Raw genomic sequence first — 72,089 nt, 5'->3', positions numbered from 1 at the left:
TTTTCTTCATTCTTCATGAACATGTTTTGTATTATATCCACCAACTAGGTAGGTATTGTTTTTTATTTTAATAATTTGTATTTTTATTAAATATTTTGTATTTTACAAAATTGCAACATTGATAATAATCGGAGAATATATCACCTAAAATATCATAAGTAGTTATCATGGTGTTAGTGTTCTTTTTCTTCCTAATGCTAGAAACCACAGTGGTTAATTTAAGCAATGGATAATTTCATCATTTGTGAAAATAACTTATGACAAAGGTTAAAAGGCTAAAAGTGCTTAGAGGGACGACAATGGTGAAATAAAAGCTGGAATGTCTCTTTAAACTTTTAATTTATTTTATTTTAACTCTTTCCATCTAATTCATCTATTTTAAGTCTTCCTCCTCCTCTGTTTAAAGTTGTAGTGAGAAAACTTAGGTAACAGTACAAAAAATGAACTGAGAAAAATTAAAAAACATATAATAACCAACAGGACAGTGGAAGTGAAGTGATGGTTTTGGAGTTTGATGCACATTTTGTGGATCTATGATTAATGATGTTTGTCACACTCAGGAGCTATGTTACCAATGAAACTGTTTCTTCCACAAAACTTAGGCTAGCTAGTAAAGTAAAGAAGAAAATACAAGAAATAGTGAAAGTTAACAAGAGTCTGAAATTATTTGTTATTATTAGTAGGACCATCCGGCAAAGTATAATTTTTATGGCGGTTTTCTTCCTGCACCCCAATATTTTTTCTACACCTCCAAATTTTTCTTAAAATCAAAAATTGCTCTTTTAACTATTTTAAAGTTTTAAATCAATCATTTCTCTCTTTTATTTAATTAAAATTACTCCTCACTCTTTTAACATAAACCTAGTCTCGTCTTCACCTCACCCCTCAAATCCACTGCCTCAATCTCCTCACTTGTTCCTTAAGCCACAATCCTCCTCTCTATTTTTTGCTCTGGTTCCCCTCTTTCTCTTTTCTTCGTCATTCCTCTACATTAACATGTAATCATATCCTTTTCTAGTTTTTCATTTTTAGTGTTGTTGCTACCATGTTTGCCATGCTCTAAACATTGTTTGTGTTGATTGGAGCATAGATTTGTGAGTGAAACGTAAACCACAAACTGGAAGTCGACTTTCGCAAGTGATTTAATTCCGAAAGTCGACTTCCGTAAGCCATAAAATGATGGAAGTGGACTTTCGTAGACAAAAATAAGTTTCAGAAGTGGACATTCGTAGATCACCATGAATAGCATGAAAATGCACTTACGGAAGTTGACTTCCGTAAGCCATCAATACCGAAAGTTGACTTTCGTAGTTAAAATTGACTTTAGTAGTTGTGGTGACTTCCGTAGGTATGACTTCCGTGATTGACACTTACGAAAGTCAACTTCTGTAATCCATAAATACCGGAAGTCGACTTCCGTAATTAAAACTGACTTCCGTAGGTGTGACTTTAGTTGTTGACTTCCATAGTTGAAAATGACTTCCGTAAGTGGAAGTAACTTCCGTAAGGAGAGATGAGTGATTTAGTGACTTCCGTAGGAGGCGTGACTTCCGTAGGAGACGTGACTTCCATGTTGTGCCAAGTAGACTTTCGTAGGTGTGCAAAAATTATCACCGCAAGTCGACTTCCATAAGCACGTGGCGACCGTAAACACGTTGTAATATTTTTTGTAATTTTAATGTAAATAAGTTTTGATATTAATTAATTATAATTTATAATAATTTTAATTTTAATTATTTACTATTTGAATAATTTTAATTTTAATTAACTCTATTGTTGAGTAAATATAATTTTAATTAATTATAAGTTTTAATAATTATAATTTTGAATAATAATAATTGTAATTAATTATAATTTTGAAAATTATAATTATAATTAATTATAATTTTGAAAAATTATAATTATAACTATTTATAATTTTAGATAATTTTAATTAATTATATTGTTTGAATAATTTTAATTTTAATTAATTATAATTTTAATATGTTTTTAAATTTGTTAATACCACTTTTTTCAATACCACTTTTATCAAATTAAAAATATAAAAAAATTAAAATATTCCTATAACAATAAAGAAATATAAAACAAAAATAATTTGGTGAATAGGGCATTTACAGAAATGGAGCAATTTCCAGAACTAGACACAAGTGAAATTGGTGAGTTTCGGAACCGGTTAAGTGAATGTTCGGAAATTGACTTTCGGTTTTGTTCTTTTAATACTTTTTTAAGTAAATTTTTTATATATTTTTTGGTTTTTATGTTAATTTTTTTTAGTATTTTTATGTTTTTATTTCAAATTGTAATTAATTTTAATTTGTAATTATTTTACTTTGTAATTATTTTAACTTTTAAAAATTTTATTTGAAATTTTTTTAATTTTTAATTATTTTAATTTATAATAATCTTAATTTGTAATAATTTTAATTTGTAATTAATTTAATTTACAATAATTTTAATTCGTAATTAGGGGCATTTTTTTAGTTTTTATGTTATTTTTTATTTTACTTTTATGTTTGTTATTTTGGAAAATGGGGACAATATTTGAAAGTGGGGACTTGTGAAATCGGTGAGTTTCGGAAGTCGACTTCCGGTTAATTTAATGTTCGAAAGTAACTTTCAATTTTGTTTTTTTTATACTTTTTAAAGTAATTTTTTTATATGTATTTTTTAGTTTTTATGTTAATTTTGTTTTGTGTTTTTATGTTTTAATTTAAAATTATAATTAATTTTAATTTTTAATAGTTGTAATTTGTAATAATTTTAATTTTTAATTATTTTAATTTGTAATTATTTTAATTTGTATTTATTTTAATTTGTACTTATTTTGATATTTAATTAAAAAATTATGAATTTTGGAAGTCAACTTCCGGTTATCTCTTTTCGGAAGTCGACTTCCGTAAGTGGGAACAATTTTTTTTTACTATTAATTTTTTTTAGTTTTTATGTTGTTTGTTTTATGTTTTATGTTTGACTTTTCAAAAGTGGGAGTAATTTTGCAAAAGTTGGACAATTTTCAAAAGTTGACTTTCGATAAAAGGGTGAGAGATTTGGGGATGCAGGATCATAATATAATATTTACTATCATTTAATTTGTTTGTTGAGCCAACTATCAACCTCCTCTGAAACTTCATCATTGCTTAATTATTACTCTTACCTTATTTATTTTTTAATTTTAATTTAATTTTTCAAATGGCACAAATGGAATGCCAAAAATCTTTAGAGGTGCTGAAGAAATATTGGGGGTCCAGGAAGAAAATCTCATTTTTTTTGTTGTTATTTCACCACTTATTTCTTGGCAACTTGATCATAAAAGTCAGAGAAAAAAAAAATCCATCTTTTTTTTTTCTTTCAATTAAACAATGACAATTGAGTTATTTTTACCTTCTCTTGTAAAAATGTATAATTTTACCTTGATTGATTCTAACTTGTCCAACAACCACATCCTTTTCTAGTAATTTATTTAATAGTTTTAATACAATAACATTAATCTTTTGCTTTATATCTTCTTTTCAACGAAAATATAAAATTGGTTTAGTAGTAAAATCGAAAAGAATGGTAGAGAGATTATCGTTTTAACTTTGAAAAGAAATATCTTCTTTTCAATTCCTTTATTCCATATAAACAAATATCTTGTATGATTTTATTTTCTTTTTTTTTTTTAAGTTCGTGATTGTATTGGAAATATTATTTACTTTAGAATTTGATAGTTTTACTATAATTTTTTTTTATTTTAAAAATGTGTTTGTAGATGGAATAAAATGGAAAATTTTAGGGTGGATACTTTTATTTCTTAATCTTATTTTTTAACATTTAATTGATAATTTGTTTTGGTATTGTATCAACCTAGAAAATGGTTAAGAATAGTAATGGTCTTAAAAATGATCTCAATTATTTTATTACTAAAAGTCATATTATAAATAAAATCTTTTATTATTTGAGTTTCATTTTATTATAAGAATCATCATCTCTTTAACACTTTTTCTCAAACCTTTTCTTTGTCATCTTTCTAGATCTTGGACTTCATACTTCATCTATTTGAATGGAGTACGCCATGTTAGAAATATTTAATAAAATTTAAAAATTAAATGATGAAAATAAGAGTTTATTATTACTCATGTTTTTATGGACGGTTGATTTTACAGATAAATGTTATTTATGGATAAACATTTTTAACTTTATTACATTTATTTTGTTTAAATCGGATTTATTACCATTAACTTCTAAGTCTCTCTTCTACCTATAAATACTACCTATTTGCATGGGGAAAAACAACAACAAACAATACAGCTCATACAAAAGTGTTTTGTATACTTCTTTATAATATCTTTTAAAATAGTGGTGTTTATAAAGTTCGAATATCCTTCACTACACTCGATCGTTTTGATGAGCTATGGTATCTTGAGAGAGAATCGTATATAAATATGTTTTGTCCTGTGTAGTGGGGGTGTTGTTTGACTTTATGAATCTTTTGTTAACCATATTATCTATTTTGATTAATATTTGTTAGTACAATCAACCTTGGTGCAAGGATTTGATAAAGCAAAGTGCATGAGTTCACATGAGGTTGATGAAGAATTGATGAAGATGCTTTGATGATCAAGTTCATCGTTTGCTAAATCTAGAAATGAAGTGAAGATTATGAAGATTATATGTTGTATTACATTTGTAGGCTATATGACATAAGTTAGATGTTTTTTTAGTCTTGGTGTGCCCTTTTCAACATATTAAAATGGTTTTTAATAGGTTAAAAGACTTTTTGCATATAGTTTTTGTATGAATATATTCAATCAGTTGATTTGTTTTTTAATCGACTAATTTCAATTAAGTCAAGTGAAACTAACAAATTGTACGGACAAATCAACATATTAAATTCACTTACAACCAAGCTATATAAGTTGGTTTTCATACAGATGAGGCATGATTTTGAGTTTTTGAGCACGAAAAATAGTCATTCATATATGGAAAACTCTCTCTCTCTCTCTCTCTGAATCACACAATGGTTTATGATCGAATGAGTATTGTTGTTGTATAGGTCTATAGTTTTGTATTGTATAAAAGTTAAATCATAATAAACAAAATTAAAAAATGATTTATAATGAAGAAGTTATTAAATCAAAAAACAAGAACACGCCTGGTAGGACTCGAACCCACAATCGTTTGATTAGAAGTCAAACGCCTTATCCATTAGGCCACAAGCGCTTGTTTATTAATGATTTTATGTTGTACAATTATGATATAAATGCTCCATTTGTTATATATATATATATATATATATATATATATATATATATATATATATATATATATATATATATATATATATATATATATATATATATATATATATATATATATATATATATATATATATATACTTTTGAAAAATGTGTAATTGAGTTTTAGAGAATGACTGTAAATACATATTATATGTTTATGTGATGGATCGTAACCACAAGATATGATTTCTCACGTAATGCTGACTAAAGCTCATTTTCAACTTTTCTTCACACATGCTAATCATTAATATTAATATTTCTTATCACTAACATAAAAAAGACTTTTAATGTCTGGTATTTTATGCTTTTGACGTCTTTTGAAGCTCCAATGTCATAGCTGGTGTTGTTAAATTGACTCTGTTATTTTTATACAGACATAAATTAACGTATGTTCAATTTATAATAGACGTGGATTGACGTCTATTGCAGTGATAACAAACGTCAATTTGTGGATTTGTTTTTTAAAGTTTTCCGCCAATATTTTCTTCCACTGAACCCATGGAAAATAAATCTACAATACAAGATACATCCACCAAAATTTTTCAAAATTTTCTAAGTACTCTGGATATCTCAAATAAAGTTGTAAAGTATAAAATAATTAGAGAAAAATACTACGAAAATAAAAAAATACCTTAAACAATGAATTTTTAAAAACTTTTGAACCCTAATTGTCACCTCACTTCCAACAACTTTCCATTTTAGAGCTTCTCCCTCTGAGGTTTGAGCAAAAATTATGACCTATTGGAGTTTTTCAACACCACAACTCTAAATCTGAGACTAATATATAATCTATGAACACTTTAGCTATTTTACAAAACCCTAAAAGTGGGAAAGAAGATGAGAAAACACCAATATTTGTGAAATATAATTAGAGAGAATGAAAGCTTGAGCCTAAACAAAACCACAACGTTACCATGGAGTGAAATGGGTTGAAGATGAAGCTTCATGGGTTGAAGATGAAGCACCATCGCTGGGAGAGCTTTCCCGTAAATGGGAAAGAGAAAGAACAATGAAGAGATTTCTCTCAAATGGTCTCGCATTGTTTCTTTTATGTTTTTAAAACGATTTTGACGTTAGACGGGGTTGTGGCCGATGTCATACAACCTTTTGGCATCAGTTACAGAGGGGATTGACGTCAATTAACGTTTGTTATAGAGGGGGCCGACGTCAATTGACGTCTATTACACAGGGGCCGAAGTCAAATTTGATTTAGATATCTGTTGCAACAGGAGTCAGCATCATTTTTTAGATTTTAATTACAAAAATGTCACCAGTCATATTTTACGTTGGTTTTTCAGATTCTAACTTTGAATGAGGGACGTTAAAAGTGTTTTTTGTGTTAATGAATACCTCTACAACCAACAACTTCTCGTTACCATACACAACTATTAAATTATGCAATTAAATATATTTGTTTTAGGACTCCTAAATTCCAAATTCCTAGGTGAGGACATTAAAGGATATATACCCATATTGCATAATATTACTACCATATTCATTTTCTTTACGCATAACTCTTCTGGTATTTATTTTTTTGGTGCATGAGAGAATGACCATCCTCATTGAGCAATATGATATACTTGGTATGATTGCTTTTCCTTTTCTTTTTGTTTTAGTTCCTAAGGTTACATAACTAAGCTCACATTGTAAAGTCACAAGTTGAAGGAAAAAAAATGTCCAGGTTGTAGAAACCAATGAGCTTGTTTTGGATGTTGGATTTTAAGTGCCAAAAAATGAGTAAAAGGATGGATTTGATGCCCCAGAAATCAATTCATTTGGTCAATCTTTCAGGTTTTAATTTCATTCCATTCCATATTTTCTAATATTGGTTATTCTTAGTTTGAATTTGTTTTTGAATGAAACTAACTCGGGGCCTTTTGAATATTTGGCAAAGATTATGAGGCTGAAAGTGAGAGCCAAAAGGGTATGGAGGAATTTTATTGGTCTGAGTGAATGAATGTAATAAAATTTTTGGTATAATTACTAATTTAGTCTCCTAATTTGTTGGTTTGATTCAATTTTATTCCTTATTGTTGGTTGGTTCAATTTAGTCCCCCAATTATTTAAAAAGATTCAATTTGGTTCTCTTTGTTAAGTTGGGGTTAGCGTGTCCATATAGGACATGGTCAAGCCGTGAAATTTTTAATATTGTTTTCTAAAAATCTATAAATTGCCACGTGTCAGGTTACCGTCGTGCCACATGTCAGTTTACAATCTTGACATGTGGTAGTTGTAGTAGTTGTTTTCAATTTAGTCCTCTATTTAAATTTTTTGTTCAATTTAGTACCCCTATCTTTTAAAACGATCCAATTTTGTTCTCTCCAATTTTAGACCAAATTATTAAATAAGCTTAATTACAACTTGTATTTACATGTTACAATAATTTTTTTGAATATATACATCAAATCACTCTACCTAAATACATTTTTACCTTTGTAATTTTTTACACTTGAAATTTTTTACACTTGTAAATGTTCTTATAGGACCAAGTTGTACTCTATAAGTCTGCTTAATTGCTCTAGTGTTCAGTTGCTGGCTTAATGTCTTTCTACTCCGATGAAGCTTTGATGACGGCGCATGGGTGCCTGCAAAAGACACTTCCATGCTTAAGTTAGCACTGATGATGTCAGGGATTCAAAGTACATTTTAATGCGTGATCAATGCATAGAACAATATGTTATTTATACCTTTTTTTACATGTGGGTCCAAAATACCTCTTTTAACTATTTCTGGGTCTAGTGGCAATGGGTGAAATTACAAGAAGAACCCTTAATAGTTGCCGGTAGATAGCTTATGAGTCAATATGACTGGATACCACATATTTCATGGAGGATTCTAAATATACAGTATCTAGTAAGCGAACATGTGGGATATGAGGGTTGGATACTTTGGGCCGCGTAGTTAGCTGAGTGGATAGGGATGATTACCTCTTACTCGTACAACGTAATAGTGTATTATTTATGGAGGTTTCCTTATTGCATGTCAGTTGGACACTTAGGGCCGCCTACTGCGTACTGGTGTATTCCTCAACGTAGGGTGAACAACATAAGTGTTAATGGCTACTTATTGTGTACTAAGGGGTTCCTTAGTACAAAGTAAGTGGCCTTGAAGGTTTTCGGTAGTTGTTTATTGTGTACTACAAAGTAAGCAGCCTTGAAGGCTGTTGATGGCTACTTATTGTGTTTTAAGGAGTTCCTTAGTACATAGTAAGCAGCTTGAATGTTGTTGGTGGCTGTTTATTGTGTACTACAGAGTAAGCAGCCTTGAAGGCTGTTGATGGCTGCTTATTGTGTACTGAGGGGTTCCTTAGTACAGAGTAAGTGACCTTGAAAGTTGTTGGTGGCTGTTTACTGTGTACTACAAAGTAAGCAGCAGCCTTGAAGGTTGTTGATGGTTGCTTACTGTGTACTAAAGGGTTCCTTAGTATACTTGTACCTGATTCAAGGTATAGTTAGGACAGTAAAAAATTAAATAATTTGAATATTTAGGTATAGTGATTTAATGTATAAATTAAAAAAAATATTTTAACATGTATATCTAAGTTATAATTAAGTTTATTTACTAATTTGGTCTCAAATTGGAAATGAAAAAAATTGGATGGTTTTGAAAAAATAGGAGTACTAATTTGAACCAAAGATTTAAATAGAGGACTAAATAGAAAACAATTATTATCACTGTCACGTGTAATGATTGTAAACTATCACATGACAATGGTAACTTGACACGTGACAGTTTATTAATTTTTAGAATAAAATTAAAAATAAAAAAAAAATTAAAATTTCACAGCTTGACATTGTCCTGTACAGATATAGTGTTAACTCCAACTTAACGGAGATGACCAAATTGAACCCTTAAATAATTAGAGGACTAAATTGAACCAACCAATAATAAGGGGAACAAATTGAACCAACCCAAAATATTAGGGAACTAAATAGTAATTATACCTAAAATTTTTGTTATTTTTTTGTTTACTTCCATACATTTTTTAGTTTTATAATTTTTATATAATTTAAAGTGTCATTATTAAATTTTTTTATTGAATTATGAAAAAAATATATATTGAATTATGAGATTATAAATATTGTGATACCCCTCTCTCTTTTTCTTCTCTTTTCTAAAAATAGAAACACACTCTCTTCCTTCTCATTCTCTCAATTTTCTCTGCAACCCAACCTTCTTCCAATCTCTCATCTCTGTGCTGCCATCTCACTATTTCAACCTTTCCATACTCAGACTCTGGAAGGACCAGCCAACAGGACCCTCAACAGTTCCTCCCTCAGCTTCCATTCTCCTAGGTAGGTTTTATCTCTAAATTGAGTTCAATCCCAGTTAGAATTCACTAGTTACTCTCTGAATTATGGACCTGATCATGTTATTCTTCATCCTCCCTGTCTTGATGATGGATCCTCTTAGGTTAAATTGAAGAATTTTGCTCTCTTGCTATTCATTGACTCCACCAATCTAATTCTTGGCAAAAAGGTAAGGGAAGCTAACTTTTAGCTCAATTTTCGTAGGAGATGTGTTCTTGGGTGGTAGAATTGTCTGATTTTGCGTTTAATTGGTGTTTGAAATTGCCTATGAGTGATTTTGAGTGCGCGGTGGTTCTGGGCGAGAATGCATGCGTAGAACAGATGAGTAATCCTGGTATTTTCGCCTAGGTGAGCAGCTCTCGCCTGAGCAAAAATACCAAAAGATCACCTCTGTCATTGTGTAAAATCTCGCCTAGGCGAGCTGGACTCGCCTGAGCGAGATGACTTCTCGTCTAGGCGAGCCAGTTTAGCTTGAGCGAGAGTTCGCCCAGGATTTTTAGTTTGCCACTGTATGAGGTCTCGCCCAGGCGAGAGCAACTCGCCTAAGCGAGATAAACTCTCTAGCTTAGGCGAGACCCTCTAGCCTAAGCGAGATTCCCTGCAGAAGTTAGTTTTCTCACTGTTTTGATTACATGATGCTATATTGATTGTCTTAAGATGATAATGATTGATATTGCATGTGATCTTTATGCATGTTAGACAATGTGATGGAATTGAGTTTGAATTTGATATGAATGAGAATATGTTGGAGTTAGGATTTCAAGGGAAATTCTAAGGAAATGGTTTTAGTAAATGTAAGGGCATGAGGACTCATATTAGTGGCATCCTGACGCTCCTAGTAACCATTAAGACTCAAGTAGAGTATGATGGATTACGTCGGGGGGAGTAGCAGGAGGTTTTGGTCTATGAATCTGATCTGTCATAGAGGTGATGGGATTTACCTTGAAAGTAGTTGGGTGAATACCCCTTGTGCCTAAAATTCTGCAGAGTTTGGGAACCATCTCAAGTGCAAGTCACCGAGAGCTCCAATGCCACTTACATAATCTGAATATCGAGTCTAGAATGGTGTGTTGTGTTATGGTTGGGATTAATTGGATGATTCTGATTCTTTGTGTGATAAATTTTGTTTTCTGCATAAGTGTAACAATTGCATGATTTGCTCTTGATTCAAGTTAGCTTACCCTTCTTGTATGTTGTGTGTTCCTTGTGTCTTCTGTTTATGCTATGATCGTCCTTATTGAATGGCGTGAGCAGATATAGGTGCAGGTGAGGATACACCTCTCCGGGACAGGTGATGAGTACATTAGACGTTCCAGTAGTAGTTGTGGCCCTTTTGTTTTGCTTAGCTTACCTGGTGTTTTGTAACCCTTTAGTAATGTTTGAGCTGTATGTAATGGGGCAGAGTATGTATGGTTATTTTGAGGATGACTGTATTATACATTATGCTGGCCTACGTCATCATCTACTTCTGAATTAGAAATTTAAATATTTTGTTTAATAGTATAAAAACTATGAAAACGAGATGTTACAAATATAGTAGATAAATAATAAATAATAAAATATTTTATTTAATAATAATTATTATTATAGTGTCATTTATAAATATTGTAATAAATGTGAATAATGATATTTTTAAGTATTGTTGTTTTCATTGCATTTGTTTTTCAGTAAGTCAATAACGTCATTTTTAAAATGTCATTATTTACCTATTTAAAGCACCACTTTATATAATATATAAAATGGTGATTGTTGCAATATTTCATTTTAAAACGTCGAATTATACTTTATGGTGATAAAATTTATAGTATTTTCAATGAATATTGCGCACGTAAATAGTGACGCTTAAAAACTTCGTAATATAAAAAAAAACAATACAACTTACATGATTTTTGCAGTGTTAATACCTAATTTATAATTATTCAGTGTAAATCTAATCAATTTAAATAATTATTAAGTAATATCCGTTACGAATTTATGTAGTTGCATTTTTATTTGTCATGTTAATTTAATAGATATATAAATAAACCAAAAGAATACAAGTAAAATTCCTCTGTATACATGACTACAGATGAAGTTTTTGTTTTAGTTAAGTCATGAAAAAGAAATCAATAAATTGATTAATTAAGTTTATTTATTTCATAATTCTATTAAAACAAACAGGTGGTCCCCTTTAGCTATAAACAAAAGGAGCTCCCTAATAATTTGAGTTAAATTAAATAATGTTACCTCATAAACTTAACAATTATTTGTTGGATAATAGTGTTTTATTTGCTATGATAAGAATATTGGAAGCAAACTCATCATTCATTCTTAAATCAATGATGAAATGGTACACATGCATTTTCTCTAAACCGACCATGCTTTTCTTCACTTTAAATATTATCATTTCTCAATCTCCAACTCATTTTTTATTATAAACTATGTATTCTAATAAGATAAATATTTTTTTAATAAAATTTTCTATTTTCGGTAAAAAGAAAAAGTTTGCTTAGTCGGCACTCCTAAAAATGCCAATCATTTTCACCTTTTCTCTTTCCACAATCATTAACGTAAAAAAAAAAAACTTTGAAGAGGAGATTCGCGAACGAGAGAATTTCTTCTTTGTCAGTACTCTCTCATAGACCAAATATATATTTTATACAATAATAAATATTCTACAAAATTTTATAATTATAAAACCCCATACGTGAAAAACATCAAATAAAACAATACAATATAATATTGTAAAACACATTATATAAGTTTCTCACAAGAAAAAGAAAAACATTATATAGACACAATAAAATCAGTTTAGTGGTGAAGAAAAATAATTACTCACTCCATGTAAGGAAATGGAATCGCCATGATGTTTGGGCCATAACTTTTCCGTTGTCTATGTTGGAAGTGTTCTTAGCAACGTTCATATTCATCTACTTTCAAACAAAATACTTTATAAATCCACACTTTATTTTCATTTCAATTTAAAATATTAACTATAGATAATCTAAAGCTATACACCGTACGTTAACATCCAAACCACATATGTGTATTATTAATTAAACATACTGAGTTAATAATGAATCATATGAAGAGTCCTACTTACGAATATTAAGATCCACTTCAATGAAAATTTTGCTTATACCTTCAAAAAAAGTGATTAAATGTTCAATCTTGAAACTTATCAAATGGTTGTGTAGAAGCACAATCCATCACTCTGCTTTTTGGACACATCTTACTTTATATTGACTCATAGGAACTTCAATTCTCAAAAGCACCTTACTTTAAATACTTAGATAAGTTTCACTTTTGTGAGTATAGGATTTCAACTTTGTGAGTATAGGGCTGAATAGGCCCCTATAACTTGTAAGTATAGGGTCGAATAAATCCCTACAACCTAATGAAAGAGGACGTCTCGACTTAGAAGGAAGGACGGACACGTATGTCATTGTTGAAGTATGGAGACAATTAGGTCAAAGAACATGATCACATAACGATTCAAGGAATAAGTGTAATTAACAAACCCTAAAATGACCTAAACTTGCATAATTCAGCCCAATGGTCTGAGCCCATCCAGGTAGTATAAGTAGCATTGTAATGAGGTAAGAGACTGATCTCATTTATTACAATCACTTATATTTGCTACAATAACTAACTTGAGCATCTGAATGTCTTTGCAAGCACACCCGCCATTGTGGACTCTACACCCTCACCAGAAGAAAACACCTCAACACGAAGAAGTAGAACTGGCCAACAACCAACAAACTCGAAGACAAGAGAGAAGGGTGTAACCTAGTGTGAACCTTAGATATCTCGGCTTCGGTAAAACTTTTGTCCCCCAAAATTAAGTAGTTAATAAATTAAATAATTAAGCTGAAATTTTGAATAAAATATTTATGTATATTTATTTTTTTTAATCATAATGAACATGTGTTATGCCTTAAATGTTTGTAATGTGAGATAATTTAAGCCTTAAATGTTTATGTAAATAAATAATAAAAGATCACAATTAAGAGGTAAAATATTCACAAAAATCACTTTTTCAATAATATGTGACATATTTCTACTTTATATGTTTCACGATTTTACTTAAACTTTTCCCAACATGGAAATAAATAGTTAGAATCAGTATAAAATATAATAGTTAATCATAATAATTTTTAACTTAGATATTTATAAATATAAATAGCACAAAACATTATATTGAGGAATAGTTCATAAATAGCTTAAAGATTAAATTATACTTTTAGTCCCTATTTTCGTAACAAAATTTGAATTTGGTCCCTCCATTAATTTTTATCTCAATCTGGTCTCTATTTTGGGAAATTTGACCCAATCAAGTCCTTTCCGTTAGTGGTGGAGTAATGGTGTTAAATGGGGTGCAACGTGTCAGCTTCTGGATTTTTTGAATTTTTATTTTTATTTTTTTTTTATTTTTTATTAATTTTTTTAAAATTTTTAAAAAAATTAAAATTTTGCCATGTGTCAAGTTGACATCGTGCCACATGGCAGTGACAGTGCCACGTGTCACTATTTGGGAGGTGTCATTTTCTCATTCTCAATTTGGTCCCTATATTTTATCTTTTGTCTCAATTTAGTCCCAATTTTTGTAAAAATTATGCAATTTCGTCCTCCTCAAAATTGAAACAAAAATTATAAAATGTTATACAAATATTTTTATTAAATTTGATTTTTTTATTCAAATTGATATTTTTATTATATATTTTCAATAAAACCAAGTTTCTTTAAATTTGCTTCATATTAAATTTTACTTAAAATTGTTTTCAAATTTTAAATTTTTTGTTTTTTATTGTTACATAAACTAGTTAATTTTTCTTAAATTATATAATTGTTATTTTTATACTAACTAAAATATTTGTATAGAAATTATTGAATTTTACACATTTTAAAAATATGCAATTATTTAAAATATAAATTCAAATAAAAAACAATATTAAAGTATAATGTAATAAAAATATCAATATAATTTATGAATTTTTTTATTAACATTATTTTCTATTAACAACTTTAAAACAATTTTAAATAAAGTTTAACGTAAAATATAAATTAAAATAAACTTAATCTTGTTAAAAATATTTACTTGAAATATCAATTTTGATAGAAATATTTGTGCATATTTATATAGAAATTAAATTTGGTTTCAATTTGGAGAGGGACAAAATTGCACAATTTTTACAAAAATTGGGACTAAATTGAGACAAAAAATAAAATACAGGGACCAAATTGAGGATGAGAAAATGACAACTCCCAAATAGTGACACGTGGCACTGTCACTGCCACGTGGCATGATGTTCGCTTAACATGTGGCAAAATTTTAATTTTTTAAAAAAATTCAAAAAAAATTCAAAAAAAAATTCAAAAAATAAAAAATAAAAAATTCAAAAAATCTAGAAGCTGACACGTGGCACCTTATTTAACACCGTTACTCCACCACTAACAGAAAGGACTTGATTTGGTCAAATTTTCCAAAATAGGGACCAGATTTAGATAAAAAATAATTGAGGGACCAAATTCAAATTTTGCTACGAAAATGGGAACTAAAAGTATAATTTAACCTAGCTTAAATTAATTGACATAAATTAGAAAAATAAGTGAACACATCAATGTGATTTGACTGAAGTATTAACCAATTACAACTTCAAAGATAATCCTTTATAAAGTCTTACAATGTCCTATTTACACTACATTCTATTATAATTAACAAAGCAAGAGACAACATATACTCAATAGAAATATACAATGTTTTGAATAAAACACGCAAATATATAGACATATGTTTGAAGTTTTTCCTTTTATATAGTTCATATTATTAAAAATTTTGTGAAAATAATTTTATTTGAACTTTATTTTAATTTTTTAGCAATAGATATATGTGTCAATTTGATCCATAGTTCATTACTCAATCCTAACTCACTTCTGAATAAACTCCATTCTATATGACTACTTAATAGGTAGTAAAAAAAACTACAACCAACAAAGCCCTCTCTTAAAGTAGGTAAGGATCATGACAAAAAAACAAAATACCCCAACTCCCAAAATCTCTTAGTCTCACTACAATACTTTAATTACCTCCTTAAATACAATACCTTCAACCGTGATCGAAGATCAAGCCAAGTTATCCTAGCTTGAAGGTCGACCCAAGTTCGGAAAGATCAAAGTTCTAGTTGAGTCGGCTAGGTTGATGGTCGAGACAAGACCACCATATCGAAGGTTGATGCAAGTTATCTCAGACCAAAGGTCATGACGGTCCATCTCAAACTAACATGCGAGATAGGCTGGTACTGGAAAAGGTAGAGATGGATTGACCACGGTTAAAGGTTGAGACAGGCCAAAGGTCAAGACAGGTCTGCTCATGCTAAAGGATGAGATGGACTGACATGGGCTGAATGTTGAAACAAGTAGACTCGGGTCAAAGGTCGAGATCAATTATTTCTTATGTCTAAAAATAAACAACATTAAATTATATAAAGTTTAAGTTGCTAAACTTGGAAAATGAAGAAAAATACCGACAAGAAGGGGTACAAAACTAGTGAAGTGTGTCATATTCATTACAAAGGGAACAAAATGACAAAACAAACAGAGAAACACAAAGATACAAATTTGAATGTTAGGGAGGTGGTGGTGGTGCAGTGAAAGTGGGGACAAGGTCGGTGAAAGCCAAACCGAAACCAAAAAGTTTATTGCGTTTATTATTTGTCTTTGTTTTGCGGTGAAAATGGCACTAATCAAATGCTCCAACGTCACTCTATCACCTCAATATATACCCCTTCGCATCTCACACTAATCAAATCAAACACAAGCTTGCTTCTTTTTCTGTGAGCTTCTCTTTCAGGTTCTTGATCAGAGTGAAAAGGGTGGTTGCAGATTGCAATGGCGAAGCATGATGTTGAGGGTGGTTCCTTCTCTGCAAAGGACTACCATGACCCTCCTCCAGCACCCTTGATCGATGGTGAAGAACTCACACAGTGGTCCTTCTACAGGGCCTTGATTGCTGAGTTCATTGCCACACTCCTCTTCCTTTACATCACAGTCCTCACTGTCATTGGTTACAAGAGCCAGAGTGATGTCAAGGCTGGTGGTGATCTCTGTGGTGGGGTTGGCATTCTTGGCATTGCTTGGGCCTTCGGTGGCATGATCTTCATCCTTGTTTACTGCACTGCTGGAATCTCAGGTTTGCTTTCCTTCTCATCTTCTGCTTTCTCAGCACCCAAAGAGGAAAAGTTGCTATCTTTGAGCTCTAATTCTAGGTCTAAAACGGTGGTTTTTCTTGTTTAGTAATTCCCCTTCTAAAGCCTTCAAATTGGGATGCTGATGTTTTGTGGGGTGAAAGTAAATGACTAAGCATGATTTGGTAGCAAGGTTTTGTGACTTAACTGAATTTTGTATTGAGTGTAGGGGGTCACATAAACCCAGCAGTGACATTTGGACTGTTCTTGGCTCGGAAGGTGTCTCTGATAAGGGCTATAATGTACATGGTGGCTCAGTGTTTGGGGGCCATATGTGGAGTTGGGTTGGTGAAGGCCTTCCAAAAGGGTTACTACAACAGGTATGGTGGTGGGGCCAATGAGCTCAGTGAAGGCTACAGCACAGGTGTTGGATTGGGTGCTGAGATCATTGGAACCTTCGTTTTGGTCTACACTGTCTTCTCTGCTACAGATCCCAAGAGGAACGCTAGAGATTCTCATGTCCCGGTATGTGCTCAATTTTTTTATTGCTTTGAAGTTTTGTTTATGCTTCTATGCCCCCTTTTGAACAATACATTTTTTGTTACGTTAAACAATAGATAGAGAAAATTGCTTCTTGCATGAGTTGTGCTGAAAGCAATGATTAAATGGTACAGTGCATACTAATTCCATAGCATATAGTCATAGTCATATACCCTGCTTTTGAGCAAGCACGGATTCACTCTTAGTTCTTTCTGGTTTTAAATAGAAGCTTGAAGTTCCTTGAAATTACTTTAGACTGGTTATTGGTAACAAAAAAGTGGAGGGGAAGTGGTTTAGTTATTATTAGATATCTGAACTTCAAGCATCTAGTTATCCTTTCTAAGTGAAACTAGGTAGAGTGCCATTTAAGTAATTAGGAATATTAGTTGTAGTTCTTGAAATGGTTACCAAGATTCACACCAACTGGGTATTCCTGATTCAGTGAACTTCACAATTAATACAAAATATTCCACTCCATTTTTAAGCAGTTGTACCTGCTGCCACTCAACAATTTCCCATTTGAAATGATGCAGTTTACAGTCTATGCTATCCATTTGCATAAAAAGTTTTGGCACAGTCTACATTTATGTTTACTATTACTTTTACTATCATTAATAGTTATAGAATCTTTATTTTCAATATTTGAAACAGTTAAAGATGTTAGCCTTTTGGATTTCCTTTTCAATTTGTAATCTAAATATCCTTATTCTGGCTACTTTTTCTAGAGTCTTCTTCCGTAATAAATATTGCACTGGCAGCATTCAATGTAGATGAAAATTCCACTTTTCTTGCTTGGCTTGGCTTTCCTTTATTACTAGTTCTTGTCCTCAAAACAAGAAAGTCGGCAGATTTCTTGACTTAAAGGTTACATTTTTTATTCATCTAAGCATCCTAGAGTGGTGAACCTATCCCTTTCTTTCTCTAAAATTTCCAAATGCATGATGTTTTTCTGTTGAAGAGAAATGTCACCATTTCTTTACAAATATGGACCCATTAGGCCATTACCATATATGATTCTGTGGAGGTATTTGATTTTCACAGCCTTGTCCCACGAATCTTGTCTGTTATCTTTCTTCTTTTGAGAAAAGTGGATTCTTTGAGGACTTTCCTTCTGCAAATTTTTTGCCTCGGAAGCAAATGTGTCTTTGTTGATGTGGAAATTTAAGGCCTAAAATTAAAGTGTTCAGAACAGTGTCATTCATGCAAAATGCCATTTTCCCAAGCTGGCAAATCTCGTGAGAGTTTCCAGCATCATCCTCATTTGTCATTATCAGCTTTAGGTTCCTCCATACACTTTCTCAGATTCTCCAAATCAATAAACAAAGAAAACCATGTTCCTCACATGGGGCATGTGCTATCTGTCCCAAATGCTTATCGGTTTCCATTTCCATTTTTTTCCTATTTTATTCGCAAGTTTTAGAGAAGGGTCTGCTACCACAATTTATGTGCAACATTAATTAGAATTTTTGAGTCTCTCAGACCATAGTTGCAGTTGCGTCAGCCACATTTATCCATAATTTCCTATAACACCAAAGATTGCAATAATCTTTATAATCAATTTGGATTCATATGTTTGGCACAACTTTTTGTCTACATTTTTTGCTTTGACTGAACAACATAATAAGTTTGTTATTGTTCTTGTGTTCTGTTTTTGAAGGTTTTGGCTCCACTTCCAATTGGTTTTGCTGTGTTCATGGTTCACTTGGCAACCATCCCAGTAACTGGAACTGGTATTAACCCTGCTAGAAGTTTTGGAGCTGCTGTCATATACAACAAAGAGAAGGCCTGGGATGACCATGTAAGTAACTCTTTTCTTACATATTCAACATTGTTTTGTACTATGATCAAATATTAAAATTTGTAACTTGTCATGTGAAATAACAAAGGATGAAATATTGTCTGATATGTTGTTGTTGATGTTTGTTCAGTGGATCTTTTGGGTTGGACCATTCATTGGAGCAGCCATTGCAGCCTTCTACCACCAATTCATCTTGAGAGCAGGTGCTGCTAAGGCTCTTGGATCATTCAGGAGCAACCCCACCATATGAGTTATTACTCAATATCCTCTCATGGGTTCAAAAGGAACATAATTGGAAGCAAAATGAGTTAATATTGCAACAACGACATAGTAATAGGAAATGTTTGTCCTTTGACCCTATGTAGATCGAAGGTTCTTTCAAGACAAGGGATCCTTTGGTAAATAGTAAGCACCCTTAGTATTTCTAGAACTTTCACTAGTTGTCATGAATAAGTCAAGTCAGAATGGAGTTGGTGAAATTGCAGGATAACCCATGTTTTAAGGGAGAGGTTATGCTAATTCAATGTCACCTGCAATCTTTTGCTTGTAACTATGTATTTTTGCAAAAGCAAATGTCACTACATGTGTGTTGGAAAATTCTGAATCATGAAACACTTTCTGATGCACTGTAGAAAAATTATTAATGAGACAAATGTCATCAAATCTTTTTTCTTGTTCATGCACATGTTTTGTATTATATCCACCAACTAGTTAGGTATTGTTTTTTGTTTTAGTAATTTGCATTTTTATTAAATATTTTGTATTTTACAAACATATGAAACTTTCAAAATGATTGGAGAATATCACCTAAAATATCATAAGTAGTTATTGTAGTGCAAGTGTTCTTTTCCTTCTTCCTAATGCTAGAAACCACAGTAACTTATTTAAGTAATGGATAATTACATCATTTGTGGAAATAACTTATGACAAAGGTTAAAAGGCTAAAATTTCTTAGGAAGAAGATAATGGTAAAAGAAAAGCTGGAATGTCTCTTTAAATTTTTAATTTATTTTATTTTAACTCCTTTGCTATGTTCGTTTGGTGTAATTGTACCGTTGAAAGGAGTTAAGGACAACGGATTATGAAAATGAAGCGTGTTCTTTTAGGGTGATTTGTGAAGAAATGCGAGAGCAAAAATATGGGATTGATAAATTCTTCCATCATGCAAAGGTTGAGAAGATTTGTGGAGATGGTGTGCCATTTTACAATTATAACTCTCTTATATATTGTTTTGCTTTTGCTTTGTTGGTAAAGATTCCTTAAAAAGCATGCTGAACACAGTCATGATTCCTAACAAAGGCTATATACGGTAAAAGTTTTTGAATGAAACAGTTGTGATTTTGAATTTTCATTGAACAAATCTTTGAATTGCCATTAAATATCACCTTTTGCGGGTCTGTGCATGTTGGTGGAATGGTTGTGAATTTTGGAGGTGAGGGAGTACATGTATTGAAGTGTTGTGTTTTATGGTTCAAGCTTTTCGAAAGCTTTGTAGGTGATTTTTCTTCTAAATGGGATGGTGGTAAACGAAAATCCTTTCGTGGTCCATGTAATTTGAGGTGCGAGCTCTATGTGTGTGTGAGTGCTCAAGCTTATGTGTGTGTGCATGTTGCTGGGTTGAGTCTGTGTTGCATGTGTAGTGTATCGATTATGTAATTTATGTCGTGTTTTGTCTACAATAGCATAACCTGTTAGGTAATCGATGGTGTGTGTGTGTGTGTGTAACGGATAGTGTTTGGGCGTGGTTGGGTCTGAGCTTCATTTTCCTGTTACAAGAGCTGATTCATGGACTTCTAGGTTCCTACATGTGGTGGAGTGGATTTGCAATGTTTGAAGTCGTGGTGTGTTGTTGGTAGTGGAGTTGAAGTTCTTCCTCTTTGTTTTTGTAAGGTGTGTCTTCATGATTCATATGTGGTGGTTGATTTGGTGAAGTTATTTGCATGCATAGGTAAGAAGTATTACTGTTGTTTGCCACTGTGAAAGGGTACTTAGAATTTGTGTGTGAAGGGGTACTTGGAGCTTTAGTGTAGGGCTTTTGCATTGTACAGAAGTATCGTTAGGGGCTTTTGGTGGACTTGGTTTGAGGTGTTGGTGCTTGGCATGTTTTGTTGTGTTTTTATGATTTACATATCTATGATCTACTTTTAATTATTGTGTGATGTAGGTGGTAGATCTATGGAAGCTGTGTTGGTTTCATTGTTTTGGTGCTTCTTCCTACTATCTTTGGTGCTTCTTCCTACTATCTTTGGTGCTTTTTCTTGTTGCTGGTTGGTAAGTCTAAACTCGTTTTCTATAAACAACTTCTACAAGGTAAGTCTTTTATGTTTCTCTAATTGGTTGTATATGTGTAAACGAATTTTGAATAGGTTGTAAATGCTTGTAATAAATAATGGGTGTTATTTAATTTGTTGTTTATTTTTTTTCTTTAATTTATTATTGATAGAAAAGAATATTGAATGAAATATATTTTCTTAAGTTGTTGTTTTGCCATTTTGTTAATCCCTATTGATAAGAATTTTAAGTAATGTTTTAAAGTGAAATATAATAATTCAATGTGTTGATTATTATGTTCTTATTTTGTAGAAATTGTTGATGAATTTACATTGTGGCCTTATTTAAGTATATGTAATAGTTATTTTGATTATTTATGGTATTTTAGATAGAAGAATTAGATATGACATATTTGGATGGTAAAGATGTAGTCAATGACGTTATGGGTGTGAACTTTAATATAGTTATACACTCACATCGACAATTACAATTGTGCATCGTATTAGCTGCACTAACAATGTTATATATCATTGTGCATGCGTTGAATATCTTGAATATGCACTCAAGCACAACAAATAGTCTTAATGAGTATTTGCCAAACAAAGACCGTCGTAGAGACAATTATTAACTTATGTCACTGACTTATGTCGTGACATAATATGCATGAGACCAAAGACATTTATTAACTTATGTCACCAACTAAGGGCAATGAGGTTTGTGAACGATGTAATAAGGTCAACGGTTGAGGAACAAGTTGCCAAATTTCTACACGTTATTGGGCATAATGTGAAGAATTGAAGTGTGTCATTTTTTTTCCACCATTCTAGGTCGACAGTTAGTAGGCATTTTCACTATGTGTTGGATGCATTTTTAACTTTTGAGTTTAAATTTTTAATTCAATAATCATACACAAAGGTTTATCCCCATGTCCAAAATAATAGTTGATTTTACCATATTTTAACTAACAATGTCATCAACCACATTGATATTTTATACAGTGACATGAATGATAAAATGTTCATATTTAATTTTTAAAAAAATATAATTAGGGGCTATTGACAAAACTCATGTTTGAGTAAAGGTCCCAAGAGTAGATGCTCCCAGGTTTTGAGGGAGAAAGGACTGATCAACTCAAAACATATTTGTTGTTTGCGATTTTGATATGAAATTTACATATGTGTTGGCCGGATGCGAGGGAATATTGAAACATCCCTACTGGATTTTACTTAATTAAATAAATAATTAAAATATAGAAAATCAATCGACATAAATTTTATTATTCCCAAACGCGGGAAATATTCAAATTATTTTTCAAAGCGCCATAATTTAAACATAACTAAATAATAATTTTTTTTACAAGTTCTTAAAATCCAACATAAGGAAATAACATCATCAAATCCCTATATCAAGAGCCCCCAAGCTAGCCCTCTCTTCGTCTCTATGCATTACCGACATCACCTGTAGCATCATCTGCTCCTGTGTAACGAATTACATGATCATCGCCAAGCACAAACAGAAAGGGTGAACTTATAAATAATTAATTAACATATAATATGACAGAATAAAAGCAATACACCATCTGATTCATTCTAGTTAGTTCTTGGCCAAGACCTTAATCCCCAAGGCTTTTCAACCTTCACAACACATAACATAATTAGCCATGGACTCATGATTTATGATGCTCACACGAACCTGCCTGCTCGTAGTCTTACCTCTACGAACCTCCCTACTCGTAGTCCTACTCTACGAACCTACCAACCCGTAGTCCAACCCACGTGATTCACCAGCTACGTACCTCCCCGCACGCAACATCTCTCAAGTGTGAGCACGGAACATACTAACCTACCTCGCTCGTATCCTCACACTAGAGTAACTGGATATGAACCTCGCTGCTCATATCATCACGTGTTCACCACCATCCATGAACCTACCCGCTCATGGCACAACATCTCCTAATCCAAGTCTGCATCACTGCATACAAACAACACACGCCAAACTACACTAATCTCGCTTAAGCTAGAAGTCTTAGCTCAAGCGACCAGGCCTGTCTCGCTTAAGATAAGCTCTCTCTCTTGAGCGAGCGCATTATAGTGGCTTAATGCAAAGTCTCGCTTAGGCGAGACCTTCTCGCTTGGGCGAGATTGCCCATCGCCTCGATACGAAGTCCCTCGCTTAGGCGGTGAGTCAAGTAGAAACACAAGACCTTCCATGATTTCTTGCTTAGGCGAAGACCTCTCGCCTGAGCGAGATGCTTAGTCGCCCAAAACAGGGCTCTCCGTCTGAGCGAGATACTCGAGCAAAACTCCAAAACCCTCACGATTTCTCGCTTAGGCAAGGCATGCTCGCCTGAGCGAGATGACATGTTGCCCAAAACAATGGCTCTTCGCTTGAGCGAGATGCTCAAGCAGAACCAGGTTCGAGGCTCCGCTATTTTTGCCTTGACGAGCCTTGCTCGCTTAAGCGAGAATAACAGATGTCCTCCCTGTTCACGCACGCAAACACCAGAAAACCATGTCCAAAACACAATTTAAACATTACCAATCAATCCGTGACAGTGATCACGATTCATGAGCATGATTTAAACCCAGTTGTACCCTTAAAACAAGAGATGGAATCATGAATCACATTACCACACAAAACTCCCCATCATATACATACAAACACATAAGGGATTGCTCAAACAACATCAAAACAATCAACCCTCAGAATCACACGAAAAGTCATGGCCAAAACACATTCATGCACATGCAATTCATAATACACGAAAAGCTCCCTTTACCTGGTTTAATTTGCTTAAAAAAAATGAAGGGTGATAGTTCTTCTTGACCCAAATTGGCTTCCCTCAATGCTCTCACAATTTCGATCACACTCTCAAAGCATCTATCTATAATCTATATCTATTCTATAATAATAAAGGGGATTCCTCTTTTTGTGTCCACATTTCATAATACCCATTTTACCCTTAGTTATTTTAAAAATTAATTATTTTATAAATAATTTACTGTTAATCATTTTTTTACAATTCTCTTTTGTTTTAAATTATTATTTAATTTTTCTTTTTACATATCTTATTTTTGTTAAAATTATTTTTATTATTGATCTTAAATTTTTTTTAAATTATATATTTATTATTGATCTTAAATTTTATTCATTGTCACTAGGGTTTCCCTACCCTTTCACATTCAGGCCACAATTATATTAGCAAAAATAAAGAAGTTAATTTTATCCATACCAAGGTTTGAACTTACACCCTCTAATTCACAAAGCAAGTGCACAACCAATTCAACCAAACATGTTTCATGATAATTCCTATAATTTTAGGATTACATTATCACTACTCACATTCAATGGTAACCTTAAAACAATGCACAAAACAAAATATCATACAATTGACACACATAGGACTTAAACCCAAGTCCTTTCAAGGCAACCAAGTACTCTCAACCATTTGAGCTAGTAATTTACCACAATTAACATTAAATGCTATAAAGGCTTCTACTAACCGCATTTATTAAATAATTATTTATTTAATTATTTAAATTTCTCGGGTCTTACAAATATCATCTGATTCAAGAATTTTAAAATATGCTCTTGTTAGAGATGATTCACTAGTCATATCGGAAGGTTAGCTTTTTCTCTATTTCATTTTATTTGATGGTTATAAGTCACTGATAAGCGATGTTTGGATAATATTGTAGGAAAATAATATCTTTGGAAAGTTGGATTTATTCTAAAAAGATCAATTAAACTCCATACCGTCACGATTTTGTTAGTTGACTCTGTTTTCACTTTTTTTAATTTCTTTATATTTATTTTTTTAAAAAGGAATAAGACAAAATAAAATAAAAAAATACACAAAATAAGATTAAAATTAAAGTTAAAATAAATAAAATAAAATAATCAAGATAAAAAATAAAAATAAAAATAGTTAAAATAAGATGGATGTAAAAAAAGGAATATATCCATACTCAAATCAATGTTTATCTTTTTTTATTGTTCCCTCCTTTTCCTAATTATTTTCTATATCAAAATTCTTTTATTTCTTATCTAGACGAAATTGGGTGTTGATACATACAGAGGTGTGTGATATCACCTTAAAGAATATGCTTGTAAAAGACCACAAAATTTGCGTGAATTGTTTAATCATCATCATTTGTCACTGAGAAATGTCATTGAAAGAACATTTGTTATGATTAAAAAATGATTTCCTATTATAGCAAGTGGAACTGAACCTCATTACTTCTTGGAAACGATGACAAATATAGTTTTAACATGTTATATCCTACAAAAATTCCTTCACGTTGTGGATAATGACGAATCATTACTTGATAAGATGGATAGAGAGTTGACCGAACAACATGACAATACGAGGAATACACAACAAAATAAGTATGCCAATAGGCTTGATTGTAATATTAGGGATCAAATAGTAAATCATATGTCGGCAGATTATGAAAATAAATAAGTCCATGTATTGAATTAGTGGTTTATTGAAATGTCATAATAAGTTTTCTTTGCCATGGGTACTAAATGAATAGGGGAAAGGGACTAGCAGCCTTTGAAGTTTGACGTGAATTCACGAAATGGACAAACGAGATGGATGAACGAATTTTGAATTCAATGATAGATGAAGCTCTAGTGGGAGACAAAGTTGATAGCAGTTGGATAACACAGGCATACAATAATATAGTGAATAATCTTCATCAATATGGGTTTATCGGTCTTAGCTAAAATAATGTTAGGAATAGGCAAAAAGTCTAGAAAGAGAAGTGGCGTGAAGTGCACAACTTATTTTGTTCCATTAGTGGATTTGCATGGAACAACATTTCAAAGGTTTTTGAAGCAGAGGATGAAGTTTGAGATGAGCTCATCAAGGTAATTTAAAAACATAAGGGAAACCATGTTATAGTACATTTTCATATCGGTCTCACCATTATTCATGATTACCTTTGTTCAAATTCGATCAACACAAAGCGATTTATGTGAATGTCATCACATCTTTGCCTTAATAAATTATATAGTATGATGGTTGGTTGCGTTGATTAGGTTGTTTGTGTTAAACAATTTTGTTGTATATTTGTATGGAACAATATTTGGAACTTAATTATCTTACGAAAAACATTTGCATTGTATGTTTAAGCTTATTGTTTTGTTTGGCTTTATCTTTATAGTTTGTGACTAATTATTTTGTTAATGAATTTGAAGTTTCATCCTAATGGCATCTTCATCATGAAAGTATAGAGATAAAGTTCGCAAGGGAAAACAGGTCGCAGTAGATGAAGATCCTCTCCAACCAAAGAAACCTTTAGTGGAAGACGTCCTAAATCAAACACAATTCTTTAGCAGTATTCATCAAATGGAACAATATGGAGCACACTATTATCATAGAAGAATTATAGAGCCTAAAATAATGAACTTTGAATCATTTATCGATTTCGGTCTTTATTTCCATCAACACATTCTCTTTCAAGGACTATCAAACTATGTCGCCTTATCCTATCTATACTTTCTGGATCTAATTAATGTCTTCTACTCAAACCTACAAATCTCGATCAATGGTTATCTAATAAATGAAGTGGATAAAAAAAAATTAGGCTCAAACCTATTGATTTGTTTAAATATGTCATCTGAAATATCAAGGTCGAAAGTTATCATTGTTAGAGGTACCAGAAGACCTTCACTATGACCATGACATGGCATTGGCTTCCATGCTCAAACAGGGCAGTCTTTTTAAACTTGTTAAAACCTTCGGTGCTTTAAACATAAATGATAGACTACTATAATATGTGTTAATGATTTTTTGACACCATAACTTACTAATTCAACAGACGTTTTACAAGATGACATATTCATGATATGGACTCTACAAGATGACATCTTAGTTAATTGGCCACATGTCATCATGCAAAACATGTTTAAGTGCAGGGCTACTGAATTGGGTCTTCCATACCAAATTTTGATCACTACAATCATGCAATGTGTTGTAGTAGACCTTTCTGTGGATGTAGCACGAGTATATCATTAAGACATCATTTTTATGTAAATTATTTGAAGAAGTTGAATATAGTTCATGTGAATGGTGTATGGCAATACCATCGTCTCCCAAATGATGATGACCCACAACCAATAGCTGAAAGTCCCATTGATGAAGACACTGATGAAGGAGACCACTATTATAATGACATTTTGCAACAATCTCCCCAATCAACAAAGCATGAACTTTTAACTAAAATAGGGGCGGAGTCCAACAATTACAAGTTAATTTACAAGTTCATTTTCAGTATATTTTATAGTATAGTTTTTTCATCAAGGTAACTGAAAACTTTTCATGTCTATGTGTTCAATTTAGATGAACTCAACAATAAGGGATTTACTAAAGGAAGCAAATAATTTGAATAGAATATTAGTTGCCATTCTTTACCACTAACAGGTAGCTCTTCAAATGAGAAATGATCTCATTACTTAGTCAAATAACATGATTCATCAAAACCCTTCATTTTAATACACGAAAGAGCATATTTTTGAGAAGTTATCAAGTATGAACATTCAAGATGACAACTTATTTAGACAATGTTACGACTTTCTTTGTTCACACCCATTACATACTAGACATACTAGACATATTATGAAGATACCGATACAATATCATATGAATAGGTTACTTTCTTATATCAATAAAAGAGGTTAACTTTCATATATGTTTTATGATGTCCTCTCTTTTCATGTACCGACATGATATGTGTTTCACTATTTCGAGTTTACTTTATTCATTATATACCAGAAACAAAATTCTCTTTCTTCTTCAATTTACCAATTTTTTTCACACTTTTATACATTTTACGTTGTCTTTACCGCTGAGCAAACTTTTAAAATTAATCACGTATAACTTAATTAATTATATTCTAATTTGAATCTTTAATAAAAATTTCAATTTTTATTACAATAAATCAATAACTTTTTAATTAATTTGGAAAAGAAAAATAAATAGTGCATGTTAACATATTTTCCACATGAAAACCAAAAAATAATTAAAATTTTAATTCCACTCATAAAAAAACTTTCATTATAACTGTTAATTTTCTAATTTTATTAATTTCTTTTACAATTTATTAAATAATAATTATTAAATTTTAATATTTTTAATTCATCCAATAATCATTTAAATTTCTTTTATCATTAAATATGTTTTAGTAATCTTTAAGTTCTATTTATTCAAATTTCTTTTTTTAATTTATAATATCACTCAAATCACTACTAACTTCCATAAAATTTATTTTTAATTTTATCTTCTAAATATATCTAAAAGATGACACATATTCATGAACTCAAATTTAAATTTAATTCGATCCATGCTCGGACCTTTTCCAAATACATCTTATCCATGCTCGGACCTTTTCCAAATACATCTTTTCATAAGAAAACATCCTTTCTAATTCATTTATCTTTTTTAACTCTTCCTTCTGTTTAAAGTTATAGGGTATCAGTAAAAAAGAAATGAACTGAGAAGAGTTCCAAAAGTTATGGAAGTGAGTGAATAAATAGGCACCGACAAGAATTGGGGGGACAAAAAAACATATAATAACCAACAGTGACAGTGGAAGTGAAGTGATGGTTTTGGAGTTTGATGCACATTTTGTGGATCTATGATCGATGATGTTTGTCACATTCAGGAGCTATGTACCAATGAAACTGTTTTTTCCCACAAAACTTAGCCTAGCTAGTAAAGTAGAAAATAGAAGAAATAATGAGAGTTAACAGTCTGAAATTATTTGTCATTATTTCAATAATAGTACTAAAACGATTTCAACGTAAATTTTGTTTGTGGTTATTCCAACAGCTATTTCTCGGCAACTTGATTATAAAAGCCACAAAAAAAATCCTTCTTTCTTATTTCTTCTTTCAATTAAACAATGAAAACTGGGTTGCTTTCACCTTCTCTTGTAACAAAGTATAATTTTATGGCATCATGCTATTTGTCGTTAATAATTTTATTAATCGAGTTTCATGTTATAAGAATCATATTTTTTTAACACTTTTTCTCAAACATTTCTCTATGTCTTATCTCTAGATCTTGAACTCCATACTTCATCTATTTAAACGGAGTATGTCATGTTGAAAATATTTACCATAGTTTTAAAAAATAAATAAATAAAATGAAATTAAACTATTACTCATGTTTTAATAGACTATTAATTTTACGGACAAATGCTATTTATGGGTAAACAATTTTTAACTTTATTATATTTATTTTGTTTAAATCAGATTTATTATCATTGACTCTTTAGTCTCTCTTTTCTACCTATAAATACCACTTATATGCATGGTAAAAAAACAACAAAAAAACACTACCCCTCGTACAAAAGTGTTTTGTGTTTCTCTATATTTTCTTTTAAAATAGTAGTGTTCATAAGGTTCAGAGATCTTCGCTGCACTCAATCGATCTGACGGGTTTGACTTTATGAATCTTTTGTTAACCATATCTATGCCTTATTTTATTGTTATATAATTGTTATTATTTATTTTGATTAATATTTTTCTAACATACGCCATAGAGATGGTTGACATTTAAGTATATCATATTAACAAATTGGTATTATAGGTTAGCAACTGACAATATGTGTTTGAAATGGTTCTTTACGATGTTTTAGCTGTTGACAAGGGATTTCTCTATGTGAGACAATTAATGGTTCAAACTAGTGCCTCTTGAGCTAAGATAGAGTTATGTTATGATATTATAAAGTATATTAAGTGATGAATAGCTAAGGAAGAGTAAAATTGAACACTTAACACGCATAGAAAAATTTTAAATATCTATTATTGCGTCGGGTGCCCATGTTGTATCATTGGGCGCCAATCAAACAATTCTTCATCGACTTAATTGCGTTAGGCACAATGGCAGATTTTTATCAATAATTTTGGAGAAACAAAAATAATATACTCAATATATATATATATATATATATATATATATATATATATATATATATATATATATATTCAATCAATCATTAATAAAGCAAAAATAAATAATTGAATCATTCACATCATGCTAAGTAAAGAAGTTGAATTTGTGTTGTATTAATCTTCACATGTAACTTCCTTTTTATCACTTTTAAAAAATGAATCTATTTTTTTTCATAAGTATACGTATTTTTAAAAAAAATTTCAAGATAAAACATAAACTATTGCAGTCTAATTAAATATTTATAGACGTAATTATTAAAATAAAAATTTACGATAATCAACTCACAATTAAAATCAGATTATGAAAAGACGCATAATATTAAGTTTTTATTTTAAGTCGAATAGAACATGTAAGAAATGAGAGAAAAAATAATAAATTTGTGTTTAACTTCCTTTTTTTTTCATAAACAAAAATGAACATGGACAAGAGGGTACCCAACGTCGGGAGCCATTATGTTTTTCTATGTTGAGTCATATTGGGAAAGTTGAGATACCCATTTTGTTAACCGATGGATCAAACTAATATTTTGACAACTCGTCCTAGACACATCATTCTTCACTTTTCGCCATTTAGGTGTACTTAATGTAAATGTTGTATTTGAATATTATGCAAACTTAAAAAATGAGGTCTTTTATTTAAAATTTATTTTTCAAACTTTTTTCTATGCAAAAAATGAGGCCTTTGAACATAATTTGATGAAGGAAAGTTCCTAGAATATATATCGTTAGGAAAATCTATATCATTGATATTAATAGAACCCTTTTCTACCAATCTCCCAAACATATATCAATATTCTTCCATTTGTTTGGATCTTATATATATATATATATATATATATATATATATATATATATATATATATATATATATATATATATATATATATATATATATATATATATATATATATATATATATATATATATAAAGAGTATAATCAATCTCCTCCTCGTGATCATGGATTTAAGAATCAAAATTATCCTCATCACTAACTGCTTTTTTGTCTATTGTTGCTTTCACATATACCTATATTGTTATCATCTTTTTCATTCAAAGAGCACTCACCTGTATTATCTAATTCATTTTTTTATCTATTTTTGTAAATTTATTCATAGATCCTTTCATGATGTAATTAAAGTCTCAATTCTTCTCTTCTTCTCAATTTTTGAATAGTCTGATTCAAATTTTCTAATTGACATATGTTTATATTTTTATATAAAATAAAAAATTATAATATATAAAACATTACTAAAGACAACTATATAAAACGAATGAGTTAATACAATAAAACATGGTTATGGTTGTCAGGAAATTAAACTTGATAGATAGTCGAATTGTAGTGTCTTAAAGTCTCAAGTCTCTTTCTCCTTCTTAAGTCTCAACTTTTTCACAAACCTGAAAAAAAATTAGGGAAAAATATGTTTTTGGTCCCTGAAGTTTGACCAAAAATTGCAAATGGTCCCTCACCGAAACTTTCTCACCGTATGGTCCTCATAGTTTTAAAATGAGTGTTATTGGTCCTTCTGTTAGGACGGCGTTACAAAAAATGGTGAGTGGCAAACGGCGTTCCACCTCAGCATGTCAGATGTTGACACGTCTTCACGTAGATCGTTGACACGTGTCATTTAAATTTTTTTTTTTTAAATCACTGATATATCAAAACGCACGTTTAACTTGAATTTTTAACCTATATTTCTTTCCCCTTGTTTTACCTCCCTGCTTGAATTGGAAGACCAGCACCAGAAGAGAGAATCACGATGACCAGCGTGCGACAGGATCCAAATCGTAATTGATTAACCGTGAAGTGGAATAGAGATTCGAAGTTGCAGTGGAAGTGAAAGGTGGGATTAGGGTTTGTATATTTTTTGTTTAAGCTTTCCCAATATGAAGAGGAGTTATGGATCCAAGTGTTCGACAACTTCATCTTCATCTTCTCAAATTCGAAGTTCTGAATCTGTGCCAAGAATTTGCGGATGTGGGGAAACTTTGTTGCTTTTGAAAGCAACTACCCAGAAAAACAATGGGAGATTTTTTTGGAGATGTAAAAACTGGGCTGTAAGTAAGAAAGTCATTTTGAGTGTTCAGGGTTTTGATTTGGGATAAATATTTTTGTTGAATTGATTTTTTTTTTCACTGCAGAATGACAGAAATTGTAGGTTCTTCCAATGGGCTGATGAAGTTGAACCTGAAAAGGAAGTAACAATAGAGAAAAACGAGGAGGACAGTGTTTGTGTTAATGAAAGAATGCTTGTAGATGTGTTACAGAAGAATGCTAAGTTGAAGAAGAAGTTGATCGAAGAGAGAAAAATGGGTCAATTGAAGATGTGTGCATTCCTTGTATCATGGGCATTCACTGTTATGTTTTGTGTTTTTTTTGTGATGAAGATCAACTGTAACGGGTACGGGTAGTGTGTAGGAAGATGTTATGAAGTATTGGTCATTTGCTGTTAAATTAAGATGTCTGCAGGCATTGTGATATAACTTAAAATTGTTACTAGACCGTTATTAGTAGTTCTTTTTAGAGATTATTAGTAGTTAATTGTTATGAACCTGTGTGTTATTTGAACCTGTGGTATAAATCTCATGTATAGAGATTAATACATGAAAACGCTTACAGAATGAACTAACTATATTTTTTTGCAATTCGAAACAACATCAGTAGTCATAAAGATAAAGATATTACAAAACAAGTAATTTAGTCATAAAGGTAACAAGTGGTCCAAACAACTTGACCATATTTGTCTGATAAAGTGCACACAAAAGCTGATTCATAGCTGGCTATAACATAATAATACTTGCCCCAAAACACAGCTTCCAAAAATACAATTAAAATTAACCAGCACTGTCATTGAAACAACAAAAGCACACACTTCTGAATGTTTGTCACATGCGCTGTCAACTTGGGTTGCTAGAACTTGCTTGGGAACCTAAAACCACAGTGGCTGCCACTCCTTTATTAGGCCTTCGCCCTCCCCTTGTAGTTGGTGGTTGTGATGTGCTCCCTGTGGTAGATCTGAACTTGTTGCTTCGTCTCGCTGCAGATGCACTGGGGGTACTTTCACTTCCAGCATTGCTCTTCTTTTGATGTCCTTTCCCCTGTAAGTAAGATGCAAGAATGAAGTTAAATGGTTGTAATTTAACTCTAAATTTTTGTAAATTATGGTGCAGAGATTACCTTCTGTTTTTTTGTAGTTCTACAACCTCTGATATTGTGGCCGTATTGGTTACACTTACTGCACTTCATCTTCACTGGTTTTTTCCCTGCTTTAGAGTGACTAACATTTTCATCAGCCTCTCTTCTTCTTAGTTTCTTGGGCCTTCCTGGAGGAGCCTTGTATGTAGGAGGAAGTAGTGGAGTTGCATTTGTCTTTGGCCATAATTGTTGTCCATTAATAGGTGAAATATGAGGCCCATAACAAGCTTCATATGCCTCTCTTTTATAAAATCGATGGACATAGTCTTCAGGCTGTTCTAACTTGTAGTTAATAGCAGCAATGGCATGTCTACATGGAATGCCTACTAAGTCCCAAAAATAACAAGAACACCTATGATTTGTAAGATCAACAACAAACTTCTCCATAGTAAATCCTTGAGTAACTTCAAAAATTGCATCACCACTCCAAACAGCAATCCAATTGCCACTCTTCTCCACTTCCCTATCTAGCCTTTTACTTGGTTTAGGCATAACAGCCCCAGGATATGCAGCAAACTTTTCTCTTAAAGTAGCAAATCTAGTCATCAAGTATGATCTAATCCATTCCATCATGGTAATAATAGGTTTATCCCTAGCTAAAAGTATTGTGCTGTTAAAAGATTCTGATAAGTTGTTCATAAGCACATCACACCTAGGGTATACACTAAATGCATGCTTACACCAGGAATGTCGTGGAATAGCAACTAACCACTCATATGCAGCAAGGTTGACCTTCTTCAACTCTTCCATTAATGAAACCTTTCTGGCACCCCTCTAAACACATATAAAAAGACCCAAAACGTGGCTGCAGGGTGGGTAGGGGATGATTAATTTTTATCTTGCATGTTGTACCAGTAGACACTCTTTTCAACTCTGCAACATAGTCATACAGCAAGCTATATTGCTTCTCCCCATCCCCTTCTACAATGTCCATGGCAATTTGTTTTCCTTTCATAGCCCTCCACCTACTAATCCCAACACTGTAAGTCTTCTTTATGTCATCTACAATTTCATTTGCAGTCATCTTGCCCACATTTCTGTACTTGTCAGCAACAACTTTTGAAACCCAATCTTTGTTCGCATTCCTATTCGCAAATACCCTCCCACAACTATGTGAATCAACCAATGTTTTGACCCGAAATGTGTGGCTGCCTCCAACTTTACTACACAGGATCAAAAAACCACATTTCTTCTTACAAATAGCCCTAACTCTAACATCATCATTTTTAAGAAATATTACCTCTCTCCCATTCAATACAGAATACTCCTTTAAAGCTTGTTTAAACTCTTTAAGGGAACAAAACTCCATTCCTAGACAGAATTTGAAATCTCTTCCCACGTCATCAACTTTGAACATTGGGTACTTATGCACTTGCTCCCCTTCACAGTCCACATCGCTTTGTAATTCATCTGTGCTATATGTTGCATCCATGTCATGATTTCCACCAAATTGGGGTGTTTCAAAACCACCAGCACTTGCACTAGCTGAATGCTTCCTTTTTCTCCTACTCTTTCTCATATTAGACCACCTTTGAAGAACATATGTTATGTTCCTGCGTGGTGTATCACTGCATCCAAAACCATCATCACTGTCTCTATGAAGTTCTTCTTCACTTTCGTCCAACACTTCATATCCATTATCAACTGCACTATCATCACCACTTTGCACATCCACATCTGCAGCTACACTTGCCTCATGCTCAGCAGCAACCACATTTCCATCATCCACAGCAGCAGCAGCCACATTTCCATCATCCACAGCAGCAACATTTGACTCAGCTTGTCCGTGAGCATCAACAGCAGCTCCACCATGCCCACCATTATCATTAACAGCAGCAGCAGCTCCACCATGTCCACCATTATCATTAACAGCAGCAGTAGCAGCTCCACCATGCCCACCATTATCATTAGCAGTAGCTTCATCCTGACCACCATTATCATCAACAACAACAGCTTCATCCTGACCACCCTTATCATCAACAACAACAGCTTCAATAAACTCAATTGGCTCAGCAGTACTAACAACATGTTCTACGTAAATCTGGACCTCTTCTTTTCTGCTTTCAGCATAGCCAGACAAATCCAATGCATCTTTATCTGTTACCAGAGGCCTCAAATCTCTGTCCATCCTACCTCTTTTAAGCTTCCACCACAATTTCACCATTCCGTCATATTTAAATTCATCCTTTAAGATGGACAGTGCCTCGAAATATGACCACCTATCAGCATCCAGGCCATGGACCACATGTTCTTCCCCTCCCTTGTATCTCAGAAACCTTCCTTTAAATGCCTCGAATTTCCCCATGTGGTAAAACGCAATCGAAAAACCCATCTCTGAAAAATGAAAGAAATAAAAACCCTAAATGCACGAAAATAAACAGAAATGGCAACCAACACAAACCATAGCTAAATCAGAAAACAACAACGTTCATGAATCAAATAAAACCAAAGAAAACACATCGCTCAAATGAATAAACCCATACCTTCGACTTCGTCTTCACCACGGGATAAGGGACGAAATGCCCTTCGACAACAACCTTTCCCACTTCGACTCAAGAACCACACGAAACCCCCTTTCTCTACAACCTAGAACCAATTTCTCTCGAGCGCGTTGAAGATTCTTCTCCCTCACGGTGGTCGTCGCGACTGTGGTGCTCCAATTTTTACTTAGGTAAAGTGTTGCTCGCGTTTAACTTAGGTCGCCACTGTGCTGCTCCAGATTTTCACTTTTACTTCACTCATTCAAGTTAAACGTGCGTTTTGATATATCAGTGATTTAAAAAAAAAAATTTAAATGACACGTGTCAACGATCTACGTGAAGACGTGTCAACATCTGACATGCTGAGGTGGAACGCCGTTTGCCACTCACCATTTTTTGTAACGCCGTCCTAACAGAAGGACCAATAACACTCATTTTAAAACTATGAGGACCATACGGTGAGAAAGTTTCGGTGAGGGACCATTTGCAATTTTTGGTCAAACTTCAGGGACCAAAAACATATTTTTCCCAAAAAATTATTGTTCTTCTCATCTCATAGTAAGTCTTTTTTTCCCTAAATTTGAATAATCTTTCTACATAAAACTCAACTTTGAATTATTCTCAAACTAATAGGTTATCCACCAAAAAAAAATACTAAACCTTTATCTAATTAATAGTTTTGTAGAAAAGTTTTAGTTTCTCGTCAAGATATATGCAAAAAAAAAACTCTCGAAATCTGTAAATTTAAAAGTACGAAAAAACAAAACTATGTAAAAGAAACACATTCCTAATTCTAATACAAATCCAACAAAAGCAACACAAATAGAAAGAAAAATTATACTAACCAGAAATGAGGATGAAAAGATTGGTACATATGCGCAACATGTGATTCAAGGAATGTAATATGCCAAAACCCTATCAAAAGGACTCTAGAATAGAAGAAAGCAAGGGAGAGACAAGAGAAGGCACATAGAGATAAAAGAAGAAAATAGAATAAAGACCGATTATAAGAAAATAAAGATAACTAATTATTCTTTTTTTTTTGTAAACAAAATTAAAATTTACTAAAAAAAGGTTTTAACTTATTAAATATCATTTTCATTACCAATAAAAATTAACAGACACTAATAATAATTTAATTTATTTCTCAAACATAAACCTATAATTAATTTAATAGAGCTATATTAGTAGTAAAATATTCCTTTTTAGGCTTTTTTTCTTAGACATGATTTTATAATTAATTTAATAAAGGTATATTAATACTAAAAAACTTTTTTGAGGCCTTTTTCTTAAATATAATATTATAATTAATTCAATAGAGAGATACCACTAGCAAAAAAAATTTGAGGCCTTCTTTCTTTGGAGGCCTAAAACGAGTATTTTACTTGTTTTACCTTTGAGCCGGCTCTAATTATGCTAATGCAATAAAAAATAAATGATGAATTATTAACATTTAAATTGAAATAAATAATAGGTGATTGATGTAATGAGATGAGTTTAGATTAAGATAAATTATATGTATGATATGGTGTGATGATTTAAGATTATATGAGAATGTGATGAATGAGTTATATGTGATATGTTGTTCTGTGGCTATTTTCTTGTGAGTGTGTTTAGTATCTTGGTAATGTTTATTGTGAATTAGATGTATATATGTGAATGAATGTTTGTGATGTTTAATGTTGAATGAAATGATAAGATTGGGTTGTGATGTGATGAGTGTGGAATGTGTTTCAAGAGAGAAAGAATTTTACTCTAGTATTAGGTGTATTGAGTAGGGACTCATGGGAGATTATTCAAACTTTATTTGGTATTCTAACTCACATAGAGTAAGATATCTAATTAGTTAGAGTCAATGGAGTTTCCGTGACAGGAATTAGTTCTAAATGGGCCTTTTTTGGTTACCATAGGTGAATTGACTTATCATACAAGAAGGCTAGGTAGAGCCATGATTTTATAAGCCAAAATGCTATTGGGATCTTTATGATAGGTGTAGAATCTATGAGGTTTGATTCAATACACAAAATCTTCTAGAGGTAGTTATTGAAGTTTGTCTACATAATGGTTTATGATCGAATGAGTATAGTTGTTGTATATGTATATAGTTTTGTATTGTATAAAAGCTAAAAGTTAATAGATAAAATTACAAAAAAAAAAGTTACTAAATATAAAAAACAAAGACACACCTGGTGGGACTCGAACCCACAATCGTTTGATTAGAAGTCAAACGCCTTATCTATTAGGCCACAGGTGCTTAATCATTAATAATTTTAGAGATCCTCCATTTGTTGAAAAGATTATATATTTTTGAAAAATGTATCATTGAGTTTTTAGAGAAGAATTGTACTACATTATATATTTTAATGTGATGGTCTATTGCTTCATTAATAAAGTATTATAATAAAAAAGTTATTAAATCTAAAAATAAGAACACACCTGGTGGGACTCGAACCCACAATCGTTTGATTAGAAGTCAAACGCCTTATCCATTAGACCACAAGTGCTTAATCATTAATAATTTTATGTTTTACAAATATGATATAGATCCTCCATTTGTTGAAAAACATTATATCTTTCTGACAAAATGTAAATACATATTATATGTTCGATTTGATGGACTATAAATATAAAAAGAAGAACACGCCTGATGGGACTCGAACCCAAAATCGTTTGATTAGAAGTCAAACGCCTTATCCATTAGGCCACAAGCGCTTAATCATTAATAATTTTATGTTTTACAATTATGATATAGATCCTCCATTTGTTGAAAAGATTATATATTTTTGAAAAATGTATCATTGAGTTTTTAGAGAAGAATTGTACTACATAATATATTTTAATGTGATGGTCTATTGCTTCATTAATAAAGTATTATAATAAAAAAGTTATTAAATCTAAAAATAAGAACACACCCATAATTTTATGTTTTACAAATATGATATAGATCCTCCATTTGTTGAAAACCATTATATCTTTCTGACAAAATGTAAATACATATTATATGTTCGATTGGATGGACTATAAATACAAAAAGAAGAACACGCCTGGTGGGACTCGAACCCACAATCGTATGATTAGAAGTCAAACGCCTTATCCATTAGGCCAAAAGCGCTTAATCATTAATAATTTTATGTTTTACAAATATGATATAGATCCTCCATTTGTTGAAAAACATTATATCTTTCTGACAAAATGTAAATACATATTATATGTTCGATTGGATGGACTATAAATACAAAAAGAAGAACATGCCTGGTGGGACTCGAACCCACAATCGTATGATTAGAAGTCAAACGCCTTATCCATTAGGCCAAAAGCGCTTAATCATTAATAATTTTATGTTTTACAATTATGATATAGATCCTCCATTTGTTGAAAAACATTTTATCTTTCTGACAAAACATATCATTAAGTTTTAGAGAAGGACTGTAAATACATATTATATGTTCTATATGTGATGGACTATAACCACAAGATATGATTTCTCACATAATATGGACTAATGCTCATTTTCATCTTTTCTTCACACATGGTAATAATCAATATTAATATTTTGTAGATAATGAACATTTTTCGTAGGTAATTTGAATTTATCTACGAATTACCTACGAAGTAAATTTCGTAGGTATTAAGTTGGTAGGTAACTTTATCTACGAATATGAGTTTCGTAGATAACTTACCTACAACCATTATCTACGAAATCGGGATGTCCATAATTATCTACGAAAATATTCGTCGAAAAGTTTCTCATCCAGGAGTCGAGTTACCTACAAAATATTTCGTAGATTACCTATGAAAAATTTTATAGATAACTTATCTACGAAAATTTCGTAGATAATTTACCTACGAAAATTTTCGTAGATAACTTAAATATAAAAAAATCAAAAATAAATCTTTGAACATATAGCTTAACAACAACCAAAATAAAATAACAGGTTCAAAATCACCGTATGAAAAAATCACCAACAAAATAAGTAGACTTAGAAAAATATAAAAGGGTAAAAAAAGTATATAACTTGAAAAAGAGAGCATTTCGTTTCCCTACAAAAATCTGCCACAAACCATGATATTAATTGCTAGAACTAAACAAATTTTATCTAGTAACTAAACCACAAGTGAATCTCACAATATTCATGTCCATAATGATTTAGTAAACTAGAATACAAATAAATAAGACCATAGGGTTCATATTGATATTATAGTCCTTAAAAGCACCTAACTGTGGAGGAGACTTGTTATCTTCTGAAGCTGAAGAGAGAAACAGAGAAATCACCATTCCATAATTCAAGCATCAACAAGAGAACAATTAAATTTAATTTAATTTCAAAAAATAAAAATAAAATAAAAAACCTGATTAAGATTGAGTGTAGTGGATTCTCTTCTTTAATAATCATTTCAATCATTATCCTGAACCTGATAATTACTACTCACAAATTACTAATAATATTGCAAATTCAAAATAAAATAAAAAAATCCTACTCACTTGACATCCATAGCAAGTGAGAACGCATCAATCTCCATCATCATTTGTACAATCCTATAAAAACTTAAACTTAAAAAAATCAATTATGGCATCCTCCTTCAATCTGAATATTACACTAATTTTGGCCTGTATATATAATATAAATGCCAAGGAGCACACATTCTCACAATAAAAATACCAACCTTTTCAAAAACGCAAATGACAGTGCTCCCATCGAATGAGAAATATCCAAACTATAAGTTAAGCACACAAATGCCACTTATAAACAAAGACAACATTACAGTACTTGTTATTTACAACAATGGGATTGACCGGAAGAGTACGACACTATCAGGAAAAATAAAGTATGAATTAAAAAAAAGAGAGTATATATATGTGTGTGTATATCGAGAGAGAATTTAGTGGTTATTTATACACTTACAGTATTAAAGAAATCTATATTATCAAGTTGTCAACCCATAAAAAACCACCATCAATGTGTGTGTACAAATTGCTTAACAGTTCTTGATACTGGAAAGTGGAAACGGTGATAATCCTGTAATAAATACATATTAGAATTAAAATTTGAAATCAAATTATATAAAAATTTAAAATAACTTGGAAAGAAAGCAACAAATACCTGTGGTGCCAAACAGAAAATCACCATTGTTCCATCAACAAAAGCGCTAGAACATATATCTTTCCCAAAAGATCTTGAACTGAAAACTTTCGACCCTAAAAAGAAACAAATAGTGACAAAAACATTTCTTTTGGCAGAAATAAATAAAGTGAAAAGATTAAAGGACAAGAAAATGAAGGATATACTAACATTTTAGGGAATATAACTTTCTTTGCCTCTAGCTGGCAACAACTTCATCAATGGACTTAGCTTAATATTATATTATAACTTCTTGGAAATAAAAAGTGATGAAACGAAAAAATATCATAAAGAAAAAGCAGTGAACATAGTGATAAGTTAACTTCTAGTTACCACAAACACTACGGAAATTTCATCGTTAAAATTGTTTAAGCATCTAATGTTTTCGTATGTTACCTATCAAGCTTGATTTCATGCAAAACAGTGCATGCCAAAAACAAACCTGAGATTGTAATCTCATATTTGCAAAACCTTACTAGCCATCGATAAAAATTATAAAAGGTATATAGAAACTGGTAGTTTTAATTTTTAAAATTCCTATTATACATGTAGTTTTAATTCCAAATGAAGAATAACATAAAGGTACCAAGGGAGTGGAGTAACTAATCATTGAAATTGATTATTGCCAAATGCCCAACCATTAAAATTGGGTCCATTTGTTTGTACTTGGGAATGAAAAAAAAAAAAGAGATTGTATCCCATCAAAATGGTTGCAATATCCTTAGATTTTGATCTTATAACACAACAACATTGTACTAAATATAACCCACTTCCAATTAATTAATTAACAGTAACAAAACAAAAACACCAAAATCACTATTAGAATAAATCCAAAACCAAAATCATGCCACAAACAAAATAGCCACCTGAAATCTAATTGGGGATTAACTATGATCTTAGTTAAAGCAAGACACTGCCTTTCGGAAATTTTCCACTAGCCATATAGTGATTCAGCGATGAACTGAATTTTACGGCTTACAATGTCAGAACACACGTTGATTCCTATTCGTATCCCACTAGAATCCAAGGCAAAAATTTGGGCACCTCTTAATGTCATTTAAAAAAAAAGATAAAATAAAATGAAATGAAACAGAGTATGAATCTGACACTGTGATGGCAGAAAATTAGAACATAAAAACAATAAGTTTAGCAAAAAAACTACAAGACCCAGTTATCAAAATTGAAATTTGGAATCGAAAGAGGGAATTACAGATATCAACTTACAGTGAGAAGGTCGTTCATCGTGAATTGTCAAATAAAACTGTTAGAGAGAAGAAAGAGATGTCCAAAGCAGACAGTGAAACGACAATAATTGTTGTGTCTTTGGTCGGCAAAATGATAGCGAAGCAAGGCAGGGCAACCCACGAATTCTCTCACAATGCATTTTGTTTTGTCAAAATTTTAGGCATTTTATGGCCTATAAAGTCAATAAGATATGCCAATCCATAATTTGCATAATCCTACACCCACACAATCAATATTAAGTAACCAAACACGACAAAGAGAAGTAGCGAAAAGAAAACACACCACATAAACCGCCTCCGTGTCCAGCGATAAAAACCCTAATTTCTGGCGACCCAGCAGCGACAGCGGCTAGTGGTCGTTGAATCCGAATCACCCAAGACCTTCCTCGTCCAATGGCCGGAATCCTCCTCCCCTTCTGGGAGAGAACCGCAGAGGAGCCTGACAACCACATTCTCGAATGTGAGCTTTGAGCATCGACGTGAGCGTGAGCGTTGAGCGTTGAGCATTGGCGGGAGCGGAAGGGTCGAGACAAAAAGGGACGCGTTGCTGTTAACGAAACTTCTCATGATGGTCGGCGTTGTGCCAACGAAGCTTCTGATGAAGAACATAGTGTTTCGTCTCTACAGTAAATATCTGGAAGGGAGAGCATGTGAAAGTGGGAGTGAGAAATGAGACCTAAGGTTAACATTTTTTAAAATACCATATTATTTTTATTTAAACAAATTATATAATTTTTATATACGAAACATTTTCGTAGGTAAAGTTTTTTAAAATAATTTTTATATTTTTTTTACGATATATATTTTTTACATTTATCTTCATAGATAAATTTTCGTATAAAAATTTTTCATCAAAGTATATCATATTTATCTATGAAATCATTTTCGTAGATAATTTTTTTTCTTGTGATTTATAGAAATTGATGTTATCTACGAAATTATATGGTAGATAAAAATAAATTATCTACGAAAAAAATTTCATAGATAATTTTTCGTAGATAATAGTCATTTTTCTTGTAGTGAAGATGAAGCTCCATTATTGGGAGAGCTTTCACACAAACGAGAAAGAGAAAGAACACTGTAGAGATTTTGCTCAAATTGTCTCACTTGTTTCTTTTATGTTTTTTAAAACGAGTTTAACATCGAACGGGGTTGTGCCCGATGTCATAAAGCCTTTTGACATCAGTTACAAAGGAGACCAATATCATTTTTAGCATTGGTTTTTTCAAATTATGGTGTTATGTTATAAGGGTTTTTTATGTTAGTGTATAATCTCTCTACAACCACCAACTTCTCGTTACCATACAAAACTATTAAATTCTACAATTAAATATAATTTTTTGTTCAAGACCCCAACTTCCAAATTCCTTGGTGAGGACATTAAATAATATATACCCTATAGCTTAACATTGCTGCCATATTCATTTTCACTACACATTTTTTTTCTCTTTGCCAGCTATTCTGGTAAACAAAATTTCGTATAAGAGAGAATGACCATCTCATTGAGCAACATGATCTACTTTATATGATTGCTTTTCCTTTTCTTTTTAGTTTGGTTCCTAGTGTTAGATAACTAAGCTCACATCGTAAAGTCACAGGTGGAAGGAAAAAAATTTATTTAATAATTATTATTATTATTATAGTATCATTTATAAATGTTATAATATAATATAAATGATAATATTTTTAAGTATTGTTGTTTTTATTGGATTTGTTTTCTAACAAATAAACAACGCACTAGTGTAAAATAGGCTTTTTATACCGGTTAAAAAAGGTTTTTTATACCGGTTCTAGCATCGGTATAGATGCAGGTGGTATAGAAGATTTGACCTTTCTACATCGGTTTCATGACAGGTATAAAAAAATTATTTCTTATACCATTTCTAGAACCGGTATAGAAAGCCCTCTTGGAAATGGAAAGTTATGTAAGAAAAAATGACTTACTATACCGATTATAGTTCCAACCGGTATAAAAAATTACACATTTTACACCAAGTATGACCTCAACCGGTATAAAAAGTGATTTATTATTTTTTTATGAAAAATTCGTTTATGCTTCTTACCACATACCAAACCTGTATATAATTACCAAAAACATCTAGAAAACAAATCTCATTCAATTTAATATTTACATGAAATAGAATCTAATGTTTATATGAAATATAATACTACTCCAAAACGAATTACTATATAAATCATAAAACACCTAACATCATATACTGTATATAATTACCCAAAACATCCAAAAAACAAATCTCATTCAATCTAATATTTACATGAAATAGAATCTAATGTTTATATGAAATATAATACTACTCCAAAACGAATTACTATATAAGTCATAAAACACCTAACATCATCTTATATAAACACTTAAAAGAAACGAAACCCACTGCTCATGAACTTCCTTCAAGACTCCTTGATCCATTGGAGATGTGTCATTGAAAATCTACACAATGAATAGTTGAGTCAACAATCTTTTAGTGATAAATACTTAAGATGTGATTTATAAATTGTACATATTACGATATCCCATGAGTCAACAATGTTTGCGGATATAATTCTATGCATGTGCCTCATGGTATAATATCCACACTCATAGTTTTCCGGTTGACGTGAGCACTACAAGTTAAATTCATATAATATCATTGATGACCACCTCTATGCATATATAACATGAAATCAGTAGACATATCTCTACCCTGTCATCCTATTTCTCTCCTTTGATCATAGAAGCATCCAACCCAGAATTCCTAATATTAGACTTTAGAAGATTTTATATATATATATATATATATATATATATATATATATATATATATATATATATATATATATATATATATATATATATATATATAATTCATTTAGAAACATCTACTGTGTTCTAAAGTTCAATCATAGTTCACAAATTTGCAACAACAAAATGGACAACATTTGAATCATAGTTCACAAAACCATTTGAAGAAAACAATTCTAAGGGCTTTGTGAGGATAAACCAACACTATATCAGAAAGTGATTCTTAATAATCTCACAAAAATTCCACATATTTTGGTTCTTCCATTCAGAGCTATATAATAAATTACACTACGAAATGCAAACACGAGGATCCCCTGAAATAAATGCATTGTACCTCTTCAATGTCATCATTATTGTAAATTCCATAACGGAAGGCTTGACCTAGGTTATTTTCTAATGTCGCAACATCATAGTCTCAGTCTTGATAATCATCCTTATCACTATCCCTATTTTTGTCATGAAGCGTTGTTGACCTCCTGTAACAATCAATTAATTAAGAATCATCAAATGAGCCCAACACACAACCACAAGATGATCTATATTGAAGATACATCAAAATTCACTCAATCCCAAGAATAATAAGAAAAGTATTCAGTAACAGGAATCAAGATCGTGCTCAAGTTTGAGGTTCCAAATGCTGAAACAGAGTGATGATGTATAAAATACTATCAAATAAATATACTCACATGACACGACTATAATCAGTATAAAAATTTCTCAGAATGATAGCAAAAGTATTTAACTTCAGAGAAGTAAACTAAAGGTTAACAATAATTGTTTCTGTGAAGGATTAAATGTTTTAGCTATATGCACATGCATAAAATAACTGTTGTGAATATTAGTATGCCTACTACTCCAAACAAAGCTAGGATCACAAGAATAAAATAAACATATTGGCAAAATAGGGCCATGTAATCTTATCTGTAAATGTACTCACCTTTGTAGTCGATCTAGCAACTGCTTGAATAACAGTTTCTTTACCGAGAAAATGTACAGCATCTTCCATCATCTATACATTATATACAAAGGTTAGAACTTCAAGTCGAACAAAGTTTGGCACAGTTTCATTCTTGTGAATCCATTCATCCAATTTTAAAGTAGTTTAAAAAGTCAGTACTTATTCCAATGAGTTCACAAACCTTAAGAGTTAGGCAAGGACGAGATACAGCAAACCCAAATGAAACAACTAGAGTAATTGCTGATACAGCCGCACCAGCAAAGGACGGATAAATCTTTAAACTTGCATCAACTCCCAGCCTTCAGTTGCGAGGGCAATTCCATAAAGAATGAGAAAGGACACAATGTACATAGCAGATAAATGCTGTAAATACATTAAGTAATAAATTAGATAACATATACAATCAAAGAAAACATTAACTGCATAATTAAAAATAATTGAATCATGTTTAGAGTGTGGTGATAAACCTGACATTCTTTCCACAATCTGCGTGAGCATCATACACATGTTACCATAGTGTGGGGCCCAATAACTAATGGAACTACAAAAACAAGTAGTAATATTAAATATTCATGCATTTTGGTTTAAAGACCCCAGTTACCAAAGCGGTTGATTTTTAGCAAAAAATAATTTAAAAAATTGAACATTAAATATTAATTGTTTAATAAAGTAAAAATACATGAAAAATAAAAGTGAATTTATTTTTAAACTATGAAAAATATCATTTCTTAAATAAAAGGTTACACCTACGGTCGACACAACAAACTTCATGTTGATAAAAAGTTTCACCAAACTACTATTTAATACTATTTGGCTATCATTTTGACAATTTTTACCCTCTAAAGTGCATCCATAAAGTGCACTATGGAAGTTTTCTGCACCTCAATCAGAGGTTGCATTATACCCTATAAAGTGAACCCTCGTCTTAAAGAAGCTAAATAAGAACATGAATCCCTATACCTTGACACCCCTTCTATCCCATTAATTCAGTATACAACTGTCTTCTAATAATATTTCATTCCTAACTACGACACTTTACTAACACCATAAGGAGAATAATCAAAAGAAATGCTACCCTAATCTACGGTACAAAGAGTTTCAGCCAAAGAAGTTTGACCTTGGGAGGTGAGGAGATACAAGCCAACAAAATGGGTAGAAAGATGCATGGGAGGTGAGGTGTGAATTAAAAGCCAATAATTTCAACATGTATCTATAAATACAAGAGAATCAGAATAGCACCTGTTTTGGTGATCGAGGCTCGTGTTCAACAAGTAAGGCAGCTAACTTTCGTCTGCCGCTTTTGTCTGCATGAGCCGCAACAGCTGCATAGGATATGCCTTTGCACAGTTTTAATTGAGTAAAAAAACAGAAATTTCAAGCCTTATTGCAAAAAAATAAATAGAATGATCAGTGTTTGAAGTTGGGGGAGGATAACCTTATCCAGCAGAATCTCCAAAAGAGTTGCATCAGGAATTGCCAATGAAGCAGTTATCTTTGAACATGCCCAGTGCTTTATCACCACCTCCTAAACAAAAGCAGTGGCCAAAATATCAAACTCACGTGTATACTTAAAGGAAGATCAAAAAATACATATATGCTTAAAGAAGACTGCTAATGTGTTGATGATATTAATGGCAAGAGGGGGAGAGAAATAGAATAAAGCAATCTATTTAGTTGCTGCAGTTGTTAGATCCCATTATTATTTTCACACAAGTTCAGTTGTACTCCTATACTAAACACACGCATGTAAAGTAGAGTAGTGACTATCATACTGCTGAGAATGTTCCTCCCAGCGTCCACCCATAACATGTCGTTGAAAATGACAGCATGGTTATTTTATATGCTTTGGACAAATATAAATATGTTTAACTTTTTCTCACAAAGGTTTAGGGGAAAAAATGTGATTATATATAAGTCAATTTGTGCTTGTGGCACTAACAGTTAAATATGTCTCATAAGAGGTTAATTGCATCATGAGGTTATTGAAGAAATGTAGTAGTTAATTTTGTGACAAGTGGTTAAGAGTAAATGAATGTGATTGAATACAATTATCAATAGTAGTGGCAGTAATGGTTAAAAATATGCCTCAAGAGTGATTAATAGTGTCATGGAGTTATTGAAATGTCTAATGGTAATTAATTTAGGTCAGTTCAGTGTTCAGGTTCATTAGTTAGGTCCAGGTTCAGTTATAGGGAAATCGGGGCCTGTGTCTTCAGATGCATCCCTCCACCCAAGGTAATGGACCTCATCCTCCATCCAATTGCATATAATGTAGAAAGGACGATCCACATCGATAGAATAGAGAACAATTTGGAAAGTGTAGTAGAGGAGGTTGTTATGAAAGAGAAAGGTGGCACTGACAGACTGGACACTTGGCAGCACAGAAGGGAATGTGAATATGAAGGGAATGGAGGGATGTAAGGAGCTATTGGATGGATCAAAAGGAAAATCAATGGCTGCACAGCCAACAAACAAAATGCCAAACTATACAGTAATTCGTACAATACACACAAACTTACTTGATTCATTCCAAGATATTCTGATATTTTCAGTGCAAGCAGATGTTGGTGAGCAGTAATTAAGCGACCGATCAGAACAGATGGTGTAAGCAACTGATGGCAATAAGCTAATTCAGTACAGTGTCACTACAGACAATTTCAGCACTGAGATAGACAAGTAAGCCTTAAAAACCTTGTATTGCTGAATACTAAGAGGAATGCCAATCTCAGGGCTGCGCACTGCATTCAAGACCCGCAGAATTTTACACATCTCTTGGATACGATCACGTTGAAAATTGATGTCAAAGTCAACTGGATATCATTACCGAGAGCAAATATCAGAAAATGTGTGTCCCTTTGTAGTCTTGAGACATTCACTATCCACAACAAAACATTTTTAAATAAATATCACTAGTATATCCAGATCAAACTCACCTACAAAAGGCCTACCCATAACTGGCTGCCCTTAAGAGAGTTCGCTGGCGTGAAACGTCAAATTCATGACCTGCAGCATCAACGCAAGCTTCAACTGCCTCAGGAAGAGACGATCTTATCAATCTCAAATTTTCATCAGCCTGGGGAATGACAATAAAATCAGAATCTCATTTATAAGAATGAACAGTTTGATGATGTTATAATTAAAATCCAAATGAAGACCTCACATATCAACTAAGATCCAAATATAGTAAGGCCTTTCTTATTGATTTTAATACCAAAAACAAGTCATAAATCATCCACAAAATTCTTATTTTGCCAACAATAAGAATTCAACACAGAAGTAAGGTCCAGTTAAAGAGACATTGAATTCAACACAGAATTGAATTGCACTTACAGTCCATGGCTTGACAACAACTATCAAAGCTGAAATAACACCAAGCAGAAGCACAAGACCAATTAAAACAAAGATATATACACCACGAGAAAGTTTCCAATCATTATGCAGTATGGTTGTAGAAGCACTACCAATGAAACCAATTCCTGGACCTAACCAATTCGTGCTTGACCAATTCAGTATGGCTAACATAGCTATTATGACTCCACCAATGCTATTTCATCCTATCACATCAAAATAATGTGCTAAATCTGCATTTGGATTTCTAACCACAACTTAACAAAATTCATCCATGACATTTAAAGGATATACCTTCTGGACGCTCAAGCCAATCTCAGCCATGAAATAAACACAACTTAGTGTCATGTTGCATTTAGTATTTTCAAATGAAAATGCATTGATTCCACCATTAATTAGGAAGACCACTTTGTATATTACATGAGCAAGCAAAATATTTAATAGAAATGCAATCAGCAACTAACCTTCGTGATGGATCACAGCAAAGTTGCTCCAAATTTCTAGCTTCCTAGCATAGAAGATACAACCTAAACAAGTTCAGCAACACTCTGACTTTTCTAAATGAAGAAAAGTTATAAAAAGAATAAAATATCAATCATAAACACTTAAACATACAAGATAACTTCTATTTTGTAAACAAAGATTTCATTAAGATGGAAGACATTGATAGAATTGAAAGAAGGGATCTCAAAACTGAAGAAATTTAGGCTGAAAAACCAAAAAGAAAGGGGTTCATAACATGAAACATGCAATGCATTATAATGCAAATCTATATTCATTTGCTGCTACTCTGGAATATGTAGAAGCTACGTATTAAGATTTCAACAACAACAACAAAGTCTTTATAAGGGACAAAGATTGGGTTGAAGAGTTATGTTCATTCTACTTATAAAAAGTTAAAAATATCCAAATAATACATAAGTAATTGTTGCGGTTAAAATAAACCAACACAAATGATAATTTTTTAACGGGGTAAACTAACCAGCAAAATTTAACTGCTAATAAAAACATGTTATTTTGTAGTGATAGATGAAACAAATCTTTTGCTTAAACTATTTGAGATCAAATTGGTTGGCCATTTAAATTCGTCTTTCTCTGATAATGACAAAATTGAGAACATCAACAGATTAGTACTCACTAATTATGAATAAGGAGCATGCATACAATCATATCTTGTTTAAATATAAAATGCTATCAAATGTTAATCACAACTAACCTTTCAAAGGCCTCAAGATACTCTCATACTCGTTCAGGTCATTCTCCCCTAAGTCAAGGGTCTCTGAATAATGAAAAGAAAAACATGATAAAGCTTTTAACCTCTTACTTCCAACACTGTTGATCAAATAATGTATCACTGACTTTACAAATAGTTGACATTAATCTAAAACAAATTCTTATATGATATATGTAACTGTTTACCAAAAATGTCTGGTCTTGTTTCCATTGCAGAAACAGTTCTGTTATATTTATATAGATGTACTAGAAAATACCCTCCCAAATTAAGACAAATGACAAAAGCTGTTCCATTTTAATGAATTGTGTAGTTTAAGGAAAAGTGAGTAAAATCTACTTATTTATTTTCATTTTTCACCCACTTTCTCTAGTTAAAATCATTCAGAAAATTAGAAGAAACAAACTTTTTTTCTTTCAAAAATATCATAAATTTTGCAGCTATAACCAAAGTGAGAAATTGCTTTTTTCTGAACTGTTAGATACTCTACTCCACCGTTGTCTTGTTTACTATATTAAGGTTTTAAATTGTTCTACCATCATTTTCGGATCCTATTCATCACTCATAAGCACTTTTGTATCAACTAACTTAGACAAAAATATAGTCATGTAGGTCACCACAGTTATACTAGAATGGAAGCTTTCTTTTTCTGTTAATTGTTGACCCCGGATCATGATAATTCAACATCATTGCTTTAATCAATACAAAGTTTAGGAGTCAAAAACAGAAACAAATGTGCAGAGAAGAAAAGAAAAAGAAAATAGAGGAAATCAAGCAGTTGATGTGAGATTGAACCAAAACTTCATACAAAGGATGAGTTGCAATAATGTTCTTTAGAACTTCTTCATTTTCTTTCCCACCAACATGTGTTCACTTCCCTCAACAACACCCTTTTCTCGAACGTGTGTAGCTTCCATCTCTGTAGCTAGGTAGGTAGGTTTATTACTATTAATGCTGATATTACTATTTTCTCTTGCACCAAACAAATCAGAAACAAAAAGAAAAAAACTAGAGATCTAAATCAGAATTACCTACATCCCTTGGAGTTGTTTCCCATTCATTCGTTGTCTCACATTCTTACATTCTTTTTTGTTGTTGTTGCGAATGCTGAAGCTCGTGTGAATTGGATAGTACACCCTTTTTTTCATCAACGAAGGTAGAGTTCACCTTTCCTTTCTCATATTATTCCAAAATTCAAAGAAATTAACAACAACATAAACTAAACCCTAAATTACATAGGTGAGATAATGAAATATACTACCTGTGATCATGCAAGAACTAACAACCGCGAACAGAGTAGGCATCACAAATGGAGGAAAAGAAACCTAGAATGAGACGATGAAGTGAGAAGCACCACTTACCAAAGAGACAAAACACGGAAACACAGGGATGAGCGGTGAGGAGACTGAACTAGGAGATGTAGCGGTGATGGAGACTGGGCGGTGAGTTGTGTCGACGTTGTGGTGAAGATCTTGATCTCGTCGGGGATAGCAGAAGTGGTGGTCGACGAGTTTACGACAGTGCAGAGGTGTTGAGAAATGAAAAGAAAAAAAAATAGTGAAGAAGATTACGGTGAAAAGGAAGCTTTGAAAAATAAAAGACTCACTAATTAAGTTTAAAATAATATAATCGTGAGGATAAAGAAAAATAACATAAACAAAAATAATTTTAGTAGTTTATTTAACTGTTACAATTCGACCGTCAATAAAAAATAATTTATACCAATTTTAATTATAACTGGTATAAAAAGTCTTTTCTAATATTGCAAAAATGTCATCGCATTAATTTTTATACCGGTTGAAAGTATAATTGGCATAAAAAATCTCACATTATTTACAAAATTGTCATCTGCCTCTTATTTTATATCTGGTGAATTTGAACAGGTATAATAATGTAGGTATAAAAAGCTTATTTTGTACTAGTGACGTTATTTGTAAATATCATTATTTATCTCTTTAAAATATTATATTATATAATGTATAAAGTGATATTTATTGTAGAATTTCACTTTAAAACGTCATATTATATTTTATAAAAAGTTAATAATATTTAAAAATATTATAACATATAAAAATAGATGTCACAACTTACATGATTTTATGATTTTATAATGATGATACCTGATTTATAATAAGTTGGTGTAAGTCTAATAAATTTAAATAATATCAGTTACGAATTTACGTAGTCGTTTTTTTTTTCATCCTAATTTAATAGTTATATAAATAAAACAAAAGAAGTAAATTTTCTCTGTCTACATGACTACAGATGAAGTTTGTTTTAGTTAAGTAATGAAAAAAAAATCAATAAATCAATAAATGGATTAATTAATTTATTTATTTCATAATTCTATTAAAATAAACATGTGGTCCCCCTTGGCTATAAACAAAAGGAGCTCCTTAATAATTTGAGTTAAATTAAGTAATGTTACCTCATAAACTTAACAATTATTTGTTGAATAATAGTGTTTATTTGCTATGATAAGAATATTGAAAGCAAACTCATCATTCATTCCTAAATCAATGATGAAATGGTACACATGCACTTTCTCTAAACCGACCATGACTTTTCTTCACTTTAAATATTATCATTTCTCAACTTCCGACTCATTCTTTTATTATAAATTATCTATTCTAATAAGACAAACTTTTTTTAATAAAATTTTCTGTTTGGTAAGAAGAAAAAGTTTGCTTAGTCGGCACTCCTAAAAATGCTAATCATTTTCACCATTTTTTTCCACAATCGTTAATATAAAAAAAAAAAAAAAAAAAAAAAAAAAAAAAAAAACTTTGAAGAGGAGATTCTCCAATGAGAAGTGCTTTTTTGTCATTACTCTCTCATGGACCAATTATAATTTTTATACAATAATTAATATTCTACAAAATTTTATGATTATAAAACACCACACGTAAAGAACGTCAAATAAAACGAATACAATATAATATTGTAAAACACATTATTTAACTTTCTCCTAAGAAAAAAAAAATTATATAAAGACACAATAAAATCAGTTTAGTGGTGGAGAAAAATAATTACTAGCTACAATGAATAAGTCATATACATTATTAAAAAAACTCATATTTTCTATTAAATTTATTTTTAAATTTGTTTTGTATGAAATACTTATAAATTTTGTTATAAAAAAAATGTTGTCAATTTTTCTATAAAATATTTCGTATAAAACACTTTTTATAATAAATTTTATAAAATATATTTATAAATTTTATAATTTAATAAAAATTAATTATTTATGAAGAAATCATCTATATATTAAGATTTTTAAAAAAAAATAACAAAAAAGTCACGGTTTGTGTTAGTATATGTATATGTGGAAATGAGTATTTTAGGATTATTTTATATTTTTTATAATATTTTTATGTTTTGAGTTACTTAGTTTCTTTTCCGAAAGTGCGTATTATGTACTTTTTTTACATAAATTTGGTTTGGTTCTTTTAACTTTTGTTATTTTTTTATTTTTCAATAATATTTAACAAATGATTGGTGTATTTGTAGACGTCAGTAACTAAAGTATCATAATACTTACTCATGTCTACCATTACTTTGAAAGAAGATGAAAAAATGTAAATTTGAGTGTACTTGATAACATTTATATATATATATATATATATATATATATATATATATATATATATATATATATATATATATATATATATATATATATATATATATATATATATTTGTATTTCTTCAGTATTTATTAAAGAAACTTTTTTTATAAAAATACAAAATATGATATGGTAAAAAATTTAATGCAAAAGATACATATTTCTTTTAATATTAAATAAATAATAATTATACTTACATAAATTTCATAATGATGTATCAAATAAATTAAAAATGAAAGTAGGTGGACAATACTAAAGGTTTATTTTTCATCCCTAGACAAATAATCATGGCTTTTAATAAGTGATGTACAAAATTTTATATTGTAAGAAAGAATTGTAAAAGAAAGGAAATATTTGATAAAAAAAAGGAAACATGTAAGGTAATGGAACCGCCAAGGTGTTTGGGGCCATAAATTTGTGTTGTCTATGTCGGAAGTGTTCTTAGCCACGTTTTCAGATTCATCTACTTTCAAACAAAAATACTTTATAAATCCACACTTTATTTAAATATTAACTATAGATAATCTAAAGTAATACACCGTTAACATCCAAACCACAAATGTGTAATGCACTTTGTGTATTATTAATTAAACATAATATTAGTTAATAACTCATCAAAATTACAATACTTCCAAATTTGTCATTTCATGTTTGAATTACATATCAAAAATTTGTCATCTTCTTATATACGAACGAGAATACATATATTTTATTATTATTATTATTATAGATTTGTCATTTTATATTTGAATTAGATATCAAATTTGTCATCTTCATATATACGAGCATACACAAGAATATTTTTCTTTTATTATTATGGTAGATATGAGTTAGAAATATTAATAGGAGTAAATACTTTTTTCCTTTTCAAACTTTTATAAAAACAATTATGTGTCATCTATAAATTAAATACTATAAAATATTTAATTTATGAAAGTCGTGTAAATATTATCTTCGATAAACAATATGTGGTAAACAAACAGCATGTGGAAGGTTAATGTAACAAATTGAGTTTCACATAATACTTTCAGATGACTTTTATAAAATATAAGGATAAAATGTTTTATAATTTAATTTAAAGTGGAAACATAATTTTTTTTATGATAGTTTGAAAATAATAAACATATTTAATCCAATATTTATAATTAGATTCTATTTGAATGATTAAAATTAAAAAAAAATTAAGTATTTGGAAAGAAATTCGTCTAAACATACTTTACTTTATGTGTTACATTATAAGAAATTTATTTATTTTTCTTTCTCTTATTTTTCTCTTTTGAAAATATTTATGGAGGAGTTTGTGTAAATATTATCTTAATTTAATACAATTTTGAGATTAAAAGCTTATTAATAATGAATCATATGAAGAGTCTTACTTACGAATATTAAGATCCACTTATTGAAACCCTACTACTTAAGGTTTTAGCTTCTAAAGTTAGTTAAGGTTGTTGTTCTGTTATGAGATGTAAAAAGGGATCTATTTAAGAGATCTTCCCTCTCTGTTTTCAGAAGGTTTTTGACACAATCATTCAGAATAAAATTTCTTTCATGCTTACCTCTACTGGCGCTTCCATTCTTCTTCCACGCCTTTCGTTCTCCTCTTTTTTCTTTGCTTTTCCCCAAATTTGAAACTCTAGGGTTTCTGTTCTGAAGAAACCAGGAGCTCTCGAGTGTTGTCTCCCGCTCCATGGTGTCAGGGTTTACGCTTTCTCATTTTATGACGCTGGGGCTGCAATATGGTATCAGAGCAGGTTCATAGCCTGCTCTGTTTCCGTTGCCCTCTCTGATCTCTGTCCCAGTAGTCAGCAGCGTGCAAGAAAGGATCTTGCACCATGGAAGACAACAATAACAGCAAAGAAATCAAATCAGAGGTTAGCAGTGCAAGTCAGCAATTGCAAAGATTGGATCTTGATCAATCTCTCATCCCTACCAGTCCATATTACATACATACAGGAGAGAACCCAGGACAGGTTCTTGTATCTCCCTCTCTTAATGAAACCAACTACAGCTCATGGAGCAGAAACATGAGATGTCCAAGAACAAATTAAAATTTGTTGATGGAAGTATCAAAATGCCTACCAGGGATGAACCCATCTATGAAGCTTGGGAAAGGGCCAATGTTATGATTTTATCAATACAAATTTCGCTTATACCTTAAAAAAAGTGATTAAATGTTCAATCTTGAAACTTACCAAATGGTTGTGTAGAAGCACAATTCATCACTTTGCTTTTTGCAAACAGCTTACTTATTGACCGATAGGAACTTCAATTTTCTAAATACCTTACTTTAAATACTTAGATAAGTTTTGGTTTCAATATATTTATAGTTTTTATTTTGAGTATTGATATTTTTTTTCCTAAAAGTAAGTAGTTAATGAATTAAATAATTAAGCTTTATACTTTGAATAAAATGTTTATGTATATTTATTTTAGAAGTAACAGTGGTTTAAAAATAGTGACACTCGATTATTATAATACTAAAAGGTTTTACTATAAATAGAACAATTATAAAAGAGTTTTATTGTTTTAAAACACTCTAGAAATCACTTTTCTAGAGTTCTCTGAATTCTCTTTAAGAGTTTTATTTCTCTAGTTTCTGGTCATCCGATTGAAGAACCAGAACCGTAAGAGTAATCCCCACGATAAGCTCTTTAATTTAGACTGATCAGTTCCTTTGTCCGCATAAGTTAAGTTTTCGCCTTCTTTTTGGTCTATTTTCTATTTTATGTTGCATGCGAGTTCTCTTCCGCTTGCATGCGTCGTTTTAATCATCAATATGAGTCTTTGCTTATCAATGATCATAACGGTATGTCCTGATCGTTCTTATGATATTTCTATGTGTAGATAGAGCATCCTGTGGAGTTAAATGCGTTTGACATCTATAAAATTGTTTTAGCAGGATAATAGGTAAGGGAAGCTAATTGCATTATATTTAAGTTATAAATTATAAATTGTATGATTGTATTGTGATTTGTTGGCACGATTGGTTGTTTGATGAGATTATGAAATATTGTATGATTGTACTAAGAATTTGATGTTGTATCTGAGTTGTGAAATGTTATGTGCAAGCTATGAAAATTAGATTTTTATATGCTTACTTGAGAATAACTGATGTTTTGGTTGTGCATATGAGATAAATTGATATTGGTATTCATGATGAATTTGTGTTTTGGTATTTGGTTGGTATTTGTTAAGGTTCTTGGGAAGTTTTTCCTGATTTTCGTAATGCATAATTACGCAAAAAACATGTTCTGCATAATTATGCAGACTCGAAAGGTGAGCCATTACTTGTTGGGCGATTTTTCAAGTAAGAAGCCAAACTTTGGAAGTCTTTAGGCGAGTTTCAAAGTCAGTAGCTTTCTAACTTAGGAGTCATTGGGCGAGCAATTATCGTTGGGCAAATTATTTGAAAGATTTTCCATGGAACTCTAGGGATAAACTCACTAGGTGAGCCACTTGGTCACTGGTCGAAAAAGGGCAATTTTGCAATTCTCGCCCACCGAGAAGATGTTCTTGCTGAGCGAGTGTATTAGAACTTGAGCAAATACTGATTGATCTATTTTATAAGCTTTCTAACTTTTTATGAATGATTGATTTAGAAATGCTTAAGAGATGAGATGTATATGAGATTTTTTATGTGAAGCTTAGTTGAGATTGGTTGATACTAATTCAAGGAGAATTAGTAGTGGCTATTGTAGTGTAAGAATTGATGTGGGAGTTCGGTTGGAAGTTATCCTGACGCTCTAATGACCATCAATTTCTCAAGTAGAGAAGGATAGGGCATGTGGTGAGAGGAGAAGGAGGTCCTAGCCTAGGGTTTTACCTTGACCAAAGGTGTTAATGGACTAACCTTGTGTGTAGTACTGTCTACCGCTCTGCAGAGCATTGGATGTCACCACAAGTGCGCAACTCATCAAGACTCGACATCAACAAGTGCGCAACTCATCAAGACTCGACATCAATGCTTGTATCCGAATAATTGAGTTGTAGTTTTAATTCTTTATATGAAGTATAGTGATGGATTTTGTATGATCGAATATAACTTTATTACTAAATTATTTGATCTTTTAAATCTTTTGTAAATTAGCTTACCCTTCTTCTATGTTTTTGTCTTGTGTTGTTTGTTTTCCTTTTTGCGATGATCACCTATCTCGTGGGAACATATATGGTTGCAATTTCAGAAGCACTTTGAAGGATGATGAGTCATCTATTAGGTTGGTGGAAGGTTTCAAAGAGAGCTGTTGTAAGTGGTTTGTCTGTGCTCAGTGCTAGAATTGGTTTTTAATTAGTTTATATAAATGTTATACTTTTATAGTCTTATCTGTTTTAGGGCTGTATTAATAAACTTTATACACCGAATTATCCTTTAAATAAATAATAAAAGATCACAATTAACATGTAAATGATTCACATGAATCACTTTTTTTTAATAATATGTGACATATTTCTACTTTATATGTTTCACGCACTTAAACTTTTCGCAACATGTAAATAAATAGTTAGAATCAATATAAAATATAAGTTAATCATAATAATTTTTAACTAAGATATCTATAAATATAAATAGCACAAAACATTATATCGAGGAATACTTCATAAATAGCTTACAAATTCATTCAGATAAATTAGAAAACTAAGTGAACACATTAATGTGATTTGACTTATTAACGAATTACAACTTCAAATTAACCCTTTATAATTTCTTATAATGTCCTATTTAGACTACATTCTATTAAAATAACAAAGTAAGAGACATACATATACTATATAGAAATATACAATGTTTTGAATAAAACACGCAAATAACTCGAAATGTGTTTGAAGTTTTTTTTTATAGTTCATTTTATTAAAATCTTGAGAAAATCATTTTATTTGAACTTTATTTTAATTTTTTTTAGTATAAATAGATGTGTCAATTTGATCCATAGTTCATTAGTAAGTCCTAACTCACTTTTGAATAAAATCTCATATTTCATTAATAAGTCCTAACTCACTTTTGAATAAAATCCCTTTTATAGAACTACCTAATGAGTAGGTAAAAAAAACCACAACCAACAAAAATTTAAGGCCCATTAAAATTCTTATTCTTTTCTGCCCTAAATTAAAAGGGCTGCCCCTAACGTAATAGGCCTAAGGGTTGGCCCAAAAGGAGATTCAGACCCTAATCTGCCCTAATTCCATTCTTTCATTCACTTTACAGAAACACGCTCCTCCTTGCCTCCTTGAGCAACCACAACTCTCTGCTAGGGTTAGATGTCAACCTTCTTCAAGCTAGCTCAAGCCAGGTTTCCACTCCACGTAAGTCATTGCTCAGCTCATGATTCCCCTTTTCTGGGCCTATTTCCATTTTTACCGTTAGAGTTTCGTAGTAACTCGTTCCTATTCTATTTTTACCGTTTATTTTTAGCTCTTTGGCCATCCTTAGGACAATTGTGCTCACTGTGTGCGTATCGGAGTATTCCGTTAGCCCTTTTCCAGGTACAGGAAGTTAGGGTTTTTGCTAAATCGTTGGTGACCATGATTGCTTATGTAATATTCGTGTGATTTGATAGTCTGTATACTACTCTGAGTTTATGAAATGTGTTATTGCGTTGTTTGGATTGGATTTTGGTCTGTTATGCGAGTGAACAGTGGGTGAGGACTGATAATCTCGCTCAAACGGGCTTGCCTCGCCTAGGCGAGATGAGCAGAGGCTCGCCCATGCCTTTTCGCGCAAGGGGTGGCTCAGCTCTGTTTGAGCGAGCGAGCGTCTCACTCAGGCGAGGGGAGTCTCGCCTAAGCGAGAATGCGCAGAGGCCATTATTCAAGAATGTCGAGCCCTCGCCTAGGCGAAGGGAGCTCGCTTGAGCGAGACCCTTCGGCCTGAGCGAGGAGTTGGGCGAGAGTGTTGTGATGTCGGTTGTTTTCTCTGTTCTTTGATGATTTGCCATGGTTGAACTGATTTATTATATTAAAAGCATGAGGAGGATGATTATGCATGAGGGATATGATGTATGGGTTGTAAATGATAATTGTGGTATGATCTTGGCATGTGATTCTATATGAGATGATTGGTAATCAAAGTGGCATGATATTGACATGAGATAAAATTATATATTCATGATTTGGGAAGAATGAGATAGTATGGATTCAACATGGAATGTGAATGAGGATGAATTACAGAGGTTGGTATGGGTTTTAAACGCATGAATAATATTGTTTGGTTGCTTTGATATGTTTGGTATGAGGTCAGTACGTAATTCCTTGAAAATTCCTAGGTGAGATTTCAGGGTCGTGCTTCAGTGGTCGGGACGTAATTCCATGGCCCTTGTTAGTGGGTGTACATGGTGGTACCCCATCTATATAATTTGGTAAGGATTCAAGGTAAGGATTGTATCCTGACACTCTAAGGAGTCAGTTAGTCTCACTTAGAGCGGACTGACTCTTGTGGTGTGAGTAGTAGGAGGCCAAAAACTCATTAAGGGCTAACCTTGTGTGTAGGGGATTGATTCATTGTAACACTTGTAACACATAGCTCGGGGGTGAGCAGAGGTATCCACCACAAGTGCAAGCATCCGCTGAATCCAACCAGATTATATGTATCCGGATGAGTCGAGTCAGAGTCTAGTGTATTGCTTGAGAAAGTCATAACATGTTGGATGATTTACAAATACTGCTTGGATTGGGTGATAGTATGTGACTGCATGATAAGTTGTTTCCTACTCTAGCTTACCCTACTATTTGTTGTTGTATGTTCTGTGGTGTGGTCTTTTCTTTTGCAATGATCATCAACTTGTTGATGTGAGCAGAGGTGAGAGCTCCCCGTAATCATTAGGGGGATGGAGGTTCTGCTGCATAGTCTGCTTGGACTGAATCTTTTCTCTTTGGGGCTTTCTTTCTGGGCTATGGTCCATGTATTAGTTTGCTTTTAAATTTTCCTTTTGGAATTACTGTTGAATGTTGTAGCTGGTTTAGTTTTGGCATTGTGGTGTGTCTAGGATATTATAGGGGTTATGTTTAAGACCCCAGGACTGCGCTGCTATACTATATGTGTGTGATGCTTCCTTTAATTTCGCTTATTAATTAAATTGGACGTTACAAAAAATCCCTTTTAAAATAGGTCGGGTCATGAAAAAAAAAACAAAATACCTCAACTCCCAAAATCTCCCAGCCTCACAGTAAAACTTTAATTACCTCTTTAAATATAATATCTTCAAATGAAAACAAAGGTCTAGTCAAGTTATCTCATTTTGAAAGTTGACTCAAATATGTTTGGATTGAAGTTCTAATTGAGTTGGCTTAAACAAAGGTTAAATTGAATAAGACTAGACTAAACTTTAAGTTGAGCCCGACAAGACAAAAATCGAACTGAGTCAGTTAGGTCAAAAGTCGAGACGAGACCACTCGATATTGATATAACTTCACCCAAACCAAATATAATGACAAAAGTCTTACAAAATATTTTTAACTTATAAAACTACAAAAGCAATGGCGGAGCATAGTGGGTGCTGGGAGGGGCCATGGCCCCCCAAAGATTTTTGATTTTTTTAAAATATATATATTTTGAAAATTTTGAATTTTTTAAAATTTTTTAAATTATAGGTAATATATTTTATAAATGGATAAAAATTAAATTGTTCTTCTTTTTATTTCTTTTATAAAATACAACCAATTAATATTAATAGATAATAAAACATAAAATTAAATATATAAAGAATAAAAATATTTAGGTTTAATTAATCTTTAGTCACTATTTTCATCTAAAAATATCAAGTTGGTTCTCAAGTTTTTTCTAGTCTCAATTTGATCCCAATTTTTGAAAAATTGATGTAATTTGGTCATTCTTGTTAAATTTATTAAAGCGAATCAAAGATTTTCATCAAAATTAATAGTGAGATTGTGTTAATTATACCAACAAAATAAACTATCTTTATTTTTAACTTTAAATTAATGAAAAAACATTGATCTGTTTTAAAAAATTTAATAAAAATAACGAAATTGCATTAGTTTTTCAAAATTCATAACCAAATTGAAATTAAACAAAATTGAAGGACCAACTTAACATTTTTCAACTAAATCAATAATCAAAAGAATAATTAAACCAAATATTTATTAATATATTTTTTATGTCGTTTTTTGTTGTCTTGTTAATTTTACAAAAATTGTACTAATTTCTCACTCTCATATATATATATATATATATATATATATGTATATATATATATACATATATATACATATATACATATATATATATATATATATATATATATATAAATATTAAGAAAAAAGGTAATTATTTTTTTTCTCAGTTCTCATTTGTCTTATTTCTTTTTTGAAGAAAAGAAAAATAATTATCTTTCATCTTACTTGATAATGAAATATTAATTTAATAGTTAACATTGTTTTTTTTATCTCATGAGCCTTTTGTATATTCATTGTTTATGAATATAGAAGAAAAAATAGTATATTATGTGTTTTTTCATAACCGAATTTTAATTGTGACTTAACTATACTATATTTTTTCTTTAATATTTATGCTTCTCAATTTTTTTAGTAAGGTATGATAAATTATTTTTAATATTATTTTTAAAATAGGTATATTGATGAAGAATAAATGAATAGATTTATTATTAAAAAATGATAAAAGTGAAGCTATTCGTGAAAATGGAAACAAGATAAATTATATTTTTGACAACATTAAACTAAAGATCAAATTATTGAGTTAGAAGAACCAATTTTTAAAACATTATACTAATGATTCAACAATTTAATGATCAAAGAATTATACTATTTGGCCCCTCCAAAACTTGTGGTTAAGATCCGTCACTGTACAAAAGTAATACAAAATCCTTTTAGAAACATATTTAATATATTCCAAAAATTTTAAGGACCAACAAATATTTTACCCTCATTTGGAAAGATAATTATTTCTTGTGTCTTAATTAAAAAGCATAAAATTAATTTTAAAGGTTAAGTTGGTAAACTTGGAAGATGAAGAAGAAAACTGACACCTTGAAAGGAAGGGATACAAAACAAGTGAAGTGCGACATATTGATTACAAAGAGAAGAAAATGACAAAACAAATAGAGAAACAGAAAGATACAAATTTGAATGTTACGGAGGTGGTGGTGGTGCAGTGAAAGTGGGGACAAGGTCGGTGAAAGCCAAACCGAAAACAAAAAGTTTATTGCTTTTATTATTTGTCTTTATTTTGCAGTGAAAATGGCACTAATCAAATGCTCCAACGTCACTCTATCACCTCAATATATACCCCTTCTCATCTCACACTAATCAAATCAAACACAACCTTTCTTCTTTTTCTGTGAGCTTCTCTTTCAGGTTCTTGATCAGTGTCAAAAGGGTGGTTGCAGATTGTAATGGCGAAGCATGATGTTGAGGGTGGTTCCTTCTCTGCAAAGGACTACCATGACCCTCCTCCAGCACCCTTCATTGATGGTGAGGAACTCACACAGTGGTCCTTCTACAGGGCCTTGATTGCTGAGTTCATTGCCACACTCCTCTTCCTTTACATCACAGTCCTCACTGTCATTGGTTACAAGAGCCAGAGTGATGTCAAGGCTGGTGGTGATCTCTGTGGTGGGGTTGGCATTCTTGGCATTGCTTGGGCTTTCGGTGGCATGATCTTCATCCTTGTTTACTGCACTGCTGGAATCTCAGGTTTGCTTTCCTTCTCATCTTCTGCTTTCTCAGCACCCAAAGAGGAAAAGTTTCTATCTTTGAGCTCTAATTCTAGGTCTTAAACTGTGGTTTTTCTTGTTTAGTAATTCCCCTTCTAAAGCCTTCAAATTGGGATGTTGGTGTTTTGTGACTTAATATTCTGAATTTTGTGATGAGTGTAGGGGGTCACATAAACCCAGCAGTGACATTTGGACTGTTCTTGGCTCGGAAGGTGTCTCTGATAAGGGCTATAATGTACATGGTGGCTCAGTGTTTGGGGGCCATATGTGGAGTTGGGTTGGTGAAGGCCTTCCAAAAGGGTTACTACAACAGGTATGGTGGTGGGGCCAATGAGCTCAGTGAAGGCTACAGCACAGGTGTTGGATTGGGTGCTGAGATCATTGGAACCTTCGTTTTGGTCTACACTGTCTTCTCTGCTACAGATCCCAAGAGAAACGCTAGAGATTCTCATGTCCCGGTATGTGCTCAATTTTTTTATTGCATTGTAGTTTTGTTTGTGCTTCTATGCCCCCTTTTGAAAAATACATTTTTTGTTACATTAACCTTAGATAGAGAAAATTGCTGCTTGCATGAGTTGTGCTGAAAGCAATGATTAAATGGTACAGTGCATACTAAGTTCATAGCATATAGTCATAGTCATATACCCTGCTTTTGAGCAAGCACGGATTCACTCTTAGTTCTTTCTGGTTTTAAATAGAAGCTTAAAGTTCCTTGAAATTACTTTAGACTGGTTATTGGTAACGAAAAAGTGGAGGGGAAGTGGTTTAGTTATTATTAGATATCTGAACTTCAAGCATCTAGCTATGCTTTCTAAGTGAAACTAGGTAGAGTGCCATTTAAGTAATTAAGAAAATTATTTGTAGTTCTTGAAATGGTTACCAAGATTCACACCAACTAGGTATTCCTGATTCAGTAAACTTCACAATTAATAAAAAATATTCCACCCATTTTTAAGCAGTTCTACCTGCTGCCACTCAACAATTTCCCATTTGAAATGGAGCAGTTTACAGTCTATGCTATCCATTTGCATAAAAAGTTTTGGCACAGTCAACATTTATGTTTACTATTACCTTTGCTATCATTAATAGTTATAGAAGCTTTATTTTCAATATTCTTGAAACAGTTAAAGATGTTAGCCAGTTGGATTTCCTTTTCAATTTGTAATCTAAATATCCTTATTCTGGCTACTTTTTCTAGAGTCTTCTTCCGTAATAAATATTGCACTGGCAGCATTCATTGTAGATGAAAATTTCCACTTTTCTTGCTTGGCTTGGCTTTCCTTTATTACTAGTTCTTGTCATGAAAACAAGAAAGTGGGTATATTTCTTGACTTAAAATTCATCTAAGCATCCTAGAGTGGTGAACCTATCCCTTTCTTTCTCCAAAATTTCCAAATGCATGATGTTTTTCTGTTGAAGTGAAATGTTACCATTTCTTTTCAAATATGGACCCATTAGGCCATTACCATTTATGATTCTGTGGAGGTATTTGATTTTCACAGCCTTGTCACACGAATCTTTTCTGTTTTCTTTCTTCTTTTGAGAAAAGTGGATTCTTTGAGGACTTTCCTTCTGCATTTTTTTGCCTCGGAAGCAAATGTGTCTTTGTTGATGTGGAAATTTAAGGCCTAAAATTAAAGTGTTCAGAACAGTGTCATTCATGCTAAATGCCATTTTCCCAAGCTGGCAAATCTCGTGAGAGTTTCCAGCATCATCCTCATTAGTCATTATCAGCTTTGGGTTTCTCCATACACTTTCTCATATTCTCCAAATCAATATACAAAGGAAACCATGCTCCTCACATGGGGTATGTCCCATCTGTCCCAAATGCTTATCGGTTTCCATTTCCATTTTTTTCCTATTTTATTAACTAGTTTTAGAGAAGGGTCTGCTACCACAATTTATGTGCAACATTAATTGGAATTTTTGAGTCTCTCAGACCATAGTTGCAGTTGCATCAGCCACATTTATCCATAATTTCCTATAACACCAAAGATAGCAATAATCTTTATAATCAATTTGGATTCATATGTTTGGCACAACTTTTTTTCTACATTTATTGCTTTAACTGAACCAAATAATAAGTTTCTTATTGTGCTTGTCTTTTGTTTTTGAAGGTTCTGGCTCCACTTCCAATTGGTTTTGCTGTGTTCATGGTTCACTTGGCAACCATCCCAGTGACTGGCACTGGTATTAACCCTGCTAGAAGTTTTGGTGCTGCTGTCATATACAACAAAGAGAAGGCCTGGGATGATCATGTGAGTAACTGTTTTCTTACATATTCAACAACATGCTTGTTTTGTACTATGATCAAATATTAAAATTTGTAACATGTCATGTGAGGTAACAAAGGATAAAAAGTTGTCTGATATGTTGTTGTTGATGATGTTTGTTCAGTGGATGTTTTGGGTTGGACCATTCATTGGAGCAGCCATTGCAGCCTTCTACCACCAATTCATCTTGAGAGCAGGTGCTGCTAAGGCTCTTGGATCATTCAGGAGCAACCCCACCATTTGAGTTATTACTCAATATCCTCTCATGGGTTCAAAAGGAACATAATTGGAAGCAAAATCAGTTAATATTGCAACAACGACATAGTAATAGGAAATGTCTGTCCTTTGACCCTATGTAGATCGAAGGTTCTTTTAAGACAAGGGATCCTTTGGTAAATACCCTTTAGTATTAAGCACTTTCTTTTGTATTTCCTTCATTGTGTGATATTTTCTTTTAGGTAATTTATCTCTTGTACTCAACGTTTTCATGCAAACAAAAAAAAGAAAAGTTAAAAGAATTGTGATATCTGTGCCTTTTTCTTTTTCGTAACGCATCTCTGAGGTTAATTTGAGAAACACTTATTTAACACTAAGAAAAATGAAGAACGAGACAAAGGAATCGGTGCAATAATGAAAGGAAAGATGTGTAGCAGCGTTGAATGTAATGAACAAGAGAATAAGACAGTGTTACAGTGTACTTCATAGAACACAGGTTTGTGACAAATAGTAAAGTTGCTTACGTAAGCATTTTAAACAGGGACACATTTTCATGGGAAAAAACAAAGTTGTGAAACATAGCAGCACATGGTTGTCCTTGAGGAAAGAAGGAAAAAAGAGAGGAAAAAGGTGAAGACAGGACCAACTTGTGTTACACAGCACAGTATATACTGATCCTGGTCACACTGAAATTTTGTTAAGATTCAAATAACTTTTAAATTCACAACACAAATTATTTTAAGTATTTAATAATTTTATCTTTAAATTTAATACTTATTAAATAACATATTTTTAATACCTTTTATTATTTACAGCAGTTTTATTTATTCCTTTGTCTGTTAAGTTTTATATCTCTGGTTGATTTGATTTGTGGTGCCTAAAGGGATAAATTTACACTAGTGAGATTAAAAGTTAAAAACTGGCATCTAAAGAATGTAATGGTATCATCTCTTTCTTATAGGCTTCTTACGAGTATGTATAGAAATACATTTACTATATATAATTAAATTTGTATATTTTAAATGTATAATTGAAGTTCATAGTACATTCTCAATGTAAAGTTTGGACAACGAGTAATGATTTGTTTCAAACAAATGGATGTAACAAATGTTGTCATTTCTATGGAACTATCACTCTCACTGAGACTAGGATCTTTTCATGCCATTAACATTGTATCACCCCAATTTTTCACTTTCCAAAGTTTTATAGTTACAAGAATAATATTCTTATTTCAAATAATTACTTTTTAAAAAAAATTCTCTCCACTCTGTAAAAATTCATAACAAAAAGAAATTTGTGTTTTACATCCCAAAACTTTATTAACTTGAAAAAATTATAAAACAAATGTGAAACAAAAATTCTAAGACCGTCCAACATCTAGTCTTGCTCCACTTCTCATCCCTTACTACTTTGCATCACCACTAGAGTTATCCTCTATTTGTGTGTAAAGTACATGATCGTTGCAGTAAAAAAAACACAAACACAAATACAAAACATACAAAAGAGTAAGCTAACATAAAAGTAAACCAACAAGAGTCTTAAGCATATCATGCAACACTCATTCCATAACACAAATCAAAATTCACATCAAAGCAAACCAAATACCGATTCAAAGAGTCACTTGTTTAGAGACATCCATCCTTTGAACTAACCACTCTAAGAGACATGTATCCTTCAAGCTAGTCACTCCAACCTTGACATTCAAGGACCAAGTATAAAACACTAATGAATAGAGTTCTATATATAGAGACATTCATCCTTTGACTTCGACACTCCAAAGAGCCTCCACAAACAGACACACCCAAACACAATTCATAGAGCTCTCTACCTAGAGACATTCATCCTTTGACTTCAACACTCTAAGAACCCTCCACTCAACCATGTTAGAACCAGATGCTACAAACCCCATCAGATGCTAATGTGATAAAGCAAGTTTTGATGATAAGTTCTAGTTTAACTACAGAAGTATGTAAAACATACTCATACAAAGACTAGACTAGACTTGGTCATCACTAAACTATGTTAAGTACCCATTAGACATTGTTTAAATGTCCTACCCAATATAAGATGTAATTATATTTGATTATCTAATGTTTGTTCATAAGTTTCAAGCAAGCTTTATCAAAAGAAAAATTAGAAAAACAAATGAAATATAAAAAGTAGATGAAACAAGTCTGGTAGTGAAGAGTAGATGATTAAAGTCACATGAGTTGACTAGACGAGTCAGAACAAAATAAACTTCACCAAATGAATGCATTGACTAGACAAGTCAAGTCAAAGACATTGACCAAACGAATCAAGTCAAAAACATTGACCAAACAAGTCAAAGTTGATAATGTAACTTGTGTTGATCAGAAGTCAAGACTACTAGACGAGCCAAGTCAATGAAGTGATTAGAAGAATGAAGTCAATAGACGAATAGACCTACCAAACAACTACATTGACCAAACTATATGGAAGTCAAACTTATGCACCATACAAGTCATATTGACTAGACGAGTAAAGTTGAATGAAGTTAACTAAACAAGTAAAAGTAAAAGTAAGACCAGGCCAAAGGAAAGTCAAGTATAGTTAGTAGATGAGCCAAATGTGATTTGACCAAACAACACAAGAAAGTCAAAGTGACTATACTAAGTCTAGAAGAGTACCAAACAACCTATCAAATGAGACAAAGAATTAAGCATGCTATATCATTTTATCAAAAGAAAATCTGAGTGTTGAGAAAGAAGATTAAATGAACAAGTATCATATCAAGATTTATTATTAAGGATTAGAAGAAATCAAATTGATTGAAGAAGAAGAAGAAGAATATATGAAAAATATATACTTTGATTGAAGATTGCAATTATTGAAGAATATCTTATACGATTTAAATCAATCACCAGCAAGGAAATATTCTAAAGATTTCAAAATGCTTGAAGATTACATTCAAAGCCACAATGGTAATATATGAATTGAAGAATGAAGAAATTTAAATTGAAGAAATACAAGAAAGGAAAGAATGGATAAATTGATGATGAAAATACTATGATGATTATCAATACTTTAATATTAGATGAAGATATTATAGTAAAGAGAAAATATTATGAGAAAAGAAATACATCAATGGTAATATTCTACAACATGATTATAAATATCAAGACCTAGACGAAGAAAAATGAATGAATGGATGAACAAAGATAGAACAAGAACGAGTAAAATATTCATATGCACAATCATAGTCAAATTCTAGCAGTTGTGAGAAATACTGGGTTATGTGATTCATCATTGTAAAATCTTTCACACTCTAAAGTATATCCAGTGAACTCTAATTGTACTCTCTTAATTTGAGAATTGTTATTGTTATTTCATTTGAGAATTCTCAATCTTAGTGAGAGATTAAGAAGATTATACTAGAAGAGGTTTATACATGTAACTTGGAGATATTGATACTCGTGATACATGGAGAGGTTGATACTCGTGATATGTAACACCCCTAAGGAATATTACTTTTAAAATAATAAAAAGAATACAATAAAATGAGAAAAAGAAAAAAATATTTATTTATTATCACAACTCATTTATAATAGTACTTTTTCCAAAAACGCGAAAAACTAAAACCATAAAATCGCACACATTATAATTATTCGCGATTTAAAATTTATTACAACTATAAAATAAATGAAATGGAAAATTGTTTCAAATACATGGAAACTATCAAAATATTAAAAATCTTCAAAGTCCTCATGTAATCCCGCTCTCTGAACTCAAGCATCTCTTGGCTCACTTGTCAAATCATCTGCTCCCGGATAACAAGTTATCCGATCATCGTCACACGCAAACAGATAGGGTGAGCTATGCACACACACACACACACACACACATATATATATATAAAATAAGGGTTAAATATGTTTTTGATCCCTTAACTTTCAGTGAATTTTGGAATTATTCTATTTTTAAACTTTGGACCAATTTAGTTCTTTATCTTTCAAAATACGTGGATTTAGTCCTTTTAATTCAATTTTGTTAAGTTTATTTGACATTTCAAGCGTGTTTCATAATAGTATTTGACTTAACATTAAAGCAAAAATGTGTCAAACATTATAAACAACTCAAATATAATTTTGAAATGCGTACGAAACATCAAATAAATCTAACAAAATTTGATTAAAAGGATTAAATTCACGTATTTCAAAAGATGAAGGACTAAATTGGTCCAAAGTTTCGAAATGGACTAATTCCAAAATTCACTGAAAGTTAAGAGACCAAAAACATATTTAACCCATAAATAAATGACACCTATCCCCAATAAAAAGGTTTTACATAATTATCTTATCCTTTCAAATTACCATCCATGATCTCATAGTCCTTCATGAGTCATATGCATGAAACTAGGTCTTGGGACTTTACTGTGCTCCCACGAAATTATCCCTTTTGTGGTCCGACCCTACGAGCTTATCCCGCTCATAGTCCTGCCCCACAGACTCCTCGCCTGTAGCAAAACATCCAAGCCTTCCTCGCTCAGACCCAGGGACGCACGCAATCACCATACTATGGACTCCTCGTCCAATAGCAGTCGCCGGAAACGTAACCGTTCCTTGCAGATCGTGCATCCGATGCATGTAATCACCATACTAAGGACTCCTCGCCCATTAGCAGCCGATGGGAACTAAACAGTTCCATGCCCATCATGCATCCCACCACCAAGCACATCCCAGATCCCTATTGGACTTAGTCCATCAAGCCCAAACACAAAGGTATGTGAACTTAGTCTTCAAGTCCATTGATCACAACTAGTTTCAAAGCAGTTAATTCGCCTGGTGCAGCTTAAACGTCGCTAGGAAAAACTGGTTCTAGACCGCCTGGCGGGCATCTCCCACCGCCAGGCGCCAAGCGCCAAACAGGAGCTTCGCTGCTCCGTCACCACCTGGCGGACCCAACCCTACCGCCAGGCACCACTCATAGTTAGTGGCTACTGCCACTATTTTGAGACCCTACCGCCTGGCGGCTCGCTACCCGCCACTAGGCGCCATACCAGTAGCGCAAATGCTACTGGTTTTTGGTACTTAAACAAATTCCAAAGAACTCCAATCATACAACACATATAAATTGTAGCACAATTATGGCACTCCAGGCACAGTTCCATATCTAGATTACCAGACACACAATTAATCATGTCACTCAATCAATCATTATTATGCATACCATACTCTCCTTCGTTTGTTAATTGAAACATGCCACATTCCATTAAACTTAACACCACCATCGTAATTTACCCAACTATCCCAAGAAAAGAAATATCATCATTGCAGCCCAGGCCAATCTCCAATTTACATGCATCTTATCTCAAGTATTATCTAATCTCACCTATTCTTTGGTTATCCTTCATGTAAAGTTCCATTCCTACATTTTATGTGCAATTATGATCTGATACCGATTTGCAATACAATATGCACCCACTCCCACAATTGCAAATACCCCATTTCAAATTTATAATATATTTTACTACGTACTCATCATGTTACCAAATTGAATATTCCTCCATCTTTTAACCCAACCAACATAGTGCACGTAAGTACAACTTCTAAATAAATTTAGTTCATGTCCTCATAAAA

The 72,089-nt window shown here is 31.8% G+C and overlaps 3 protein-coding genes and 3 non-coding genes across 6 annotated transcripts in view; 3 read left to right on the top strand and 3 right to left on the bottom strand.

Annotated features, from left to right (window-relative positions):
* LOC114182219 (aquaporin PIP2-2-like) overlaps positions 1-9 on the top strand; it is a 2,013-nt gene extending 2,004 nt beyond the window's left edge. Inside the window, exon 4 of the mRNA XM_028069036.2 lies at positions 1-9. This exon is cut by the window's left edge and continues 535 nt beyond it. The gene's annotated coding sequence lies outside the window, so the exon portion shown is untranslated.
* A 5,117-nt stretch (positions 10-5,126) lies between these two features.
* On the bottom strand, positions 5,127-5,199 carry TRNAR-UCU (transfer RNA arginine (anticodon UCU)). The gene has a single exon. It is a non-coding gene; the product is annotated as a tRNA-Arg (tRNA).
* Positions 5,200-16,235: 11,036 nt separating this feature from the next.
* On the top strand, positions 16,236-19,766 carry LOC114182176 (aquaporin PIP2-2-like). The gene is made up of 4 exons (XM_028068973.2): positions 16,236-16,754; positions 16,979-17,274; positions 18,947-19,087; positions 19,218-19,766. The coding sequence occupies exons 1-4, from the start codon at positions 16,454-16,456 to the stop codon at positions 19,335-19,337; spliced, it is 858 nt and encodes a 285-aa protein (XP_027924774.1). The 5' UTR covers positions 16,236-16,453; the 3' UTR covers positions 19,338-19,766.
* Positions 19,767-38,177: 18,411 nt separating this feature from the next.
* Positions 38,178-38,250, bottom strand: TRNAR-UCU (transfer RNA arginine (anticodon UCU)). The gene has a single exon. It is a non-coding gene; the product is annotated as a tRNA-Arg (tRNA).
* Positions 38,251-38,427: 177 nt separating this feature from the next.
* TRNAR-UCU (transfer RNA arginine (anticodon UCU)) lies at positions 38,428-38,500 on the bottom strand. Its single transcript has one exon. It is a non-coding gene; the product is annotated as a tRNA-Arg (tRNA).
* A 25,090-nt stretch (positions 38,501-63,590) lies between these two features.
* On the top strand, positions 63,591-66,794 carry LOC114182175 (aquaporin PIP2-2-like). The gene is made up of 4 exons (XM_028068972.2): positions 63,591-63,983; positions 64,166-64,461; positions 66,121-66,261; positions 66,401-66,794. Exons 1-4 carry the CDS (start codon positions 63,683-63,685, stop codon positions 66,518-66,520), a joined length of 858 nt encoding a protein of 285 aa, XP_027924773.1. The 5' UTR covers positions 63,591-63,682; the 3' UTR covers positions 66,521-66,794.
* Positions 66,795-72,089: the final 5,295 nt, after the last annotated feature.

The sequence above is a fragment of the Vigna unguiculata genome, chromosome 4 (genome assembly GCF_037176805.1).
Source record: "Vigna unguiculata cultivar grain cowpea cultivar isolate G323 ecotype 2 chromosome 4, ASM3717680v1, whole genome shotgun sequence".
In the NCBI taxonomy this organism is placed as follows: domain Eukaryota; kingdom Viridiplantae; phylum Streptophyta; class Magnoliopsida; order Fabales; family Fabaceae; genus Vigna; species Vigna unguiculata.
Note: the sequence above shows the minus strand (reverse complement) of the source record. Positions and strands in the feature narration are given on the sequence as shown.

Coding starts and splice junctions, on each gene's coding strand:
- LOC114182176 (XM_028068973.2), top strand. CDS start 16,454: ATGGCGAAGCATGATGTTGAGGGTGGTTCCTTCTCTGCAAAGGACTAC. Junction 17,275..18,946: donor CTAGAGATTCTCATGTCCCG/GTATGTGCTCAA, acceptor CTGTTTTTGAAG/GTTTTGGCTCCACTTCCAAT. Junction 19,088..19,217: donor AGAAGGCCTGGGATGACCAT/GTAAGTAACTCT, acceptor ATGTTTGTTCAG/TGGATCTTTTGGGTTGGACC.
- LOC114182175 (XM_028068972.2), top strand. CDS start 63,683: ATGGCGAAGCATGATGTTGAGGGTGGTTCCTTCTCTGCAAAGGACTAC. Junction 64,462..66,120: donor CTAGAGATTCTCATGTCCCG/GTATGTGCTCAA, acceptor TTGTTTTTGAAG/GTTCTGGCTCCACTTCCAAT. Junction 66,262..66,400: donor AGAAGGCCTGGGATGATCAT/GTGAGTAACTGT, acceptor ATGTTTGTTCAG/TGGATGTTTTGGGTTGGACC.